The sequence below is a fragment of the Arachis hypogaea genome, chromosome 15, assembly GCF_003086295.3.
Source record: "Arachis hypogaea cultivar Tifrunner chromosome 15, arahy.Tifrunner.gnm2.J5K5, whole genome shotgun sequence".
Taxonomy (NCBI): domain Eukaryota; kingdom Viridiplantae; phylum Streptophyta; class Magnoliopsida; order Fabales; family Fabaceae; genus Arachis; species Arachis hypogaea.
Genome location: NC_092050.1, coordinates 145,215,287 through 145,287,375, shown reverse-complemented (window position 1 = coordinate 145,287,375; position 72,089 = coordinate 145,215,287). Strand labels below are relative to the sequence as shown.

The 72,089-nt window shown below is 33.9% G+C and overlaps 3 protein-coding genes and 1 pseudogene across 9 annotated transcripts; 1 reads left to right on the top strand and 3 right to left on the bottom strand.

Moving 5' to 3' along the window:
- Positions 1-14,960: 14,960 nt before the first annotated feature.
- LOC112749165 (uncharacterized) lies at positions 14,961-16,906 on the top strand. The gene is made up of 4 exons (XM_025797428.1): positions 14,961-15,343; positions 15,426-15,703; positions 15,782-15,941; positions 16,828-16,906. The coding sequence occupies exons 1-4, from the start codon at positions 14,961-14,963 to the stop codon at positions 16,904-16,906; spliced, it is 900 nt and encodes a 299-aa protein (XP_025653213.1).
- Positions 16,907-21,159: 4,253 nt separating this feature from the next.
- Positions 21,160-22,668, bottom strand: LOC112749164 (uncharacterized). Its single transcript, XM_025797427.1, has one exon. The coding sequence runs from the start codon at positions 22,666-22,668 to the stop codon at positions 21,160-21,162; it is 1,509 nt and encodes a 502-aa protein (XP_025653212.1).
- Positions 22,669-30,404: 7,736 nt separating this feature from the next.
- On the bottom strand, positions 30,405-31,687 carry LOC112749162 (probable receptor-like protein kinase At1g11050; annotated as a pseudogene).
- A 7,172-nt stretch (positions 31,688-38,859) lies between these two features.
- LOC112751105 (uncharacterized) lies at positions 38,860-46,116 on the bottom strand. 7 transcript variants are annotated; one of them, XM_025800147.3, is made up of 10 exons: positions 45,634-46,116; positions 44,625-44,830; positions 44,207-44,441; positions 43,574-43,746; positions 42,263-42,405; positions 41,992-42,169; positions 41,318-41,897; positions 40,590-40,702; positions 40,102-40,342; positions 38,860-39,289 (listed from the first exon to the last, which is right to left on the bottom strand). In XM_025800147.3, the coding sequence occupies exons 2-10, from the start codon at positions 44,813-44,815 to the stop codon at positions 39,062-39,064; spliced, it is 2,082 nt and encodes a 693-aa protein (XP_025655932.1). In that variant the 5' UTR covers positions 44,816-44,830; positions 45,634-46,116; the 3' UTR covers positions 38,860-39,061. The 7 variants fall into 7 exon arrangements, with proteins under 7 accessions (XP_025655932.1, XP_025655933.1, XP_025655930.1 ...); XM_025800148.3 differs by having other exon boundaries at positions 44,625-44,833; positions 45,634-46,021; XM_025800145.3 differs by having other exon boundaries at positions 44,625-44,908; positions 45,634-46,020.
- Positions 46,117-72,089: the final 25,973 nt, after the last annotated feature.

Genomic DNA, 72,089 nt, shown 5'->3' with positions numbered 1-72,089 from the left:
ACTTTTACCTTTTATTGGTTTTGAAAATTTTATTTTTATAATAAACGTCCATATCAATATAAATAGAAAAAAAAAAATCAGAAAAGAGTGATAATAAAAATGAAAAATAAATAACGATAATAATATAATAAAAGAGTACGGAACAATATATATGAGATAGTACTAACAAACTGCTCTTATGATAGTAGAAATAATGATAACTACATATGGGTTATTTTGGACTGCTCTTATGATAGTAGAAATAATGATAATTGTATCGATTGTTTTAGGTTACAGTGATAGGAGTAAAATGAAAAAAATAATTGGATATCAAACTCTTATATCTCTTTTAATTTATCGGGTAACCAATGAAATAAAATATTACTATTACAGTATAAATTAAATTAAAAAATATTTAACCTGTAACTTTATAGTAGAAAAAAAATAGTTATTATAAAAAAAATTAAAATTGTCAATGGTACAATAGCACTATTTCAATTCAACTTTGTGGAAAAAAAATTGAATCTAAATTTATTAGGTATTAAATAACCACAACTACTATTGTAAGGAGAGTGATTGCACATAGTTTGTACTTTGCAGAGTATAACTCACTTCAAAATTTTAGTGTCCAAATTTATGTTTTAATATTATCTTTCATGATAGAACTTCTCCGTTACGTTACATAAAGAAACCACTTCCAACACAATAACTCATCTTCTCTATCTCATTTTCATCTCTATTTCAATATCAGCTATAAAAAAATCATATGTAACTTATTCTTCAATTCTTTTACTCTATTAATTTACCTTTTAATTTGTTTTACCTTTTTTTTTTCAATTTTTCTTACTTCTATTTTCAATTCAGGATGCACTTCTCTATATGAAACAATTATTATTAGAATAAAAAATAGTTATTATGACAAAAATAAAAAAATAATAAATAAAAAATAGTAAAAAAAATAGTTATTATGATAGAAATTAAAGTTGTCAATTATACAATAGGACTATTTCAATTGGAAAAGAATAAAAGAAAATTCGAATCTAAATTTATTAGATATTAAACAAAATAAAATTATATAAAACGTTATTATTTACCGTATAAATTAAATAAAAAATTATCAATATTTTTAAATAAATATTTTATACAATAACTGTTGAGCAGAACTCGTTGAATAGAAAAAAAGAATTGAACATCAAACTCCTATATTTTCTTTGTATATTGTTATTTTGTTATAGTATAAATAATAATTTTGGAATTATCTAAATATTTTAATATAAATTATTTAATATTGTTAGAGGTAAAAAATTAAGAGATAAAATTAATATTTCTTCTAAGAATGATTCTTTTTAAAATTATAAATACACAATAAGAAATTAGAGTACATTAAAATACTACCATAATAAAAAATAATTCAAAAGATAAAATTAACAAACTAATGGTATATATATACACAATTAACTAATGTTATCATCATTCAGTATATTATTTGGACAAATTCTAATACTTAAATATTTAAAAATAAATTTTTAACATATAAATAATATTTTTTGAATTACGTAAATCTTTTAATATAAATGATTTAATATAAAAATATTCTCTTAGAAAACCCTAGTACGAGAGAGATGGAGAGTGGGGAGAGCGGGGGAGAGTCTTCGAGGGTGGCACATAGCGAGGCAGCCGGCCATGTCGGCGGAAGCAATAAGGGGGAGAGCGGAGGGGGCATGCATCAGGTGAAAAGGAGGGATTAAAGGAGATGGTAACAAGACTCAAAGTCAGCGGATATCGTTCAGAGATAAAGTTGTTGGTGCCTCAGCAAGGAGAGCTTTGGAGGTTGCTGATTCTCTTGATGGGGATAAGATGACTACCGTAGTTGGTAAGCAAGGTGATTCGGAGATACCAACTGTGACGTTCACTGAGGAAGCAAAAGAGATATTGACAGAGCCCTACAAAGATACCATCGTTATCAAAGTTCTTGGAAAAAATTTTAGCTATACAGCGATCACGCACAGGCTTAAAGGCGTCTGGAGAACCAAAGGAGGATATGAGGTACTAGATGTCGGTTTTGGCTATTTCTTAGTCAAATTTGATCTCTTGGAGGATAGAGAGAAAATTCTCCTTGGAGGACCGTGGATGATTACTGGAAGCTATGTTGCGGTTAAACCTTGGAGTTCTTCATTCAGACCTTGTGAAAACACTTTTGGGTCTACCATGGTTTGGATAAGAATCACAGGTTTAAACATTAACTATTATCAAGAGAGAGCCATGAAAATGATTGCGTCAGCTGTTGGCAAACCGATCCGCATCGACTTAGCCACCAAGTCTGCAGAGAGGGGAAAGTATGCAAGAGCATGTGTGCAAATTAACTTGGGACTTCCAGTTATAAAAAAAAATTCAAGTTGATGGTCATATGTATGACATAGAATATGAGCACTTGAATTTAATTTGTGAAAAATGTAGCTGCTTTGGGCATGTCACAAGAGAATGTGTGAAAGAGAACAACAATGGCATTGGGAAGAAAAGCACGGTGAAGGAGAAAAATTTGCCGTCACTTTTTCCTGTAGATAACAACGAGAAAACGGTGGAAGGTAGTCAAATCCCAGTAAAAAATCAAAATTTATCTTTTGAATTTGGAATTAATGCCGAATCAATTCCAATTATGGAGAAGCATGGTGCAGCAGATCTTGTGCATGATAATTTGCAAGACTCACGTATGGAAAGGGATACTCGTGCAAAAGAGGGTGAATGGGTTACAGTTAGTAGAAAAGGCAAGGAAAAAGTGGGTAAAGGCCACAATGTGGTGCCAAAAAAAGCCAATGTAGCAATATGCTCCAATTTGGTGAGTAAGAAATTTTCTTTTGAGTCTAATAACATGCATGCTGGATCCTCATCAAATGCAAAGGTGAAGCCCTTATCAAATGCAAAGGTGGGGCCTAAGGAAAAGAAAGATCCTCCATCCATGCTTGGCTCTTTGGGAACAACTCAGGTGGCTTTCAAGGATCAGAGTACTCTCTTTTTTAAAGCAAGGCACAAAAGACAGCGTCCTATTTCGCTTCAAAACTCACCTACTGAAGCATTGTCAATGGATTCTCGAGTACAAAAAGAACTTGATAAAGTTAGTGCAACAACAAACTTGGAGACCCAACCTCAACAGAAGAATGATGGTTCTGCGGTGCAAGTCCACAAAGAGACACTTGGAGACAGAGGTCCATCAACATGAGGTAGAATGATTAAACATTCCAATTATTTAATTTATTTTTTATGGATTGTGACCATTTAAATATTATTAGTTGGAATGTTAGGGGGCGTCAAATAAGATGTCTCGGGTGCACTGTAAGGAGTTGGTACGAAAATTTCACCCAACTTTTTTTATTTTGGTGGAAACTCATATTGGGTTTGAAACTATGAAAGAATTTTGGGGGAGATTAGGCTATTATTCTGTAGGAATTGTAGATGCTGTTGGGCACAAGGGAGGAATTTGGTTCCTCTCTATTAATTTAAAATTTTCTTGTAAAATTCTTTGGGCTATGAATCAATGTGTAACTTTGGAAATTGATGGTGGTGGGCGAAGATGGATCTGCAGTGCGGTTTATGGCAACCCTCAAGCCACTAATAGAGTAGAATTATGGAGTCATCTGCTTGATATTGGTTTGTGCATTCAGGACCCGTGGGTGGTGGTTGGGGATTTTAATGATATTTTGAGTGTTCATGAGGTGAAGGGGGGTAATTTTTATTCAAATCGCAGTAGTATCTTTGCAAGTACTCTAGATTCTTGTGGTCTTTTTGATCTAACAACCTCTGGAAGACGGTTTACTTGGTTCCGTAAAATTCAAGGAAACAAAGAAATTGCAAAGAGATTGGATAGAGCTTGCTGTACTACAGAATGGCGCCTTCTTTTTCCAGAAGCTTTTGTTGAAGTTCTCAGTCGTTCCCACTCTGATTATTGTCCCCTACTTATCCGATGTCAAGGAGTTCCTATCAAGAAAGAAAATTGGCCTTTTAGATTCCAAGAGGCATGGGCAACACATCCTGATTACAAGGCCATTGTTCAGAAATCTTGGAATAGTACAGACTTTGGCATCCATAGGAAGTTGCTGGGGGTCCAAGAAGCTTCGTTGGAATTCAACTCTACGGTCTTCGGCAATATTTTTATTAAAAAGAGGGAATTGGAGGGTTATTTGAATCGTATTCAACGGAAAATGGAAGCTGACGATGAGCTAATTCTGAAGCACAAAGAGGAAGAATTGAGAGCTGAGTATAATATAGTTTTGGCCCAGGAAGAATTGCTTTGGTACCATAAGTCAAGGGATCAATGGGTTCAGTATGGTGATAGAAATACTAGCTTTTTCCATATGCAAACCATCCTTAGAAGAAAATCTAACAAGGTTCATGGGTTGCTAGTCAGTGATGGGTCTTGGTCTGATGATCTGGAAGTTTTGCAAAGGGAGGTTGTTCATTTCTTCAAAAATATTTTTTGTTCTACTGAGCCTGTTGAGGTTAATTGTATGGGAGAAATTCCTATGCCATCTCTTAGCCAGGATGCTTGTGATAATTTGTCTAAACCAGTAACAATGTTGGAGGTTAAAGAAGCTCTGGATAATATGAGCTCGTTCAAAGCTCCTGGGCCGGATGGTTTTCAAGTTTTTTTCTTCAAGGAATATTGGGATGTGGTGGGTCATGAGGTATGGCGTACTGTTCAGAAATCATTCTTAGGGGAGACGTTAAGCCATTCTTTGTTAGAAACTTTGATTGTTCTTATCCCTAAGTGCGACCCTCCAACTAGATTGAAGGATTTTCGGCCAATAAGCCTTTGTAATGTAATTTATAAGCTAGTGACTAAAGTGCTGGTTAATAGATTACAACCATTTTTGGATGAGATTGTTAGCCCAACTCAGGGAGGGTTTATTCATGGTAGAGGAGCACCTGATAATATTATTGTCGCCCAAGAAGTTCTTCACTTTCTTAAGCGGACAAAGTCTAGAAAAGGAGCTATGGCTTTTAAGATTGATTTAGAAAAGGCTTATGATAGAGTTGATTGGAATTTTCTTGAGCACACTCTTGAATCTTTTGGCTTTCCTTCTCTAATTATTCGGCTTGTAATGAATTATGTTCAGGCCTCAAATCTTTCCATCCTTTGGAATGGGAATAGATTGGACAGCTTCCAACCTCGCAGAGGGCTCAGGCAAGGAGATCCAATTTCTCCGTATTTATTTGTTTTGTGCATGGAGAGATTGGCGTGCTTCATTTCCAAACAAGTTGACGAGGGTATTTGGGATGGTGTGGCTGTTTCTAGAGGGGGACCTAGAGTTTCTCACTTGATGTTTGCAGATGACCTCCTCCTTTTTTGTAAAGCAAAGAAAAGTCAAGTTCAGAATGTTGTGCACACCTTGGAGTTGTTTTGTAAAGCTTCAGGTATGAAGGTTAACATTGAAAAATCTAAAGCTATTTGTTCTAGAAATATCTCTAATAGAAGGAAGGAAATGTTGTCTGGTGTTTCTCATATTCCTTTTACTAGTGACCTAGAAAAATACTTGGGGGTGAACCTTAATCATCCTCGAGCTGCTAGATCTATTTTTTCGGACTCTTTAGAGAAGATCAAGAATAGGCTGGCTAGTTGGAAAGGTCGGCTCCTTAACAGAGCAGGCAGGCTTTGCTTAATTAAATCTGTTGCTTCTTCTCTTCCTATTTATCAGATGCAAGTGACTCTTTTTCCTACTTCGGTTTGTCAAAAGATTGATTCTGTGCTTAGACAATTCTTGTGGAAGGAAAAGGTGGGGGAGCGTTGCTTAAATTTGGTCAAGTGGAGCAAAGTTGTCACTCCAAGAAAATATGGAGGCTTGGGAATTAGAGATACTCAATGCGTAAATTTTGCTTTACTCGGAAAGCTTGTTTGGCAATTATTGCATAATAAAGATAAGCTTTGGGTAAGAATTATGTTGGCAAAATATTTATCTGGGAGTTCTTGCTTTTCACCCAAATTTTCTAATAATGTTTCAAGCACTTGGCGAGCGATTTATAAGACAATAGAAAAGCTTCGTGATGGTTTTGATTGGTGTACAGGCAGGATGTCTCAATCCTTTTGGTATCATGCTTGGCGACCATGTGGAACGCTAGCTCCTTTGGTTCCTTTTGTGCACATTTCTGATTCTCACTTGAAGTTAGAAGATGTTTGGCACCTTGGGCATTGGCGGTGGGATATTCTTTGCACAATGATTCCGGAAGAAGTTAAACTTGATTTGATGCTCTTTGATCCTATCAAGCAGGCAGGAGATAAAACAGGTTGGTTTTGGATAAACTCAAATACTCTCACCTACTCGACTAAAAGCGGGTATGAATGGCTATTGAAGAAGAAATTTGGCTGGAATGATAATGAAAATTGGCTTTGGCTTTGGCGCTTGAGAATACCGGAGAAGATAAAGTGTCTGCTCTGGCTTTGCCTCAACAACGGAGTTTCCACATCTAGTTACTGGTTTCAAAGAGGTATTTCTACTTCTGATTCTTGTTAGAGATGTTATCTTGCTCTAGAGGATATTAACCACTGCTTTAGGACTTGCCAAAAAGCTCATCAGATTTGGATTAGCTTAAATTTGGGAATGACCGTTGAGGACTCTAATTTGGATTTTGTGTCTTGGATTCGTTCTAACCTCAACAAAAATGAGTTTCTCTTTGCAGTGGCCTTTTGGTGGATTTGGAGGGATAGGAACAATGACATCTTCCACCAAGATGATCCATGGAGTAAGGAGAAAATTGTTCACTTAGTTAAACATGCTGCTCGAGATTTCTCTAATGTTGTTATCTACCAAAAACATATTATTCCTTCTTCTTTGAAATATAACTGGGAACCATCTCCAATAAATGTCTGTAAAGTGAACTGCGATGCAAGCGTTTTTTAAAATGAGCAATTAGCTGGCTTTGGATGTATTATTAGAGATAGCATGGGAATTTGGATAAAAGGTTGTTCTGCCAGTATACCTCTTTCTAGTGTTCTCTGTTGTGAGCTTCATGCTATTTGGAGAGGGCTTGTTATGGCTTGGGATTGCGAGTGCAAAGAGGTCATATGTGAAACTGATAATCTTGATGCGTTTCTTCTTGTTTCGCGAGGCACAACCAGCATGATTAGGAATGACTCTGATCTGCTTGACAAAATCAAAGAGATGCTCCAGCGCAATTGGACAGCTACTTTAGTGCTCATCCAGCGAACAGCAAACAGAGCGGCTGATTTAATGGCTAAGACTGCTGTTTTAAACAAGCAGGTGTATTTAGAGTGGTTACTGCCTCCTAATAATTTAGACATTATTATTAGAGAGGAGTACTACTCTTTTTCTTAGGTCTTTTTTCTTTGTGTTATGTTCAGTCACCAAAAAAATGATTTAATATTGGCTGGACAAAAAAAATTAAAAAATAAGATTAATATTTCTTTTAATAAAAATTTAGAGTACATTAAAATAGTACCATAATAAAAAAAATTTAAATATTAAATTAATAGTGTAACAATTAACAATCATAATAGTGAAAGATTAATAAATAATAATCATAATACACTGTATTATAGATATATGTAACATAGTATATTAGAAATAATTAAAAGTTTACTAAGTATGAATTAAAGCTTTTAAAAAATGATAATTTATACCACTAATATAATCACCGTTCTATCTATTACTTGGATTTAGACTAATGTTATTATTATTATTATTATTATGAGCATCTGAATGTTTAAAAGCAAATCTAATATTGGCATGAGATTAATGTATTTTTAAAATCTATTACGGTATTCAATAATATTAATAAGAGATGAAATCAGAAGAGAAAGAATGGGTAAGAGGTGAAAGATAACAGGTGAAAGTTAGTGGCCAAGTGGAGTAATGAGAGTTTTTTCAGAGATGAATAACTGACATTAAGTGGAGAAGTTAATTAGAAAGGGTAATACTGGAAAGAAATCTTGGACACCAAACTTATGTATTGCCATTATATATTGTTATAGATAAGAGATGAAATCAGAAGAGAAAAAATGGGTAAGAGGTGAAAGATAACAGGTGAAAGTTAGTGGCCAAGTGGAGTAATGAGAGTTTTTTCAGAGATGAATAACTGACATTAAGTGGAGAAGTTAATTAGAAAAGGTAATACTAGAAAGAAATCTTGGACACCAAACCTATGTATTGCCATTATATATTGTTATAGATTAATCGGTTCTAAAGTCACACTAAAAAAAGCAAGCGCTCTATCGACTTGTACTGACAGATTTAGCGTCGGATTTTTTGATAAAAATGAGGAGAAATTTGTCGTCATAAAAAAATTACCGTCAGAACAGCTTTTTCATCGCTAAATCCATCGATAATTATTGGTGCAAAAACGTAACTCATCCGTGCCAATTTTACTGTTGGATTCTTCGTCGGTATATTTTGCCGGTATCACAATTTAGTGAAACATGTCGTTTTGATAAAATTGGGGTTAAATTCACAGTAAATCTGACGGTAATTAAATTCAAACACAAAACCCTTTTCTCTCACTTTTGCGAACACTGTCTCTCTTCTCTCTTTTCATCTTATCTCTCTCGTCGTCGAAGCTGTCATCGTCGCAACTACCGGGAGCATGTCGTCGTCGTCGCCATCGCCTGGAGCACCTGTTTTTGCCTCTGCACATCGTCGTCAATTTTGTTGCTGCTGTCCCCGCCGTGAAGAATGTTACGATTGCTGTTCACGTCGTTATCACTGCCGCCTCTGTCACTACCACGTTAAAGAGACTCTGCAGTCACTAATATCAGATTTATTGGTTGTATGGTTGTTGTATTTTTTTAGATTATTTTGTAAGTTTAGTATTTTGTTAGAATTTTTTAAATCAGTGGTTAAATTTGTTTAATGAAGTAGATGATTAGGAGTTGTTGTGTTAATTTAATGTAAGTAAAAATTAAATAATATTAGGGTAGGTTTAAGTACGTTGAGATTAAGAATACTTGAGTTGTTGAAATATTTTAGTTGAGTTTAGTAAATGAGTTTTTTTTCAATTGTATTAAACTTATACCTCTTATTTTTGTAATGTCTGTTGTAAGTTTGGTGAAATTAGAATTGGGTTTTAATTAATTGAAATAATTAATTTTACTTATTCTGATTGAATTAATTTCAACTTGTGAATTTAATAAGTTGTCTTTTTTATTAGGATGGTGCTATTTTCTCTGAGATTAGTTGGAGTTTGCTTATTTTGTTGTCTGTGGAGTAATATTTCATATTGGTTATCTATCTCTGAATATAATGAATTGTTTAAATTTTATGTTGGACTTACTTTTCCTATGATAGAGTTTTAGGATGAAAGTGGGAGAAGGTCGTATAGGGACGCCTTCTCGAAACCCTTCTTTGCCAGAAAATTGTGGAGTTATAAGGGGTTGCGCACTAGAACGGTTAAGATTTGATGTTTTATTGAATGCGTGTATGTTATAATTTCTGTCTGGAGCTAGTTTTTCTGTGAAAAGTGTTATATTTATTTGATAGATATCTCTGAATTAAAGAAAAGTTTTGCCGAATTATCGTTTAAATTATTTAAAACATATTTAGTTTGTTAAAAAATAATAATTATATTTGGTAGGAGATTCTAATTATAGGGTACACTCTGTCGAATTTTCTAAAAATTTTAATAAGTTGTATTATTGGTTGAATTTTAAGGTGTATGTTGCAATATGATTTTAAATTATCGTCTATGAATGTATGATAGGAATAACGGTGGACAGAAGAGGAGTTTAAAACCTGAATTCTTTAAGGAGGTTGACGTGTTTATTACGCATGTCTTTAACATGAAACTGTTTAGGTCTAAACAGGTATCTAGGCGTTCGTGTATGTCATAAGTGTCGGCTGATTAAGTGGTTAAGATCTTCAGATATAACACTTCACCTCTATTTGTAAGATAATGCTATAAAATCTGTACAATTTATTATTTTTTCTCATACTTATATACTAAATATTCTTAATATTTTTTATAAAAATAAGATAATATTATAAAATCTGTATAATTTATTATTTTTAATTAACAGTTAATTAATAATATTTAAAAATATTAATTAAAGTATAATAATAGAATATTAAATTAAAAATATACAGATCAATATAAATTAAAATTGTTAATTCTTAACTTTTTTTCATAAAAATATTTATTATAAATTAATAATGTATTTAAATTATTTTTAATTAATAAAATAAAAAATAGATTATTCTTTTAAAATAATGTTAAAATATATAATATCCACTAGTTTAACAGGTACATGCATAACCATATTATTTTTTTTTCTTGTTTAAGAATATAAAGTAAAATATCATATTTAATAATAAAAAATAACATTTTATATCATTTAATTACCGTATATATTTTTTGAGAAAATAACAAATAGGTTTTTGACTTTTTGATTCGCAGACATTTAAATCTTCGAGAATTTGAAATCTTTTCCAAACGTGACTTTCGTTGTATTGATCTGGTTAATACGGATGCACATGTCAGAAAATTTTTAAAATGGAAGAAATTAAATCCAAAAATCGATGTGTCCAGATTTTTTGAAGATGTCAAAAATTAAAATATATTTTTAAATCTTCAAGAACTTAAATGTCTAAAAAAAATCAAAGATCAATTTGTCTTTTTTCATATTTTTTAATATATTTTTGATAATAGGAAGATAAGTTTTTTATTTTCTTATTTTTAAATTATTTTTAGTACAAAAATTAAAAATAGATATAAAATAATATATATAATACTTCTAAATAAAGGCTCACTTACAATTAATTTTATATACAATTGACTTATAAAATTGATAATTAAAAATGGTTAAACGATGATTTAGTTAAATTTATCGTAAAATCTAACTCGTTTCCACCATATTTCAATCACTTACAAAAAATTGAAAGATTCATTTCCTCCCTTTTTGTTTCATAACAACCTTTCTACATTCCTGTTTTTTGGCCTCTTATCCATTTAAAGCAAACCCATATAACTCCTTAACCTATCTTCCTTCGTTTCTCTTCATTGCGGTAATTTGTTTCCCCATTTTGTTTTCATCATAACCGAAAAAGCCATGAGCCCCTCACAACTCTATGCAAAGAATGAAATCAACAATGCATTGTTGCCACCACCTTTGAAAATCAACCAGGAATCTCATTTCATTCAAAAATCATCCTCTTCGTCGTCACCGCCGTCGTCGTTATCTTCTTCTTCAACATCGTGGTCCACGTCGTCCTCCTCCTCCCACGCCATGGCATGCACATCCAACAAGTCTTCGCCGCCGCAGCGCCACCCGGTGATAATATACACACATTCTCCAAAAATAATCCATACTCATCCTAAAGACTTTATGGCATTGGTGCAAAAGCTCACAGGGCTTTCGCGTTCAGAAGAAGAAAACAGTGAAAACAATAAAAATAATAACGTGACATCGTGTCAACAAGAAGCGAAACAAGAGTTGGCGGCTGCGGCGGCAAATACGGTGGTCGGAAGCGAGGACAACGAGACATCCTCCGTGATCACAGAGGATAACAATTGCTGTAGTAGCATTGGGGAAAATAATCAAGTAAACTCGTGCTTTGTGCCGCCGATTATGGAGCCTCCGCCGCCGGTGAACCCTTACCTGGCGAACTTGCCGATGTTCACGATGGCGCCGAGCACCGCAAAGTTCCATCATCATCAGTCATTTCTGAATTATTCAGATTCTTTGTTCTTTTCTGATGATAATAATAACAATAACATGAGGACCTTAGATTCTTTGGAAGCGGTGAATGAGTTTCGTGAGTATTGATTGTTTTCAAAGTTTTTCTCCGGTTTCAATCCTGAGAGACCAAATAAGAGTTAGTTTTCCAAGGTGTAGAATTTTTTTATAAACAACCTTGTAAGGAATAATGATTTAGGCTTTGGGGTTGATGTTGTAAGAAAAAAATTGTATGAGGCTATCAGCTAGCAAGGAAGCTATAAAGGTAGAGATTTATATAGATTTGTAATTCAAAACAATAAAGAAAGAATATATTTATTATATCTTTATATATGATTATGTTAATTAATCAATCATGTTATACCTATACCAAAATTCAATCAACACTCGTATAAAATAATATTTAAATACAAAATATATGTTGAATGTGAAATTTAAATGTAGTTAATTTTATATAAAGTTAATAGTTGATAACGTTAAATAATTTGATAGATTTAATTAAATTATTACTTAATGGTTTAGCTATCAATCAGCTTCCACCTATATTAAAGGGTGTGAAACAATATATATAAATATTTTTTTGATAATTGTGGTTCTTGTTAGTTTGTGTTTCATTTACTATTTTCGATTCTTAGTGAATTCCAAAATTATTTTAAACTTTTGGGATGAGGGGTTTTATAATATAAGATGTTTATTTTTTCTAGTATTCGGATGATTATTCTGGATATTATGTATGAATAATGTTCATTTTGTAACTCATATAACTCATTATACACATTATACAAATATTTCATTGACTCCCTAGCAGGACTCTTGTTGTTTGTGTTGTGATTGCCGAGTATTACAGCCATCCAACTAGGTATTGGGATCGTTGCAGTGTTAATATTTTTTTTGGTGGGTACTCCCATGAAGATATTATAATTGTCTTTATATGATGATTTTTCTTTTTGACCCTTAGATGATGGAATGTAGGGTTAGATTTTGATATGTTATAAAAGTGTTGTTTTTATTTAAAGTGTGGCCAAATTAATAAATCACACTTTTATACAAAGCATCTTTATAAAAAGATGTTTTTTGCATCTTCATTTGAGTAGCTCCCTTTTTTGTATATTTGCAACTTGAAATTGGAGTCATCATGCTGCTATGATAATCCTCAGATCCTGATACAATTTGTTTTTACCTTTACAAGATTATGGCAAAATCAAATGATGTGATATGTGGTTTAAAATACTAATAATTGTAACAATAATATTGCAGTTACAATTATCAATAATTATAGATGGCAATTTCAAACCATATGTCAAACAATATGCAGAAGTGTTGGAGAGATAGAATGAGGGTGCTTCAAGGGGCAAAATATCTATGATTGCTCCACTTCTCAACAATTAATATATTTTATATTCTCCTTTTTTCGGTTCTTTTTTATATTAAGTATTTCTTTTTTATTTTGAAAAATGGTAGAATTTATTGTTTTTTATTAATAATTAGTCATTAATATTTAAAAATATGGTCTAAAAATATATTATTAAATTATTAGATTAAATAAATTGAATTAATAATTAAAAGTGATAACAAAAAAATAAATTCTGATAGACTTAGAAGTTTTTTTTAATCATATGTTAAAACTCATTTTTTATTAACACTGCTAAAGGAGGTTGAGACATTTCTTTTTAGTGTTAGGATGTCATTTTTACTTTTTATCAGAGGCCAAAGTGAAAATTTTTATTTAAATTATTAAAATATTATATTTATCGAAATATGTAATGCATAAAATATTTATCGTTTTATGTGGCTCATTTTTTTTTATGGGAAAGGTTTTGGTGTAGTGCGTTGAAATGGACTAATGGACAAAATATCTACTGTTATGGTGTCAGCACAAAACATAACCTGTGTTTTACTTTTTTCTTTATTTTTATTTTTTTCAGCATATCGAAACAAATGCAAGGTGCATTTTAATTGTTGAAAGTTTTTTAATTTTTTTATTTCATTAAAGGCCAAACGCAGGTTAGATTTAGTGATGAGCATTTTTATTTTTTTTTTTCGAGATAACAAAATACAGGATGCGTTTTACTTTTTGCGCCAGTTTTATTTTTGGAAGACCCAAAACGCAGGTTGCGTTTTAAAGATATTAGAATTTTTGTTGGAAAACATAAAACGCACGTTGCGTTTTGTTTAAAAAATATATTTTATTTGAGAAGCCTGCCTATAAATACGAAGCAACACTCGTTCAAAATGACTCATTCCACTTCAACCTCCTCCTATTCTTCTTTGTTGCACATATCTGATAATTCTAAATTTTGTTTGGCAGTTAGGTGTGTCCAAAAAGTCGGATTAGGTGAGGTTGAAGTTATGGAAAATACTGCAAATTTGCGAGTGTATTATAACGGTGAAGTTATACCAAACACACATGAAGGAGTGACTTTTGTTTGTGAATGTCTGTTGTCATTTGCTATTCCATGTACCATGAGTTTTGTCGAGTTGCAAAATGGGCTTTGTAGTAACATTCAAAGCCACATTTTGAAAAGGGTGAGCAACCTTTTATACAGAAATCCTGTGCAAGTATTTGGTGGGTTGATACAGTTTCAAATAATGCTCATCACTAACGATGCGAGTATGCAGCAGACATTGTGTATTTATCAACAAACCCGATTTCACGTGCCGATGATAGAGCTGTATGTTGAGTTTGAATAGCAGTTAGGGTTGGGCGCGGTCGGCGAGAAGGTCAATATTGATGAGCTTGGGGATATAGATTGGGAAGAAGATAATAATGACAGTAAAGAGAAGTTTGAAGCCAACTATAAAGTCGATGACGAAAATGATGACGGAGATTTGGCAGGCAATCCGGCGGTGCAAAATGAAGCGGATGCGATTGTAAGCCAGCACCCGTTTGGTGTTCCGTCTTTTATGCGGACTCTAGATCTCGAAGTCATGCATGCCCCGGAATTTTCTGAGTATGCGAATACGGGTATGTTATGATTATTAACTCAAGTTTCCTATAGTGTTTATTTTATTTGCCTTGTCTGACTTATGGTGGTGCGCATGTCGTAGGTGAAGGCAACGCTGCGGCGGAGGATGTCGAGTTTAGTGTCGGAATGGAATTTGGTTCGAGAGAGTCGGTGATATCTACAATCAAAAGCTACACTATCTCTAGACGAGTTGATTACATTGTTTATGAGTCTGAGCCGCAGACATTCTATGCGAAATGCAAAGGGTATGGTGCAGGTGCAATTGGCTTATCCGAGCTAGCTTGATTAGAAAGAAAGTATGTTGGGAGATCAAGAGATACAATGGCAAGCACACGTGCACCATGGGCACGATTTCACAAGACCATTCGAAGTTGGACTTAGACACAGTTGCAGATACCATTAGGCCGTTGGTCGAAGCAGGCCCCTCGATAAAGGTGAAATCTATTATTACAGAAGTTCAATCCAGGTTCAACTACACTGTGAGTTACCGCAAGGCTTGGTTGGCAAAGCAGAAAGCTGTCGCAAAGGTTTTCTATGATTGGAAAGTTTCTTACCAAACTCTGCCAGTATGGTTGAAAGCAATGACTGTAAAAATGCCGAGGTCTCGTGTTAAAATAAAAACGCTCTCCGTTTATCGTGAGAGTGAGGAGGTTCAAGTTGTAAGAGTTCTGCACCGCATTTTTTGGAGTTTCGTTCTATCCGTGTATTGTAGCATTCAGACACTGTAAGCCACTAATGCAGGTTGATGGCACGCACCTGTACGGAAAATATAAAAGTGCAATTCTGGTTGCGGTTGCATAAGATAGGAACCAAAATATTGTACCAATTGCATTTGCGATAGTCGAGGGCGAGACGGCAGACGCATGGGAGTTTTTCCTAACCAATTTGCGGAGATATGTTGTTACCATGGATGGTGTGGGTATTATTTCTGACCACCATACCTCCATCGACGCTGCAATAGCTCGCAGTAACGGTGCATGGTCACCACCAAGAGCGTGGCACATGTACTGCATTAGGCACATTGGGTTCAACTTCTTAAGGAGGTTCAAGGCTTCGTATTTGCATAAACTCATGGTGAAGACAGGTATTTCATTTCACTGTTATGGTTCTATTCATAGTAATTTTGTGACATCTGCTTACGATTAAATGAATTGTTGAGCAGGCTATTCTAGGACGGAACAAGAGTACAACAAAAACTACCAGAGGCTTAAAGAGTGGGGTGAGGCATATAATCAATGGTGTGATGACATCGGTGTTGAGAGATGGGTGTTGGCATTTGATGGGGGTCATCGTTGGGGACATATGATGACAAACTTGGTAGAGTATATAAATTCTGTCCCGACACTACAAGAAACGTTGTTAAAATCGACGGCTAATCGACGGCTAAGCCGTCTATAATATTGAAATTTGACGGCAAAATAGACGGCGGAGTTGGTCGCTATAAAGCTTGTCGATTTTTCAAAATGCTAATAAAATCGACTGCTAGCCTAGCCGTCGATAATAATTTAAAAAAATCGACAGCAAGACCGCGATATTATGAGTTTGATAATTTTATATTCTTACTAAAATTTTACAACAAGGGCGTCGATATTATTATATAAAATTGACGCCTCTACTGTCGATATTTGATACAAATAAAATCGACGATACCTTTGTCTATAATATGTTTACTAAAATCGACAACTTTGCTGTCGATATTGGATCCAATAAAATCGACGCGGTTGCCGTCGATTTTATTATTCATATACCGACAATTCTATGTCTGTATTTGGGTTTGCTTGTCTATTTTAAACTTAAAAAGCGACAACTATTCCGTCAATTTTAATAGATATGTTTTAATTATTTTTTTATTTGAAAAATAATAAACAATTAATGCAAATAAATATAAAAATAAAATTTATACAGAATATAGATAACAAGACAAATAAACTTTTAAATATAAAAATAAAATTTATACTAAATATTAGATAATAAGTTTACAAACTTATCAAAATAATAAATAATCCTCTAACATAAAGACTCTAGACAAGATAAATAACTAAACTTAGACTTATATTCGTTTAAATTGCAATCTACTAATAATACAAAATATTCCAAGTAAAGTAATTAAATAACCTACTCATACTCGTCTAAATAATTATCCGAGTCATCAAAATCATCAGAATCATCCTCCCTTTGAGAACTCTGTGGTTTTCCTGGTCGCTGCAGAATAGATGGAAGTTTTCTACCTGAAGTTGGGGTTGGGACTGGGCTGGAGCTGTGCTTTTCTGAGAACTTGGAAAAGTAAAAGGAGGAGGTGGGGGAACACGTGATCCAAAATTACTAAGACCCATGGCTCTCACATACTCAGTCAAGCTGCTCAATTGATGACTAAACTGATCCATCTGTGAGTTACTGGTGTTGAGATCCTCACGCAAGGATTCAACTGTCTATTGCCACTCTCTTTTCTCCCTTTGGTAGCGGTCTTCAAGCTCTCTATATTTAGCGGCATGTTGTTTAACTTTCCTATTGAGTATTATGATTCGTTCTCTAAGATCCAAAACATCAGCGCTGGTGGTCGTGGTTGGCCCATCAACTCGAGGCCGCACCATGGAAGAGTCCCTTACCTCACCCATACCATATACCCTACCTCTTTGTTTTCCACCCACTGTCTCAATCCATATGCTTTCCTCAGAGACAGGCGGTGGATCCGTTACACCAGCCTCTATAGTAGCCTTCCGTTCTTGCTCAGCCTGAAGCATACGCTCTTGAAATATATCCTACAATGAGGAGAAATGATTGATAAACTACTATAAGTATTAATAAGGCATAACAATTAGATAACAAAATAGTTACAATTAATAAAGGTAAGTTACCTTTGTCTTTCGGGAGTGTTCATCAACCCATTGAGTCCTATCCTCTTTGCGAGTATGAGTATACTAAAAAAACTCATCCATACATGATGGTCTTCCAAGCGAATGATTCTACATAATGAGAGAAACAATATGACACATTGTCACTGATTAAGGAAAAAAATTGCATATAGTACTGTTGAGATATGATTAGTTTTGTTGTGTCTATATTTTAGTAATAAGATTTTAGTAATTAAAAAATTATTAAAAATAATTAAAAAGCAAAATAAAAGCAAAAGCAGAATAGAACAAGCTCATTTTATTTAGAACCTCAATGGGAGACGTGACAATAAGAAGCTAGACATGGTTTAATGGACTTCAAGGTCACAATCAGTGGTCAAAACTCACATTTAGTTGCAACTTAATAATCCATCAAGCTCATTTTGTTTCAATAAATCATAACACAAGCACAAATAACAACATGCAGGGTATGGACAAGGGATTATAATTGATGAACCATGACCTTCAAAACTCAGATATTCCAATAAGAAAAATTATAAATGAAATAAATAAGGTAAACAAACATATTAGAATTGTTGTGAGTTTTTTCTTACTTGTTTGGCCTTAAGAAATTTTTAGAACAGCAAATATCATAGTAAAGATTGTCTTTAAGTAAAAAAGAGGGTTCTATAAGCAACTTACCAAGCGTAATCTCGCTTCTGGAAAGGTGGTGCCTCCTGCAGTGTGAAGGGAAGTACCTCGAGTCGATTTTCTGGCAGCTGTATTTCTCGCCTGTAATTGTCTATTGGCATCAGTGTTCCAACGTCTCATCAATTCACCAAGAACTTCTGGTGGGATCCAAGATGGACGGGCACCTTTTTTGCGAATGGCATGGAGCATACCTCGCAAGTGCTTGGCAGCCCTAAACCTCCAAGCTTGATACATATCATCCTCCTCCGTATCAATAATGTCAAAGCATTTCTATTTTTAAAAAAATCATATTTTACAATATCACTTAAAATAAATGTTAAAATTGTTGAGACAAAAACACTGCTAAACTAACTAGTAAGTATACTACTAGTAGTATATCACATACCATAATTGTCCTGCTCTCTCAAGTAAGTCCCTAACATACTTAGATTGAGTGATGTGAATATCATGATCAGATAAGATATTAAATTCTAAGCCTAAGAAGAAATTAACACTGCCTAGATCTTTTAATGCAAAAAAAAAAAGACTTTATATCAGCAATGAGAGTGTAGATTGTAGAATCATTATCACATGTAATGAGAATATCATCGACATATGCTAAGATATAGATTGTAGAGTATGAATTAAACCTTATGAATAGTATAATTAGGTTTAACATTGTTTAGCATTTCAAAAGGTGACTTCATGTTCAATGTAGGAGTTGGTAATCTATTAATTAAAAATGTGGCAGTGAGGAAGGTATCTTCCCAAAATTGTTTAGGTAAATCAGCAGTTGCAAGTAAAGCAAGGCCAGTTTTAGTTATATGGCGATGTTTTCTTTAAACTACACCCTGCTGTTGGTGTGTATAAGGGCATGAAAGCCTGTGACTAATGCTATGGAGATGCAAAAATTCTTTAATAGCAGTAGAAGTAAATTCTTTAGCATTTATCTATTTGTATACGCTTGAGTTTACAACTAGTTTCAGTTTCCATGAGATTCTTATATTGCATTAAGATTTGCAAGAACTGAGATTTAGAGTAAAGTAAATATAGACAAGTATACATTGTGTCAGCATCAACTATACTAAGATAATATTTAAATCCTGATCTAGAGGGTCCCAAAATGTCAAGAAAGACTAGCTCAAGGAGTGCAGAATATGCAGTATAATTAAACAGTTTTTTAAATCACCAAAATCTACTAAAATATTTGCCAATTGGAAGCTTCTTACTGACTACAGTTTTTATAGAGATTTTTTTGGTAGATATCATAAAGAATATTATGCACAATGATAATGTTTTCCTCTCTTTCTTTCTAATAAAGAAAACGTTAACTAGTTATGTAGGGTAGTTTTTAATTATTAATTTCTGTTTACTTAAACAGCTATAGTAATTAAACAAAATGAGAATCCTGTAGAGTCAAGCTCGTAACAATTTTTCATTGGGAATAACAACACTTTATTTGATTAAAAAAGAAAAAGAGAATAACAAGAAGGCAGAATATATAGAACATAATGAGCAATGAATGCTATTCATAAGGAGCATAAGGAGATAGAATTTACCCTCCACTTAGTCCACCATATTTTTCGAGTATCATCATCTGCCTCATCAAAACTCAGCCAAGGCTTGTTGTAGTTTTTCCTAAAAACCTGAGAAATACGCTTCAATCCAGGCTTAGGTGGGTGCTAACTACATCAAAAACCAAATGACACCATTTATAAAATTTAAAACTGACATGAAAGAAGCAAACATGCTCTATTTTGTGGGCTCAAAATATCTTAATATATGAAATCTATGTCCAAACTACCAAAAGAAAAAGTGTAGCTAAAATCTCAAAGAACTAAAGCATGAGATTTTTATTACAAACCACGAAAAAACAAAATAACATCAGCCTAATCATGCACGGCAAAACTACATCAGATACTAACAAGTCAAAATAATACTGCACGCACTGCTACCAGTTACCTCAAACAGTACAAATAGAGAAGCAAACAGAAAAGGTGAATGTGCAGGAATGACGATTCAAAGAAACAAATAAAAGCACACCATTTAAATATATGGATCTTGGACACAGGAAGCAAATAGTTAAGCTAGCTTTGATAACAACTAAAGGAACTAAGAAGATAGCATATCGAATCAAAGCAAATAGTTAAGCAAATATTTTCATTAACAAATATCCAACTAAACAAATAAAAGCACACCATTTAAAGTGCATGCTTAGTTCATAAAATTTAAAGAAAATAACAAACCATTTGGCACCATCATATCTGAGCTTCGGAGCACTTGTGCTGGAGTGACCAGTGGCAGTGGATGTTCCTTGACCCTGAGCATCTTGGGTACTATTAGATGTGGTTTGTCTTTCTTCACAAGATCCTGCTCGACTGGGAGCTACAATAGCTGTATCACTCTGCACACCATGTGAGGCAGTGTTGGAAGGTTCATTGGCTTGTTGAGTGCATGATCCTGGCACACCGGAGTAGGCATCATATGTATCTGAGGCTCCTGTTCTCAAAGTAATAAGAACAATAACTTGATGTCTCTCTAGCTAGGTATGCTTGACAAATTGAACCCTTTACTCTAGCCCGATTCTTCATTGATCTCTTATACGTGCCTATTTCACGTTCAAATGGATACATCCACCTATACTGAGTTGGTCCACAAACACGTGCCTCATATGCCAAGTGAACTGGTAGATGCTCCATTACGTCGAAAAAGGCAGGTGGAAAAATTCTTTCTAACTTGCACAAAATACAAGAATATTAGCTTCCATTTGTACAAGATCGCTAACCCGAAGAGTAGATGAACAAAGGTCCCTAAAATATTGACTTATTTCGGCCAACGGTTTCCACACGTGGTCTGGAAACTCTTTGAAGGCTAATGGAAGCAAACACTCCATAAATACATGACAATCATGAGTTTTCATCCCAAACAATTTTCCTCCCTTGACATCGACACACCTTTGTAAATTTGAAGCATATCCATCTGGCATTTTCAACTCTTGTACCCATTTACAAATATTTTTTCATTGTTGGAGTGTCAAGACATAGTTGCTCTTAGGCTTTGCCCAATGACCTTCGCGTACCTGCACCAAATTCAAATCTGGTCGCTTACAAAGTACAGCCATGTCTAACCTTGCCTTTTCATTGTCTTTTATTCTTTCAGTATCCATAACGGTATTCATTATGTTATAAAAAATATTCTTCTCAATATGCATTAGATCCAAACAATGACGAACCAAATGATCTTTCCAATATGGGAGATCCCAAAATATACTCCTTTTGGTCCAATTGTGTTCCACCCCATATCCGCTCAATCTCACTTGTCCTACTGTGTCAACTATTTTAGGATAGTGTCTAACTCTTTCCCAGACCTGTTCGCCACTAAGCCTAATAGGAGGTTCTTCATCCTCCTCAACATTCTTCTTAACACCAACTTTATTACGCCTATAAGGATGACCTTCAGGTAAATATCTCCTGTGATAGTCAAACCACGAATTCTTTCCGCCATAATCTAACCAAAAGGCCTTGGTATCCTCCATGCATACTGGACACGCTAATCTTCCCCCCGTACTCCAACCAAACAACATTCCATAAGCAGAAAAATCGTTAATTGTCCACATTAATGCAGCCTTTAACTGAAAATTCCTCTTGCTATGAATGTCGTATGTTAGGATGCCTTCATCCCATAACTCTTTAAGTTCATCTATCAATGGTTGAAGATAAACATCAATTTTTGCTTTGGGATTTTCTTTTCCGGGTATGATGCACGTTAGGAACAAAAAAGGGTCTTTCATACACATATGAGGTGGAAGGTTATAAGGGGTAACTATAACAGGCCAACAAGAGTACGGTGTGCTAAAATGAACATTAGGAGAAAATCCATAAGAACAAAGTCCAAGTCTAACATTACGTGGTTCACTTGCAAAATGAGGATGCTTGGTATCAAAATATTTCCATGCTTCACCATGGGAAGGATGTGTCATCACGTCGTCATTTCTGCGATTTTGGTGATGCCACAACATATGAGGGGCAGTACTAATTGATGCATACAACCTTTGTATTATTGGAATCAATGGCAAATAATGCATTCTTTTATATGGCACCTCTTTATTTTTTTCCTTCCTAGGCTTAAATCGCTGCTCCCCACATAATTTACATTGTCTAAGATTTTTGTCTTCTTTGTAATATATCATACAACCATTGACACAACAATCTATCTTAACCTCCTTAAACCCAAGTTGGGAAACAATTTTCTTAGCTTCATAGTAATTAGCAGGAATTTCATTTGGAGTTGTTTGCATTTCTCTAAACAAAGTTTCCCACTGGTCAAAAGATCCCTGGGATTGGTTTCCCTCTGATTTTATACTCAGCATCCTACTAGCAAGTGACAATCGTGAATGAATACAATTTTCCCACAAGGATTTACTAACTGAATCTAAGAGGTTATAAAATCTCTTAGCATCTCGATTTGGTTCCTCCACTGTTGGTTGCATGTACATGTGAAACTCAGGTTGCAAAGCATCAACAACCATCTGATGATAACGATCAAAATTTTATTCCCATGTAACACCACCTAATTCAGAGCTACTTTCAATATCTTCTTCTATCCTAATATGATTCTCTGTGGGTATCTCTTCTCCATGCTCTGTCCAAACCCAATAATTAGGTTTAAACCCATGAGTATATAGATCAATCTTAATGTCGATCAACTGTTTAAACGTCCCACATTGACATCTGGCACATGGACACCTAACTAAACCTCCTCTGAGAAATTCATGAGTTCTAGTACACACATCCACAAATTCATTTACCCCTTTAATAAAACTGGGTTTAAGACCCTGCCTATGATCATACGTTCTATCGTACATCCAACTTCGGTTCTGGTTTTCCATTATTAATGAATTTAATTTCCTACATATCAAAGGGATAATATTCACTTTTTAATTTTTTTATTCAACGAGAAACCACAACAAATAAAAATCTTATCATCAATATAATTTATACTTTCACCATGAATGCTTTACACAAACAAGCATACATAAGTAAGTATAGATAAGCATGCATAATAATTTAATAGAGATAATAAAGATAAAGATAAAATAAAACTCAATAGTTTAACAGAGATAATAAATAAACAAAAAAGTAGAAGGTTAAACCTTGAATAGCTTTTCTGGGAGTCTTAAACTCTACCAATACTTGTGATAGTGTAAATGGATGCCACTGGAACTTTGATAATATTTGTGACTATGTCAACTCTGCCAAAAAAAAATATATACAGGCACATCAACACTAAAAACAATACATAATAGTCTTCTAAAATGGTATGAACTTGAAGCTGCAAAATGGTTCATCATCACAATTCTAACCACAATGTCATGATCATAATGATAACAATAATAGTTTTCATTCATGGCCGGCACCGGTCGAAATGGTGGCCGGAGACAGAGCTGCTAGTGCTTCCAAGAGCCATAGCCAGGCCGAGAAGCGGCGCAATGACCGGATCAATGCACAGCTTACAAGTCTAAGAAAACTAATTCCAAAATCTGATAAGGTACAATAGCTCATTTTAATTTTAATGTGTCTTAAATACTATATAAACTATAAGGTATTGCCATTTGAAATAGGGCATAGTTAGTTTCAATAATACCATGAAAAATATATAAGGTATTGCCATTTTAATGTGTCTTAAAGTATGTTATCTTGATTCAAATAAAATTAAATCTAGAGATGGATATGAAGAGGTGGATAGGGTGAATTTAATGTGGGAAGAGGTAATATAAGTGAAATTGTGTCAAGGTCCCCTGTCAAATAATCTCTCTTACCTTGTGAATGCATGGTGTTGGCCTATATGGGCACACGATAGAAAGCATGTCAGAAATAAAATAAAGGGGAAGCAATTGGAAAAAAAAGGAAGGGTAAAGCAAATGAAGTGCAAAGAATAGAAGCAAAACCAAAAAAGAAGGCCTGAGACTAAGACAAGTACTACTTTTTTTTAAAATATGGCAATGGCAATAGCAATGGGTATACACTGAAATATTTATTTTTATTATTATAACAATATGAATACTATTTTTGTTTAGAAAAAAAGAAAAGAGAGAATCAGAAATCACATAAGTATAACTAAAAAATTTAAAATTTAAAATAGACTAGAAGATATATGCAAAAACTTTTGTTTTTTGTATTTAAAAGAGAGAATCAGAAATCACATAAGTATAACTAGAAGATTCGAAAGCTTTTTCAATTATTATAACTAAAAAATTTAAAATTTAAAATACTATTAATATAAACTCTCTTCACATATTGAAGAAACATCTTGATTTTTCTTTAAAAAAATAAAATAAATATCAACGTAAAAATAAAAATTTATACAACTAATCATTCTTATAAAAGTAGTGCAAATAATAATGTCTTAGGAGTTGTATCTTACATTTGATTATTTTTCATGAGTATATTTGAAAAAGTTATACTCAATAATCGAACAAATCTTTCAAACTCAATGACCTCAATTTTCTTAAGATCAAATAGATAATAAATATACAAAGAAGAAACAGAATAAATGTTCACATATACAAATTCTAAAATCATAATGAAATTATCTCATCAACTCATTACATGTTTAAGCTACAAAGAGAAAATAAACTGTTCCATGTTGTTAAACCGATAACCTTTTTAGTTCTTATCAATACTTTTAAACGATGAAATATATACTTTCTAGGTTTATTGAATGATATTTTTTTTCATGGATCGGATTTTACTTTCTATCTTTTATTTATTTGTTTTGTTCCAACAAAATACACACCTAAAGACATACAAATTAGTTGTCAGAAAAAAAAAGATTTTAGTCACTATAACCCCAAAAGGACCAAGACACAATACAAATACAACAGAATACCAAGGCACAATACAAGTTAATTGTGCATACATTATACCAATCATTTGTTAGAAAAAAGTTCACATAAATTAAATTTTTAGGTCACTCGCCTTTGTTTGTTTGGTATATGTCCTAATAAGTTATCCACGCTTACTTATCAAAGTGTTGAAAACTTTCAAAAGAAACTTTAGCTTACATAAGTCACCAGCAATATTACATTTACTTTAATTAAGCTAAGTGTTCCATAATGTAAAGCCTATGCTGATCAGACATAGAAATTAAATAAAAAATTCTATTCAGGCATTTCTCCGAACATGTGGTGTGCAGAGTTCAAAAGAGTAAATTTCAGTCCAATCTAAGCAGCATTCAACCTAGTAATTTTAGAAAGATACAACCAACAACAATTTCAGTCCAGAAACACAAGTGTTAACAAACCTAAGCCTAACCAAAATTTCTAAAAATAGAATTAAAAAACAATAAAAATAAAGAAAAGAAAGACAGGGAACAGGGGAAGGGAACCTGCATTGATGAAAGGAGGAAGAAGAAAGGAGAGGCGGTGGGGTGGTGGTGATGTCGCGGTGGCACAGAAGGTCGCCGCCGCTGGTGGTTGCTTGTCGGTTCTTGAAGACGCGGACAGAGGTGACTCCACGAACAGGGGTGTCGCACGCAGGAACGAAGAAATGGAGAAATGGGGAAGAAAGAGAAAAAGGAAGAGAGAGAGGGTAGGTGATGGTGGTCGCCGGTGGTGGTGTCGGACGGAGGCGGTGGTGAAAAGGAAGCGAAGTCAACCAAAGGATACCTAGCTTGAAGAATACCTAGCTTGAAGAATACCTAGCTTGAATTTGGGGAAGTTTGCGTTTCTGAACTTTGGAAACGGGAGCTCACGCGAGAACATGTTTTTTTAATGATAAAAATCGACGGCATATTTGTCGATTTTAATTTAAAAAAAACAACACATATAGCGTCTATTTTATAGATTAAATTTATATCGTCCATTCCATTTTAGAAAGCAATCAAGACCGTTCAAATTTATCGACGGCAAAGGTGTCGATATTTTAAATAATAAAATAGACGCCATATTCGTCGATTTTAATATAAAAAAAATAACACATATAGCGTCTATTATATAGATTAAATTTAGACCGTTCATTCTATTTTAGAAAGTAATCTAGACCGTTCAAATTTATCGACGACAAAATTGTTGATATTTAAAATAATAAAATCGACGCCATATTCGTCGATTTTATTTTCGACTTCTGGTTCGCCTATAATATGACAATAATAAGGAAATAAATTAATGCATTATAAAAATATCGACGACCAGACTGTCAATTTTAATATTTTTATTTTTAATTATTTTTTTAGTAATATCGACAGCAGGCCGTCGAAAATTATCGACGGCAGAAATAGCCGTCGATTTTTGGCGTCGAAAAACACGCTTTTTCTTGTAGTGTGAAGGGTACACGTGATGCAACCTTGTTGTGGCTGCCATTGTTAGGTCTACTTTCTATCAGTTGAATGAATTGTTTACTCGGAAGAGCGCCGAGGCTCATGAGCGTGTCTGCAACGGATTCACGTATTTAGAATTTGCAACGAAGAGAGTTGAAGAAAGCTTTCGACGTGCAGAAAATATTGTGGTCAACTGGTTTGACAGGCGGAATGAGATGTTTGAGGTTCACAAAATGCAAGATGGTTCCGTTTACACTGTTAACCTTGCGCAACGGCACTGCGACTGTGGCCATTTCCAGGTCGAGCGACTCCCATGTCGCCACGTTCTTGCATGTTGCGCTAACCAGCGTCTTGATTGGCAAGTATATGTGCACGACGTGTACAAGATGTCTGATATTTGCAAGGTGTACAGAGGCAAGTTTATTCTGATGGGTGACCCATCTACGTGGGATAGATATGAAAGAGCGAAGGTGATCGCCAACTGGACATTGAGGCGCGCAACAAAAGAAAGACCGAAGTCAACCCGCTACTTGAATGAGATGGATTCGCGGGATATGCGTGGTCCTCGCCGGTGTACTGTATGTGGACGCGAGGGACATAGCCGCAGTCGATGTCCTCAGCATGCAGGTCCAAGCACCGCTGGAGGTCATTAGTGGTTAACTTTTTCAATGTAACCTTGGTATCTTACTTCACAATTATATGTAACTCTTTATGTAATCTCGTCATGTTTGTTAACCTAGTTAACAATTTATAATAAATAAAGTTTTTAACAAATAAATATTTCGTTACAAAAGTGCAATATGATCGTCTCAAACAGAGTTATACGAGAACAAAGCTAAATATATAATGATAAGAATACTAAACAAAATAATCTAAATATAAGATACAACACTGAATACACTCTGAATACAACACTGAATATAAGATCAATTGCAACAGACTACTTCCTCGGCGCCTTCTTCGAATACAAGGATGGGGTGTATTTGTCTGGAGGCGCAGTCTGTGTCCGTAAGTTATACGGATGACCCTGAGACACACCGGCATCCAGACCACTGCCAACGTTAGGACCACCGAAATCTGTCATGCTGGCACCACCAGTGTCATACAAACCGGAACCACTCATCCCCGGACCACTCGCTCCACCAAGATCATACCAGTGCTGCAAGTCATGTCCCAAATCTCCCTCTTTCTACTGCGGGTACTCATTCAAATCAAACAACTGGGTACGCGATGGTGCGGAAGGACCGAACGAATCTACATGACCCGTCGATTGATCAAAGTCGAAGTCACTAGCATGACCTGCTATGGCGCGACAACCTCCAGACTGCTGAGATGGAGTAGGCCCTTCCTGTGGTGGCGTCGGAAATAGATAATCTGTATCTCTCAAGACCTGAGAGAAGCTGATGGTGTCAGATCCACCCAACGGATTAAAGTGACCCTCGGCTGGAATTATCAGCTGTGGTATGTAGGGCTCAGGGTCCTGATGTGGTTGTGGTTCTGGTATATATGGTGCCTGTTGCTCATATGCCGGCCACTGCTGTTGCTATTGGCCGTAGGCCGGATCCTAAAGCTGCTGGGCATATGCCGGATACTGAAACTGCTGGGCATATGCTGGTATCTGATACTGGTGCTCATATGCCGGGACCTGATAGTGGTGCTCATATACCAGAACCTAGTTAACAATTAATTACAATTAATAGTAATTAATGATAATAGACAAATCTAAACAATAATAATTAATTATAATTTAAAACGGTAAAAATTAATAATAATAATAATAATAATAATACCTGATAGTGGTGCTCATGAGGCAAGACTTGTTGCTGAGGTCCAGCTGGTTCTTCCTGTTGCTGCTGTGGTTCATTGGCGCTAATATGTTCACCTGCAACTCTATTTGACAGTCGTAGGTGAATCCCATACTACTATATGTACCACTCGTAGTACACTGGGAGAGGATGAAAGTCAATAATCTCCTCGCTTAAGTGCAATGTGTTATAGTGGTCAGATCTCCACCTGTGAACCCATTGACTGTAAATCTCTCTCCATTCATGGTTCTGTGCTCTTGTCAACCGCTTGCAATGATCACGACCAAGGTCGAATGCCGGGCCTGGTGGAAGTTGTTGCATCCCAAACTGTCGTCTAACCCGGTCTGTTGGGTACCATTCTATGCACTCGAATGACAATAGCGGCGATTGGGTGGAGCACATAACCAACTGGGCAGTGAGGTCATTGGGAACCCCCACTCCCATATACGGCCGCCATATAAACTGCACATTAGTTACCAAGAGGCTGATTAGAAAAATTATTCTTTTGAATAAAAACATTGGACATTGATGGTTACAACTTACATCGTCAACTCCCATGTCATCGAGTCCTTGCCTAAAATGCACAGTAGGCCTCCGTATATATCTTGTATGTCGGTGCCAATGACTCCACCTAAACAAAAACAGGATAATAATAACAATAAGAATAACAAATTATTAATAATAATAATAATAATAATAATAATAATAATAATAATAATAATAATAATAATAATAATAATAATAATAATAATAATAATAATAATAATAATAATAATAATAATAAAAACAATACCGTCACGCAAGTGGAATACCAACATCGCCGAGCTGATCGCGGGGTATAGGTGCCAGAAGCGGCATACGCTCCCACGCCCAAACAAAAAGCAGTATCAGTGGGCCATTCATCTCTTTACAGTTCTATTATGATGCACGACACAACGATCTGTATAGGTGTGCCAGACTGGCTGCCCCGCAACTGTATGCTGAAATCCGATGGAAATCCTGAAGTAGCGGTAGAAATTTCGAGTTCAATGAAGTCGTCGACTTATCCGAAAAAACAACTGAACCGAGCACGTAGAAAATGTGTGCCCGGACTTACTGCTCAACAGACTCTTGAGTGTCACACGGCTCAGTATCTCTGCACTGCCGGACCCATGTAAGATTAACATTCCCCAACACGTGATCTTGCGGACCGGACTCTCGACCAAAATACGCAATGCAGTTCACACCAAAATTGGTGACTGCTGTCTGATCTACCCGTAACGGCCTCTCCATTAATCGGGAGACCAAGAATATAGCTCACATTTTCCAGCGTCACCGTCACTTCACTGACCGGAAGATGAAATGTGTGAGTCTTCGACCTCCAGCGTTCCACCAAGGCACTCAGTAGTGCAGAATGACCTCTCATTTTGCCTACACGCGAAACGTGTTGAAACCCAGTCAATGCCAGTGTCGCTGCAGCTACCTCGTTAAAGGTATCTAGCGGATCGAGTTTTCTGGGCAACAAATTCCTGTTAGCCTGCAAAAAGAAAAATGATAATTATTAAACTCTAAACAATATTATTACTATTATTATCTTAAAAAAAATAATAAATATTATACAGTATTCTATAATAGCGAACAATCATAATAATAATAATAATAATAATAATAATAATAATAATAATAATAATAATAATAATAATAATAATAATAAAAACGGTAACTAAACAATATTATTACTATTATTATCTTAAAAAATAATAATAAATTATTAAAATTAATAAATATTTATTTATTATTTATTATTAGAAAATAATAATAAATATTATACAGTATTCTATAATAGCTAACAATCATAATAATAATAATAATAATAATAATAATAATAATAATAATAATAATAAGAGTTAATAGTCAATTTCGTCCCTAAAAGATACCTCGATCTCCATTTCATCCCCGAAAGTCAAAATTAATTAAAATCGTCCTCCAAAAATACCTTACTTGATCACGTTTGTCCTTCCATCATCTCCCTAGCTGAGTTAGCAAACGTCCGCTGACGTGGGCCGTTAACTGCCAAGGTGGCAGACACCAGGCTGTAGCATGTTGTTGATGACAAGATAACTCTTGTTTAAGACGTCAAATTAGTCCTTGGAGTGGATAAACCCTAATCCCAATATGAACGATAAATACATCGCCGTGAACACATGCATCGATAAGCCAGCCCCTTTGCCACATCCAAGATTATGCTCTTCTTTTGAGGCCAAGTCAGCGATTTCTTCAACTTTTGCTGCTCACTCACCAGAAACAGATGGTCTTCAAGGTTTCCATTCGGCATCTAATCATAAACCAAAAACCTCTGGCTTCCCCTGTCATTAAATTTTTTATCATCATCATCCACTACACAATAGCCTCGAAGTGGCACCAAATTCCAGTGCTTCAGGTTGCTAATAATCTCCACCTCATTACAAAACTCCACATCCCCTTGAAAATCAGATTCCAAGATCCTCTTAACTGCCACGACCGAACCATTGGACAAAATCCCCTTGAAAACAAGCCCAAATCCACCCCTGCTAATGAAATTCTTGGTTGAGAAATTATCAGTAGCCTTCTCAAGCTCATCAATCTTGAACCAAATAGATCTCGTATTTAGCCTCAACCTACGCCTAGACCTTTGTTCCTCAGGATCAAAATCAAATTCATCATCATTAAACTTCTTCCTCCTAACCTTCCTATCATACCAAACATAAACCCCTAACAAACAAGACATAACTAACAAAGCAACACCAACACCAGTTAACCCAAAAACCAAACCCTGGTGACTTTTTCCACCAGAACCACCATCCTGTGGGTAAAGTGACATACCAAAGATGCAACTCATGGCACCATTGCTTTCAGGTCCATACTGATTCCCAAACGCAGCAGCATATAGAATAGTAAATTTGAAACAATTTTCAGAGTGAGAAGCATTACCATCAATGGAGACAAGTTTATGCTGCACCTGAAACCCCGCAGTAAGACACACATCACATAGCAAAAGATCAGTGAGGTCTTGTTTGCAACTAGTATCAAGAGGCGTGATTTGACCAAGCTTCTTGTCCCAATCTTTTAGTTAGGGTTTCAATTCCTGCGCAGACGTTTCGGGACATGACGAACTAGTGAGGGTCAAAGCACAAGTCAACGAGGTTGTTTTGGAGAGACAAGAAATTGAGCTGAGACTGGAAATCATGGACGCATGAGGTTGAGATTTCAAGGTTTGGGAGGTTGAAATTTGTAGTTTCTTTAAGATACTGCGCGAACCTTATTCTGATTAGAGATAAGAGCAAGGTGCAACAGTTGCTCAAGTTTGACGATAAAGAGTGGAAATTCTCACATGCTGAAGGGTTCCATGGAACTCTCTTAACATAGTTGAAGTCGATGTGGGCATATTGAAGGAGAAGAAGGAGAAGGTTAAGGTGAAGGTGCTGCCATGGTGAAAGACAGAGCGATGGTTGATATGACACGGGGGTAACGCATTGCAACGTTTGAATCCCTCCTCTGAAGACAAAACGGCGACGTTTCAACCCTAGGAGCGCTTTCTACCGAAACGACGTCGTTTTTGTTCTCTGCCACCTTGGCAGTTAACGGCCCACGTCAACGGACGTTTGCCAACTCAGCTAAGGAGATGACGGAAGGACGAACGTGATCAGGTAAGGTATCTTTGGAGGACGATTTTGATTAATTTTGACTTTCAGGGACGAAAATGGAGATCGAGATATCTTTCAGGGACGAAATTGACTATTAACTAATAATAATAATAATAATAATAATAATAATAACGAAAATAAATTGTTTGTTAAAAGATAAATAAACAAAATTCAAATAAATATATTTATTTATCATAAAATTTTTAAAAAAATTTACTTACCCATTCAAGATGATCCAAGTACTCAATAATGTGATCTTCAGGTCTAGTAAAATCACGAACCATTTTTTATTTAAGAACCAAATGAACCTAAGCTTAATACCCTTTTTCTTCCTCCCACAAGCTTCCTCACACCTTTACAAACCCCTATCTGCACAACCCTCACACAACACTCTTCACTCTTCAGCAACACCCCCCCTCTCGTTGCATCTTGCGTTTTAAACACCCCCCTCAACACTCTTCTCCAACACGTGGCGTGCATGCAACTGGGAAGACTGCCAAACGCAACCTGTGTTTTGGCCTGGCCAGCTGCCAAACACAGCTTCCGTTTTTGGACTTCCAAGATGGTCAACAAAGCAGGTCCGGTCTGCATGCAGGGGACAGGGACACATTTTTGAGCCGTCGATCTGCTTCTCTGCCAATTGGAAGCTGCATTTTGCAGGTTGTTGCAGCTTTCTGATTTTGGATCATGCAAAACATATCCTGCATTTTGCAGGTGACTCAGCTTTTTGGTTTTTGGTTTGGCAAAACGTAACCTGCATTTTGCAGGTTACTGACTTCAACAGATCCACATTATGGAATACACGCTAAATCACAATATACTTGCACATCTCCATTATTACTTCCATTCTTAAATTAATTTCTGGTTTTATGTAGTGCATGCTACACATTTCGGATATTGAGAGTCAAACCAAGAAAAAATAATATATTGAGTATTCAGTAATCGAAACATGAGAATCAAATGTTACAGATTCTTAATGCACTCAGGTTATGTAATAAATGTTGAAATCGGATGGAGTGCACTCGGGATATGCTTCAAAATATTTTTGAATCAGACCTGCTATACATATAAGTCTTTTTGGTTTACAAGTCATACAAGTTGGGCCAAATCCAACAAAAAGGACGCTCACCCATACGAGCGTGTTACTCAATGGTTTCCATAGCGCGCTCACTCACTATTACGAAAGATGCTTCTTCTTCTTTCTCGATCAAAACTACAACCGTCGTTTTTTCTTCATGTTCCTCCTCCTCCTCCTCCTCCTCCTCCTCTTCCTTCTTCTTCTCTTTTTTCTTTGCGTTTCTCCTCCTTTTCTTTGCGTGTTTCATCTTCATCGTTATTTTTTTATTACTGTTGTTGTTGTTGCATTTTTTCCCTCCTTTTCTTTCTATTGATTTTGCAACATTATGTATTTTTTCTTCTTTGTTTGATTTTTCCCCCCAAGACGAATTATAAGAATATGAAATAAGAAGATGAAGAAAAAGAAGCAGCAGAAGATGAGAAGGAAGAAGAGGAAGAGTTTTGAATTATGCAGAACTTATCAGCATACATACACTGAAAATTCTTAAACAATACACCCAAATATTTTCGTGTTACACTCGAATTTGCTGCAAATATAGAAAATTGTTTCCTCTAATGCTGCATTTTTTTTGTTCTTCTTTTTTTTCTTGTTTCTTTCTTTCTTTTAGTTGAACGAATGTAAGTTCATCATACCATTATGTGTTTTTTCTTCTTCTTTGTTTGATTTTTTTGTTTTTATTCTTATTAAAAGAGTAAAACAAGAAGAAACTTGAGAAGATAAAAGAAGAAGAAGAAGAAGAGTTTTGAATTATGCAGAACTTATCAGCACACATAGACCAAAAATTCTTGAACAATACACCCAAATATCTTCGTGTTACACTCAAATTTGCTGCAAATACAGAAAAATATTTTCTCTAATGCTGTATTTTTTTCTTTATTTCTTTCTTTCTTTTAATTGAATGAATGTAAGTTCATCCTCTTCCAAGTAATTTTGTACCGTTATGTATTTCTTCTTCTTCTTTGTTTGATTTTTTTGTTTTTATTCTTGTTAAAAGAGTAAAACAAAAAAAAAACTTGAGAAGATAAAACAAGAAAAAAAGATGAATAGGAAAAGAAAATGGTGATGATGATGATGAAAAAGAAGAAGAAGTAGCAGAAGATCAGGAGGAGGGAGAAGAAGAGTTTTGAATTATGCAGAATTTCAGGACACATACACCGAAAATTCTTAAAGAATACACCCAAATATGTTCGTGTTACACGCAAATACCTTCGTGTTACACCCAAATTTGTTGCAAATACAGAAAAATATTTTCTTTAATGCAGAACTTTTACATTACATTCAATTCAAACCATCAATGATGAAACATTATTCACCTACAGAATCATAAACTACCAACAAAAAAATTAACTAGAATCGAACCACACGTCAGCTACTTGATTTGGATTCAAAACAATAATCAATTTCGTTTTAGTTCAATTGACAATCTGAACTTGAATTATTCGTTATCTTCAGCAACGAGATAACTGATGATGGAGGAGAAAGAGTAAAAGGAAGGAGAAGAAGAAATTCCAATGAAAAAAGGAGAAAGAGGAGGAGGAGGAGGAGGAGGAGGTGGTGGTGGTGGTGTTGGTGACGACGATAATGAGAGAGAAAAATAACGAAGAAGAAGAAGAAGAATAAGAAGAAGAAGAAGAAGAAAAAGAAGAAGAACGTGCAGTAACGGCACCAAAAAAAAATGTACGCGCGTGAATATAAATGACTTCTATAAATTGTATAGAAAAAATGCTTGTATGTAGAGAATAATTCTTTTTAGTTTCAATATTTGGGATATGTACGTTAGGAGCTATATATAGGGTGCATCCAAGATCAACGTTCATTTAGAGAATTTTATAAATTTGGAAAGTTTGGTTACACTTTTCTTAAAGTGCTGTGAAGTAATGAAAGCATATAGCTCGCCGACAATATATGTGCTCAGGAGACATCAACCACTCAATACGAAGTGGCATGTAATCGGAGCATTGGATTTTGAGATTGGTTTGTCTACATCTTATTTTAAGTAATTAATTAGTTGATATATTAAGATATTTTGATTTAATTAGTTTTAGTTGTTCATGTTAGAATATTTTGATTTTAATTAGTTAGAAGATATGTTAGAATAATAAAATATTAGATTAACTTAATTTAATTAATTAATTGACATGTTAAGATGATTCGATTTAAGTAGTTAGAGTACCATCTAGAATATTGATATTTTAGATTATTTTGAGGTAATTGATTAGTTGACATATTAGGGTAATTAAATTTAATTAGTTAAAAGACAACATTAAAAGATAATTAATTAATAATTTAAATTTAGATGAAGTTCTCTTTTTTACCGATTATTTAATTTAATTATATTAGGATATTATTAATTATGTTGTTATATAATTATATTCATAAATTAGAGTATTATTTAATTAAATTATTTAATTACTTGATTATATATATTTAATTACATTAAATACTCGAAATTCATGAATTAGTTATTGTTAGCATTGTAATATGCAATTACAAAAAGACTAGTTAATTGTATTTTTATAGACACTTCGGTTGTTCTTGCAACATCGTGTGATGTCTATCCCATCGTCTAACATCCTGCTACCTTATATTAGGAAAGTCGGATTAGGACACGCAGTTGAGTTGAGGAATTTCATGTTCGAGAATCTTTTACTCTATGCATTTGTTGAGCAGTGGAGGCTCGAGACTTATAATTTTCTTCCACCTTCTGTTGGATGAAGTTATCATTACACTCTAAGATGTGGCTTACCATCTTGCTTTGCACACAATTGGTGAGCTGATTGTGGTTGCCTAGAGATTTTCAGCAGTATCATGGCCATCCCACATGACAGTAGGTTAAGGACTTGATCGGTGATAGGCCTCCACCTCAGCTAGAGGACAAGAAGTAGGATTTTTTAGTCTGAGGATGACATGGCTCAAAAACAGTGTCCCATCCCATGTATTCCACCAGGGGTAGATGCAGTCATGCAAATACTCTCTGGATATATGCTCAGTGTTACTTATTGATGTTGATTGGGGGATATTTATTTACGAACAAGTCAGTCAACCTTGTCCCTCTTAGGTGGTTGCTGCTCTTCGAGGATTTTGACAATTGTCGACGGTTGTCTTGGGGTCTGCATTACTAGCACACACCTACCATTCATTATGCATCTAGGCGTGATGTGACAAACATTGCAGGGTGCATAGTACTTGTGTTGTCGTGGATTTACCACAGGTTCCCTTCATTCTGTCTAGCTGGCTACGATGTACTCAGAGTCTTGCCTGCAGCGAGGTAATTAATGCTTGTTATGAATTGTTATTTGTTACTATTTGCAATATTAATTATTGAAAGTAATTTATCCTCCATGAATAGGTTGGTAGGACTAGAACAGCAGTGTAGAGACCACTATCAGGATAGGATACTACGTTTGCGACATAGGCTGGATGCTCTTAGACTTGATAAAGTATAATCAGTTTAGGTTTCTTATGTGTTATATATATATATATATATATATTGTTCTTCCATGGCAAATTACATGGTTACCTTTTTTTACCAGTTTCGGTGGACACCTTACGACGATCTCTAGCTACATCACATGGCTCCTAACTGGATTAGGAGTGTTGGGTAGATTTGTACATGGAGAGTCATGGTGCCTTTGTTGTGCTTCCACTTTGTTGAATTTCATCACATGGATAGAGTCAAGAGACAATTTGGGGTCAGCAGCATGCTTCAAAGGACTCGGTCAATATGGACAAGTTTTTGTTCAAGACAACTTGAGGCAACGATGTGTGGTGGCTCAAGGTACACCATGACTGGTATGACTTATGGAGGGCCCGTGGCCAATAGCAGCACATGGTAATCATCGACAGTGTCCTTGATCCTTGACCCACGCAGAAGTACTTTACATGATGGCAGAGAGCATGTCGTGTTATGTTTTTATCAATGAAGGACGTGTGAGCTGATCCGAGAGTTGTGGTCCTACCTGTGAACATTCTCCTGGCTGTCTCGATCAGAGGAATGTTTTAGCCCTTCCATGGGATGCTCCACATCGCAGACAATGGGCAAGGAAGCAGGTCAGAGATGATATCTGGATACCAGCTTGAAAAGTCCAGGATTAGCGAGGGAGGCATGCACCTGCGGATGATTAGTTGTTAAATGAGAAAACCGAGTATGCACGCCAGGAGGGTGTCCCTGAGGATCCTCCGGTGATGACATAACAGGACATACCATCACCTAGCTTCTTTGCTGGGCATGATATGGACATTTCAAGGGAGTTCATGCCAGGATCCTCCTCAGGGACACAGCAACACGATTCATCCTCCTTGGCAGCATAATAGCATAAGGAGATCTCGCAGTGGGATCATAATGACTTTGATCTAAACACACCCCAGAAGGTATCATTCGACGAGTTGTATGACCTTATGTGTGCACCTGGGGATGTCATGGATGACTTGGCGAATCGGTATCGTGGTAGGAGAGACCAGTTGATTTATCAGGGAGGTTAGCAATCTACATACATCTTGGGTCTCCACATACACTTTGTCGACGGAACCCTATAGACCCGGGTCATCTATGGCTCCTATCATACAACAACAGACTCCACCACCATGGGACTATGCATAGACTTCATCCAACACATATTTTGATATTATCCTAGGATATACGTCAAATATTACCCTTACATGCTCATCAGCTTTGACCTAAAATGTCATGTTAAAAAATCCTCAATTCGGCACCGCTGATAAGAATTTATAGGCAACTCTCCCAACCTTCTTGGAACTTATTGCCCCCATGTTGCTCAAGATAACAACATTTTTCAGTGTATCTAGAAAATTAAGACGACAAGTGAGCAACACATCACAGGTGAATTGCACTCAAATATCACTCCCTCTTCACCGTTTCTTATGATCCCATAGAAATAAACTACCACAAAAAAAAATTGATTACTAGCCATATTTATGAAAGAGAATAGCAAATATGGCATGGTTATATTGTGATTAGCTTTAGAGCCTTCAAGCTCCTTATATAGAGTATTTTTTTATGTAGTCATTTAAGATGTAGACACCTAGATAATTTGTACACATATCTCAGGTACTCAACATCTTGAATATGTATAACTACGCAGTTGCACCAGTGCAACCAAATTTTTTTTCTAATTGTTACATATTTCCGGTACACAATACTCAAACTCTATGTTTAACGGTTTTTGACACCGTGTACTTAAGAGGTATAAAGTGAGTGTAAAAACATAAATATACTATAAATTATATATTTCAGTAAAATTAAATATTTAAATAATTTAAATAAAAAAATCCGCCAAAGTGTTGGACAATTTCTGTTGAAATTCAATTCAATGAAACCAATTTGTTTCTTATAAACTACATGGATTAGATTTTAAATCTAAGTTATGAAACTCGACTTCAATTTAAATCATATAATATTATGTGAAATTCTGTTTTTATGCTCTAGTACGTGCACATATAATTATGGATTTAAGTTTTGTACTCAATGTTAAAATATTTTACACGACAACAGAAGTATTAATTCTCCAACTCATTATTTGAATAATTATCTAAATATATAAATATGATTAAAAGAAGGACAATACTAAATGTTATACACTTTCCATGCATCAAAACTAAAGCCATCCAATTATAAATGTTCATATTTGTTTGCAGAAAAATCAGTTATCAAGAACCTAGAGTTCTTTACATCTTTCACGTAATTTAAAAGTTTTGTTTAGCTAAAAATGAGAACAATTTTGGACGAACATGTCCATAAAATCAAGTCAAATTTTGGAATGAAAGATTTAATCCTAAACATTAAACAAATCACTTAACAATTTACTCATTTTAAATAATTTTGTCAAACTAATCATATCTTTAGTGGAATTGATTTACATCTTTTATGATTAGAATTTGTCAAAATAACGTCGTTAGCAGTAGCTTATTGATTCATGTGCTTTTCTAATTCCATTGACTCCATTCTTGAATTTTACACCTAAAACCTCTGTATATGAGGAAAAAAAAAAAAGCATTATTCAACATAAATATGTACATAATTTCACAACAGATTCACCAACATCACTTCTTTTTCTTTTCCTCTTTATCTCTCTCAAGTGTAACAGGTGCTGCTGGTATACTAAACCACCATTCCCTTAATCTCCTCATCCATCTCTCTGTGCTAGCTTTCCTTAGAGGTGAATACCTTGTAGATATCTCCAAGAAAACTAGCAGAACTAAGCATTTAGAGGGTAAGAGAGCAAGAATCAATGCTGCTGATAGAAGAGAAAATGCCAACTTCTCTGTGGCCTGTTCATCACATAGAAAGGACCAAGTCTTATAATGTGTGACATAAGTAGTTGGCAATTGATATAAGAACAAACATCTCAAGTAATTCTCTAAGGCTTGCATTTGGACTGCGTATGTTTACTACCATGAGACACTGAAACACGAACATAAAGACACAAAATCATGTTCGGCAGATAAGACATGGATAGAGATATCGTGTCCTGAGATACTGAACTAGTGTATTTTGTGTCCTTGATAGGAAAGACACCGAGATACTAATAAGAGACAACAACTTAGTTTCTCATTTTTCATTTCATTACTACTATCAAATTTTTATAATTACATTTTTGTCATTATATTTTTCTTCATAAATTTTATACATGGAAGAAAATAAGAGTAAATTAGACTTCTCTTAATATGTTATTTCTTATATTTAGTTTATCACCAAACAAAATACAAAAACACTAAATTTTGTGTTTCTATTATTTGTGTCTTGTTCTTAGTGTCCTGTTTTGTTCTATTCTTAAAACTAAATGCAGCCTTGGACACAGACATTGGCCTAGAAAAGACATTTTTACCCATCTCTACTGTCTCAAGGTCTCTCAATAATATATTGTCCTAAGACAATTTACCAAACGGGGCCTAGGGATGTGTTTGGTAGTTGGAGTTTTGGAGGGAAAAAGATGGAAGAGAAGGGTTTGAAGTGTAAAAGAGATTTCAGTTTACGCTTCAAGACCATCCCCTTCTGACCCTTCCATTACACAATCAAAACTCGCAAACACCAAGAGGCATACATTTGTTCGGGCTTCTTTATATATGAATCAGCATCTAACCTGAGGAAAAATTGAAAGCAACAAGCCGCGGAACTTGAGCAGAATTATGTTGACATCTTGTACAAGCTGTTCGACTTGAGTGACGGCATTCTGAACAGCCAAAAGTTGCTCCATGGTATTCATTGGTGGAGGGGCTATTACTTTGACTTCGGCAGGCCTACCATCGCTAAAATATCGGGTGATTAACATGAATGCTGAGAGTAAAAGAAGCACTAATGCCACTGCATACCCAAGCCAACCCCTGCAATGATCAGTTGATCAAAGATTATCAAAATACGACAAATGTGTCATTAGAATACACACAAGAAAAATTTAAAAGAACTCAACATTCTATAGTTGCATATGCTTTTTCCACGCTAAATATTTCTAGTTATGAAGTGTTGTACTTTGTTAGTCTCCCAATAAAAGATATTTCAACTTCGACTTTCTTTTATCTGCCTCAACAAATAACATGTGAATAGAATATTGATCAGCCTATGAAGTTATACCTGAAGATCATGTAACTGAAGAACAAACAAAACCCAGTAGACTTCAATGGATCATCCCAATATGCCAAAGACAGAAGAGACTTCCCAAGTTCATTTAGAGGAAAAAGTAATTCCTGAAAGAAGTGGTACACGATAAGTATCCAAGTCAAAATAGGGAATTTCAAGGAAGTTAGCTTAGAATATTGTGAATGAAAAATATGTAGGAGCTGCAAAGGCCATAGAAGTTAGAACCAAATTATCTCTCCTAGGAGAATTGCATGTTTTAGACAACTTCAATTAATTTATTCTCACATTACTAATGAAGAGAAGATAGCAAGATAGTGCATTGCAAACATGCATATCATATAACAATCAGGTCCTAGCACATGCTCCTGACAAGATTAAGATGGATGATTGTTTTGCAATGTAACACTAAAGTTTGTTTGTTTCACATTCTAAACAAAGTGATTTTATAACCTAAAACTTTTTATAAAAATGACATAGCTAAACTCTTTTTTTTTTTTAGTTACTCTTACCAAATTTCATATATATAAACTGAAAACTTTTTTTCAGATTTTTATTCTTTTGAGAATTTGATGACTTTTAAATAACTTACCAAATTTCATATATATATAAACCCTTTCTCTCTCCTTTTTCTTTTTTCAAAATCTCATTCAAAGGCACTCTAACAATGCAAGACTTTTTATGGACCTTGACTAAAATGGTAGAAGAGGAAGATAAACTAGTACCTTCATGACAGCCAAATTAGTGTCAATACCATCAACTTTAACACCATCGACTGTAGCTTGTGCAGATACAACCTTCTTATAGTTGTTCTTAGACTCTTTAACTGCTATTTCCAATGGAGTCAGTGCTCCAACTGATATTTCACCAACAGATATTGTGTTTTCATTTGAGCTGTTTGGGCTTGATCCAAACACAAACCCCAAGTTAGAAACCATGTCCAAGGCTGAGACGGAATACATTCCACTTACAGCCTTGAAACCATTCTGGCGATCTGACTCCTTTAGGTTTGACGTATTTGCTAGGGTTTCTAATATCAAGTCACCACCTGGAAGCTGATCACAAAAGTTGAACAAGAGAAGAGCATCATGCTGTATAGGGGTCACAGAACCGATATCTTGGATTGCTTGTAGACGCAAAACTCCTAGAACAGCCTTCCAAAGTGCTTCATCTCGTGCAGTCCCTTTGATCCTATAGTTGCTAATGAATTTGTGAACATTAAGAATCTCTCGGATGATAGCAAGCCAATAATCACGACGAGCATGACCTTTAAGCTCTGGAAATTCTAGTACAACTGGTTCCGATCTACAAGAGAAATATTTATGGCAGTTGATAGGAAGTTCTCTTAAGCTTCACCAGATATCCATTATCAATAAAAATAATTTCCGCAAGTACTCACAAGGATGCTGAGCTATAGAAGACTGCTTTGTCGAAAAGCCGAGTACCCCATGGTCCAGTCAACTCAGGTTTAACAACTTGTTTCAGATCATCCGATAAGTCATATACTTTTGGTTTGTCATATGAAACAACACGAAGTGCTTCAAAATAGAGTGCATGATCTGTGAGAATTAATCTTCCTGCATACAAGCCACAAAGAAGAGATCACTAGTGTCCATACATTTTATTTACTTCATCGTTCAAAATATAAATCGGGTTTTTCATGCACTCACCAGGCCAGGCGGATACTCCCAAATGCTCAAGCACTGGCTGTGTGGTGACAGTTCCATCAATCTCGAGAATCTTCTCACCTCTAGAGGATCTTATAGCAGAAAGGAGAGATGACTCTGAATTGCTCTTCATTTTTCTTATTGCTCTGTAAATAACAAAAACCAAATAATACGAAAAAAAGTCCATATAACAAATATGGCATCAGAAACCCCCTTAAATTATACATATGTAAATGGAAAGAAGATCTGTCCATTTAAGTTATCAATTATAAGATACAAAGCACAAGTGCTATAAAATACAAAGGCATAGTGAAACTTTGCATCCTCATGTAGTATTGATACGGTAACAATTTTGTTAACTAGGATGAGATTATAAGAAATAGACAGGGATTTGGCCCACAAGCCTATTTGGCAGAATAACAATCCAATATACACACAACATGATACTTCAGCATTCAATTGGTAAGGGTCCATGCACAAATACAGGGGAAGGCCTACTCTAATGACTAGCTTTACCTTTTATTTTATTTTTACATATTAAGTAAACAAGCTTTACTGTTGAGTTATTGTTTAATTATTTTTAATATAACTTTAAGTTGTAGAATGATACTGTCCCACTTTTGCTGTTGTTAAGGAATATTAGTAAATGCAACTAAGTTTGGAATTCTTTATGTGAGAAAATTATTCTATTTTTTGGATAAAACCTACGACTTCTAAATAACCATCATAAATATCAAGTCCAAGGGTGGGTTCAGTAAATTCCTCTAAAACTACTTTCTAAAATTTGCCACAGGAAATTAAGTATAATTAAGACTTCTAGTGGATGCGATGCTGCCTATGCTTTTGGCACTGTTTTTCCCCCCTCAATATGAAAAATTTCTCATGAAATATGAAATAAAGTAACAACTTACATGGATGTTCTCCTAAAATACAGCTCATTAATAAAGCTTCTTAGTTATTAGTAATATTGTCCTAGATTAAGTAGGTGCTAGTAATGACCAAAGTAGACAGCATATTGCCCATTTCATGGTCACAGACAGATTATAAGTAGAGGTGCAACATCAGTGTGCAGTTCTAACCATCCAAAGCACTCGGTGAATTACATTTGACATCGTTCCTTCTCTATCTCTCTTTCTCTTCCCAAGTAATGGTCAAAATTATAACAAGATCACAAGAATCAAAGCAAACCAGAGTAGTACCTACCATATCCTTGAAAGCCAACTATCTTACAGTTTTATTGTCTTCTCAATTTAGAGGATTGCAATATCAAAGGAAGGGGGAAGCAATAGCATATTCAAAGATTAAGATTGATACCTTTCTAGGCCGCCAAGGTACTTGTCATAAATGGGAAACTGAAGGCGACCACCAGTTGATGAACTCAGCACCTCAAAAAGATTTTCACTAATGATGACGTTGGCAATGATAGGAATTGCAGGAGCTATTCGACAGAAAGCTTCTAAACCAACAGACATTTCCTCCTCGACCTTCTAGAAAATTTGAGGTCCGTCAATATTAAGAAGGACCAGAGTACTAATGAGCACAGACAAACCTATATTATAGGTATAATACAAGGGCGTACAAAATTAGGTCCACTTAATAAGTTACGTATATTTGATATGACCATAACAACAATGGAAGTCACTGAAATCTAAAGTTCAGAACTTCAGAAAATAGCAAAGAGGAAATAGATGTTCAACCATAGAAATGAACAGAAATAAATAGCATGGAAAGAAACATGTTCTTTTAAGGATATTTTGGTTGTCCACCACACTTCATTATATAGCACTATAGCTTGCCAGCCAATCAAAGCAACTTAAAAACATTATGTAAGACAAGTCTCTATATAATATCAAAATTGTTTCCAAGTAACTCTGAACATGTTATCAATCCATTAGAACATGACTCGTGACTCCAAGAAAAATTTCACTCATACTCGAAAAAACATACATTGGTTAACGGTTGGCTGGCTGTAGCCGGGGCCTCCCAAGCTATCATCATGTCAAATGTCAAGCGTCGGAATGTTTTATCAAACAGATGGCCAGTCATTTGTGTTGAAAAGGAAAGTGCCTTGAAACAGCAATATTCCAATAAGTTCCTCGCATATCGTGATGGATGTTTTATAGAATCAGAAGCCTCTTGATTAAAGCTCTCTTGAAGCTCACTTGAAGAAACCTTAAGTATTCTGCATTATTTGGTTTTCATTAGAGTTGAATTTCCAATAAAAAATATTAGCCACTATGTCAAACAAACAAATGTGAAGGTTCTGAGGATAGCAAATCTACAAACTAAACCAAAGTAGGTGAAAAGACAGTATGAAGCAATATATCCTAAACAAACTAGATCAAATTCTGAGAAATGCACTTACTTTGAACATCTACGAACAACTAGGTTTGCAACTGGAGAGAGCTCTGGTATGTAATTCTTCCCAGCAGAAGGTGAATTTTCCAACTCCTCAAGCTCTTCATCAAAGTAGCTCTTCTTCCCTAGAAGCCATTTAAATGATCCCTCTTTTACCAAACCTTCAAGCATATTTCTTGTTTTGCTAGCTACAGCCATCTTTTTTCCTTCCTACTGCTTTATCAGGTTGAAAGAAACAAACAAGATACTTCAATATCCCAGCTTTCCTAAAAGTTCTAGCATCCACTGAAACTAAAAATGTTGCCAATAAAATAACTCACATCAAGATGAATCCTCAAAGCCAAATCATCTAATTCCTGAATCCTAATCATTCAAGACTCTCGACTTGTTTGGGTGAGTTTCTAAAAAAAAATTTTTAAGTGATCTTTTCTTAAAAGATATTTTAGAAAAATAAAAATAATTTCATGTTTAGATATTTCATGTAAAAATATTTTTTTATTTAACAATTATATTTAAGTACAACAATATAAAAATACTTTTTATTCATTTATTATATTAAAAACATCTTTTTCTTAAGTAAAAAAAGACTTTTAAGGAAAAATATAAATTGTAACTTTAAAAAAAAAAATTTCTAGTGTCTTTACTCTTCATACTAACAACTTAACAGCGGCCAACAAACTCTCATGACACGTCCAATCTTATCTTCTTGATATGTTGGTGTTGCAATTGGAACAAACTGAACACATACTTTTTCAGAAAACCCAAGCAATATCTCAATAAACCCCATGAGGAAGGGCATCAAACTTTCTCTTCAACAGTTTTCAGTTACAAAATTTGTGAAACAATTTCAATAGTTCTAACAAGAATTAGGATCAAAGCACAGTGACACCGAGCCATTACCCTCACAAAACCAAAGATGCAAATAAACAATCTTGCCCATCATAACCTCACTATGATCCAACACTCTTGAACAGATATTAGATACAAAACAAAGGCATTGAATCAGGAATACTGACCCGAACAAGTAGCAGTAACCAAAATCCAAAGAGATCCACCTTCAAATGCCCCCCGAAAAATCTCAACTTTGGGAAATGGCGTGGCTTGAAAAGTTGAAATTGTGATGAATTTTTCAAAGAAACCGAGCACCGATCACGGAGAAAGGGGAAAAGGGGGATTGTGAACTAAAAACTAACTCATTTGAAGAAAGAGCGAGAAGAGGGTAGGTGGTTGTGTTAGACACATGTAAACTACGAATGTTGGAATCGGAGTGTGGATTAAGGTTCATGAGAAAGAGGAAAAGGGAGGAGTGGTTTCAGTGTTGTTGGATAAACATTGAAAATGAAAAAGGGGATAATTATAAACAGAAGAGGTTTCGCTTTCTGAAAGATGAAGTATTCTGTATTGGAGCTCTTGTTAGTTGTTAGCTTTATTTTATTGCAGAGTTGGGACAGAATCAAGAGCTTGCAGGTCCACGGAATTTTGTCAAGGCTTGCAACTGCGGCAATTCTTTTTTCTCTCTGTTAATATAAACCAATTTTGTTGGGAAATAAATAACCAAAGGACTATATAATAAAAGTGTAAATAGAAAATTTTAGTATTAATATTCACCACATTAATATTTCACACTAATAAAAATATATTAATATATTACTAATATTAGATATTGTAATATATAAAGAGAGAAGTGAAAGAAAAACTATATATTGCACGTATAGAAAGAGGAAAAATATTTTATATTTTTATTGTGTGTCAAAAGCTGCAGTTTATGTCTCTATTTATACATGTGTAAGGCTTCACTTTTTCAAATGTTAGAAAATATGCACCGTTTATTCTTTAATGTTTGCACTTCCCAATAGTACTTGAATGGAAGAATAGATTACGTTGAGTAGACACTGAATGGGATATCCATATTATAACACTCCCCTTTGGATGTCCATTTAGGATTATGCCTCATTAAAATTTTACTAAAAAAAAATTCAATAGAAAAAAAAAACTTTAATGAAGGAAAAAGAGTACAAAATCCTTTGTGATGGGGACTACCTCATTAAAAACCTTGTCAAGAAAAATCCAATAGAAAAAAAAACCTGACCAAGAAAAAAGAGTACAGTTTCACTCTCTTGTCGACGTCATTTAATGTCTCGAAATCGGCGCATCTCAATCTCATGTATCAATCTTTTAAAGGAAGATTTTGGGAGTGACTTTGTAAATAAATCTGCCAGATTATCACTTGAGCGGATCTGTTGGACATCAATTGTCTCTTGATTTTGAAGATCATGAGTGAAGAAGAATTTGGGAGAAATATGCTTTGTTCTATCACCTTTGATATATCCGCCTTTAAGTTGAGCAATACATGCTGTATTATCTTCAAACAAGACAATTGGAGCTATCTTATGATCAATCAGTCCACATGATGATAGAATATATTGGATCAAACTCTTGAGCCAAAAACACTCGCGACTAGCTTCATGTATCGCTAGTATTTCAGCATGATTAGAGGATGTTGTCGCAATCGTCTGTTTCGTGGACCTCCATGATATAGTTGTACCACCATAACTGAATAGGTATTCTGTTTGAGATCTCCCTTTATGTGGATCAGACAAGTATCTAGCATCTGCATAGCCAACTAATTGTGACTTGGATTCATAGGGATAAAACAATCCCATATCAACCGTTCCATGAAGATATCGAAAGATTTGTTTGATTCCATTCCAATGTCTTCTGGTTGGAGAAGAACTATATCTTGCTAGTAAATTCACAACAAATGATATATCGGATCGTGTATTATTAGCAAGATACATCAGTGCTCCAAAGGCACTAAAATATGGTACTTCAGGACCAAGAATATCTTCATTTTCTTCTTTAGGACGGAATTGATCATTTTCCACATCCAAAGATCTTACAATCATTGGAATACTTAATGGATGTGACTTATCCATATAAAATCTCTTCAAGATCTTTTTTGTGTATGTTGTTTGATGAATAAAGATCCCATTTTTTGTATGTTCGATCTGCAGGTCGAGACAAATTTTAGTCTTTCCAAGATCTTTCATCTCAAACTCTTCTTTTAGAGCTTTTATAATTGTTGGAATCTCTTCAAGAGTCCCAATGATATTTAAATCATCAACGTACACAGCAATTATAATGAATCCAGATGTAGATTTCTTTATGAAAACACATGGGCAGATATCATCATTCTTAAATCCATTTTTGGCCAGATACTTAGTAAGACGATTATACCGCATTCGTCTAGATTGCTTTAGACCATATAAAGATCTTTGAAATTTAACTGAGGATAATCCCTGTGAATATTCATTGGATGATTTAGATATCTTTAGTCCTTCAGTGACTTTCATATAAATATCACGATCTAATAATCCGTATAAATAGGCTGTTACCACATCCATTAAATGCATATGTAGTTTATGATATGCGGATAAACTGCCACATAAATGTTATTGCATCCACTACAGGGGAATATGTTTCTTCATAATCTATACCAGGCTTTTGTGAAAAATCTTGTACCACAAGTCGAACTTTGTAGCGTACAACTTCATTTTTCTCATTTCGTTTTCTCACAAATACCATCGGTATCCAACAGGTTTTACATCTTCTGGTATACGAACTACAGGTCCAAAGACTTCATGTTTTGCAAGTGAGTCTAACTCAGCCTTCATGGCTTCTTCCCATTTTGGCCAATCATTTCTTTGTCGACATTCTTCGACTGATCTTGGCTCAAGATCCTTATTTTCATGTATGATATTCAATGCCACATTATATGCAAATATTTCATTGACAATTGTTTTATTTAGGTCCCATTTCTCTCCTGTAAAGACATAATTTATCGATATCTCGTCATTTTCACAATTTTCAGGTACCTGAACGTCTTTTGGCGTTAAAGTTATATCAAAATTCTGGACAACTGCAGGTGTCTTTACTATGTCTTTTTCAACAGGAATAGTATTTACCTCTTTTTTTCGAGGATTTTTTGTCTTTGGAACCGATAGGCCTACCACGCTTCTGGCGTGAATTTGTTTCAGTGGCTATTTGTCCGACTGGGGCATCAATTCGAATTGGGACATTTTTCGCTGGTATATAAGATTTGGTTATCCTCTTTGTATCAGAAAATGCATCAGGCAATTCATTTATTATTCTTTACAAATGTATAATCTTTTGAACTTCTAGTTCACATTGCCCTGATCGAGGATCCAAATGCATTAAAGATGATGCATACCAATTAAGTTTCTTTTCAGGAAGCTTATTCTCTCCCCCAATGTTAGAAATTTTGATTCATCAAAATGATAATCCGTAAACTGGGCTTTAATACATCTCCAATTTGTATCTCAAGATACCTCACTATAGAGGGAGAATTATATCCAACATATATCCCCAATTTTCTTTGGAGTCCCATTTTGGTACGAGAAGGTGGTGCAATGGGAACATATATCTCACACCTAAATATTCTTAAATGGAAAACATTTGGCTGCTGGCCAAAAGCAAATTGCATAAGAGAGAACTGATGGTAACTTGTTGGCCTTAAACGAATAAGTGCTGCAGCATGTAAAATAGCAAGCCCCTAAACCAAGGTTGGAAGATTTGTTCTCATAAGTAATGGTCTAGCAATTAATTAGAGGCGTTTAATAAGTGATTCTGCTAACCCATTTTGTGTGTGAACATGAGCTACTGGATGTTCAACACTTATTCCATTAGCCATACAATAAGTATCAAAAGCTCGGGAAGTAAATTCACCGGCATTATCAAGACGAATTGCTTTGATTGGATTTTCTGGAAATTGTGCTTTTAATCGAATAATTTGAGCCAGTAATCTCATAAATGCCAAGTTGCGAGAAGACAATAAGCACACATGTGACCATCTCGAAGATGCATCTATTAGAACCATAAAATATCTAAAAGATCTACATTGCGGATGAATAGGTCCACATATATCGCCTTGAATCCTTTCTAGGAATTCAGGGGACTCAAATCCAATCTTTACTGGTGATGGTCTTAAAATTAACTTCCCTGAAAACATGCAGCACAACAAAATTCACTGGATTTAAGAATATTCTGGTTTTTTAGTGAATGCCCATGGGAGTTTTCAATAATTCTTCGCATCATGGTTGTTCCCGGATGACCCAATCGGTTGTACCAAATTATGAATTCATTTGGGTTAGTAAACTTCTGGTTTACAACAGCATGTGATTCAAATGCACTAATCTTGGTATAATATAACCCAGATGAAAGTGATGGCAACTTTTCTAATATAACCTTTTTATTTGAATCATGAGTTGTGATACATAAGTACCCATGACTTCTCTCATTCATAGTATTAACATATTATTCTTTTGGCACAAGATGGGTAAAGTATATATTACTTTTGAGAATGGTGTGCGAACTTGCACTATCCGCAAGGCAAACATCTCCACTATATGTCCTTGCCATTCTCTTCAAAGACAAATAATAATAAAATGAGTAGAAATACATGCACAGTCAAATTGAAATCTTGATTATTTTTCTAAAAACACTGTACATAATGTCATATACTAAAATTTTATTATTATCACTATTATTATTATTATTTTTAAAACTTGACACATTTAATAATTTCAAACTTCTTAAACATAAATATTAATATTTCATTATTTATATACATCATATTTGAAATTTAAATACATAGAAAGTAAAACTTAATAATAAGTTTCTTACATTATTTATTTACATGAATACTTAACAATCTCACAGATTAAACTATTCTATCATTAAACAAATGACCAATATTTCCTTCATAATCCTCAAAAAAAAAAATCAGATACATCATAATGAGTGGTGGAATTTTCAACATCATTTGAAACAACATTTGTTTCCTTTCTTTTGTCATCCTTTTTCAAAGATACTTGATAAAGATCGACTAGGTGCCTTGGGGTACGACAGGTACGCGACCAATGGCCCTTTTCACCACAACGGAAACACTTATCCTCTGTTGATTTATTTTGCCCAGAGTTTCTTTCTTTATCCCACTTCTGGTGAGATCCTTTCTTGTGAACATAATTCTTTTTCTTTCCATAATTTTTTTGTTACTAAAGCCTTGCCATTTACCTCTTCTGGGATAATGATTTGCCGCATTTGCTTCAGAGAATGGGGCGGCACCAGCTAGGTGCGCTTCATGATTTTTTTAAAAGCAACTTATTGTTGCGTTTAGCAACAAGAAGGCAAGAAATTAACTCAAAATATTTTTTAAATCCTTTTTCTTGATATTGCTGCTGTAGGAGCACATTCGAGACATGGAAGGTCGAGAAAATTTTCTTTAACATATCATTATCAGTTATCTTTTTTCCACATAATTTCATTCATGAGGTGATTCAAAACATTGCTGAATTATATTCATTTATGGATTTAAAATCCTGTAGACGCAAGTGCGTCCATTCATATTGGGCTTGAGGAAGTATCACCATCTTTTGATGATTATACCTTTCTTCAAGGTCTTTCCACAGATCTACAGGATCTTTTAATGTGAGATATTCATTTTTCAATCCTTGGTCAAGATGACGACGAAGGAATATCATGGCTTTGGCTTTATCCTTCCGAGATATGTATTATTTTCAGCCTTAATGGTATCTCCAAGATCTATTAAATCAAGATGGATTTCAGCCTCTAGTATCCATGATAAATAGTTATTTTCAGATATATCAAGAGCATTAAATTCAATATGAGAGAGTTTCGACATAATGAAAATTTGTTACCTGAGTCTTCCAAAAATTTGATCAGAGTCTCGTGTTGATAACGTGTTGTAAAATAAATAACCAAAGGAAGATATAATAAATATAAAATAAGAAAGTGTAAATAGAAAATTTTAGTATTAATATTCACCACATCAATATCTCACGCTAATAGAAATGTATTAATATATTACTAATATTAGATATTGTAGTATATGAAGAGAGAAGTGAAAGAAGAACTTTATATATTGTACGTATAGAGAGAGGGAAAATATTTTATATTTTTATTTTGTATCAAAAGCCTCAGCCTATGCCCCTATTTATACATGTGCAAGGTTTCACTTTTTCAAATGTTAGAAAACATGCACCGTTTATTCTTTAATGTTTGCACTTCCCAATAGTACTTGCATGGAAGAATAGATTATGCGGAGTAGACACTGAATGAACATCCATATTGTAACAAATTTTACATTTAATAAAAGAGTTTAATCTTGATGCATTTGATATAGTCGTGCAATCATATCTATTTTTTTATATGACCATTTACGTAATCAATGTAAAAAATAATTTTTTTATTGATATGATATTACATAAATGAATACATGTGAAAAACTATTTTACATTAACAGTGTATCAAAATTAAATTTTTAATAAAAAAAGTTTGGAAATTAAGGTAATGAAGATAGAAGTGATAATATTGGCGGATATGATAAAAATTTTGATAAAACTTATTGGATTTAATATTTGCACTTTTTATATTTGAATCTGCTCTAATTTAATGGGTTGGATATTCGATAATAGATATATGAGTTTTTTATTTAAATAAATTATTTGCTCTTCTATTTTACGTGAATCCCCTAAATGGTTTTCTTGAACGTGAATCCCCTAAACCATATAATATATAAATCGTCCTAGGCTGGTGTGTTTTAGTTAATATATAAAACATTGTACCCTGGGACGATTTATGCATGAATTGCATAGGTGAATAAAGCATAAATCGTCCCACCCTAGTGTGTTTTAGAAGTCGCACATAAATCGTCCTAGCATAGTATGAGTTATGTGTTTTCACCTAAAATACCCTACCCTGGCACGATTTACGTGCATCTTTGTAACCCTGAACCCCCTAGCACGATTTACGTGCAAATCCCTAACCCACAACTCCCTAAGACGATTTATGTGCAAATATTTATCCCTCAATACCCTAGAACGAATTATGTGTTATATGATAAGACACGTTAGTATGGGACGATTTACGTGTAAAAACACAATACCAGATACCATGAAACGATTTATGTGCTTGAAGAGCCTATAAATACAGGAGGAACATCAATGTCGAGCCATATTTCCACTGAGGGTTGCGAGAAGATGGCTGAGAGTGTGTTCTTGTTAGTTCATCATCGGGGAAAGATCGATGAAAACACAAGTGAGGGTGTAACGTTCAGTAGCAAGAAACAGATTGGAGTGTTCATAAATCCATCAACGAGTTTAGATGATTTACGAAATAGCATATTACAAAAGTTAGGTAAGTGCGGTAAAAGGCTTGTCAAGCAGATGTTCTTCAGGATCCCTATCTCATTCAGGCAGGGTTACGTGAAGTTTGGAAAATATGAGATGTTAGGCGATGATGACATTCGCGTTATATTTCACAATCAATCCAGATTTCCAGATCTGGGAGCTATGGAGTTGTTCGCGAAAATGGCTGATGTGGAGGGTAGCTCCGGTGGATCTGCTCCAAATCCGCCCACAATCGGGGTAGATGGTGCTTCAAGTGCCATTCCAATTCGTCACGACGTCACCGCCCACGTTTCATCTCCATCATTTGCAGCTGATCTGGCTGTTCATGCCGAAGATGGGGATTGCTTGGGTGATGTACGAACCTTCGGAGAGCTTGCAGCGGCAATCAGAGAGGGACCGGTATTGGATGGTGCAACTATGTTCATGGATGTCAGAGATGGGGATCCAGTTGCTGAGGCCATTGGTGATGATGTTTCAGATTCGGAACCACCCGTTATCGGTGATGAATCTGATGATGAGGATGACACGAGACCAGTTGCACCATCGCAAGGCCAAACAAGTTCTCAGACACAACAGTACCCTCCACACTTCTCTACATTGGATCTTGAGGCAATGAATCAACTAGCATTTCCAGGTTGACAAATGTCAAGTATTCACAGAGACAAGCACGGTATGCATGGGGCAGAGGAGTTTGAGGTCGGGCAGTGGTTCCAGAGCAAGGAGGAGGTAGTGTTGATGGTGAAGAATTATAATATCCGCCGTGGTGTTCAGTATAAGGTGTTTGAGTCGGACCAGTTGAAGTATCACGGGAAGTGCGTCCAATTTGGGAATGGGTGTAATTGGCTGATACGCGTGACTATACGGCAACGGAAAGGATACTGGGAAGTCCGGAAGTACAATGGGCCTCACACATGTCTTGCAACCGAGCTGTTCACCGACCACAGGCAGCTTGATTATCATGTGATATGTGCGTCAATTCTATCGCTGGTCAATTCTATCGCTGTCCACCAACCACACGCAGGCTTACCACCTTCCATCAACTGCTCAAAGTCACTGAGACAACCACTAACTGGAAATCCATCAACAGGGAGACCGAATTGATATGCCACATTCTGTAAAGTGACAGTGCACTCCCCAAATGGCATATGAAAAGTGTGTGTCTCTGGACGCCATCGCTCAACAAAGGCACTAATCAGTGGCTCATCCAGCTTAAACCAATAATCATTCAGCCTAGCAACATGCAGCAATCCGACGCTATCTAAGTAAGGCATAATACGGTCATGCAATATCATCTTTTGTTGCCTGCGGATAGTCCGTACACACCGAGTTGGCTGATAACAGAATAACAAGCACAGTTACAACTCAACATCGCACAACAACCAAAAATATGTATCAAAAATCAACCTCACTCCTAAACCAAACATGACCCTGTGGCTATCCTAAACATGTTAACCTTAACGTTTCACAAATTTCTAACACAACAAGCACTTTTTTTTCCAAATGAATCACATTCTTATAACTAAACACATCAACGACATTGACTATATCAGTTGTAAACCAAATTAATTACTAACCTCTTCGTCGATAAAACCTGCCACGTGCGCGATGCCGTTCAATCGGTACATGTCGTTCCTCGCCATCTTGCACCGCCCCCCAAAGCCACCAAATCAGCCTCCTACTGCCGCCAACACAACCTTCGGAAGCCGCCCTCAGCCGCCGTCGACGCCGTCCACCGGAGGCCACCTCTTCCGACGCCTTAGCAATCCTCCACCGCCGCTGCCCACTACCCTTCCTTGAATTTTTTCCCGTAGCTCCTCCCCTTCACTACCCTCCTCGCCGCTAATGGAGTCTCTCACGAATGAGACTTTACTCGTGGAAGGTAAGTAGGGTTTGGGTCTTAACACATGAATCGTTCTAGGCTGCTGAGGGGTATTTATGCACATAAATCGTGCTAGGTTGGTGGGGGTTAGGTTTGCACATAAATCGTGCTAGGTTGGTAGGGGTTAGGCATTTGCACGTAAATCGTGCTAGGGGGTTCAGGGTTACAAAGATGCACGTAAATCGTGCCAGGGTAGGGTGTTTTAGGTGAAAACACATAACTCATACTAGGCTAGGACGATTTATGTGTGACTTCTAAAACACACTAGGGTGGGACGATTTATGCTTTATTCACCTATGCAATTCATGCATAAATCGTCCCAGTGTACAATGTTTTATATATTAACTAACACACACCAGCCTAGGACGATTTATATATTATATGATTTAGGGGATTCACGTTCAAGAAAACCATTTAGGGGATTCACGTAAAATAGGACAGCAAATAATTTATTTAAATAAAAAACCCTAGATATATCTGCAATAATAAAAAAATATACTAGAAAATATTATTTCTATAAAAACTTAATAAAATTGTTTTTTTAATTCTAATAAAATTTATTTTTTATTTTTTTATATGTTTACTCTTAAAATATTATTAAATTAAGTTTCTTAAATAATAAAAATAAAACAATATAATATATATAAATAATAATTATTGATTAAAATAAAATATAAATACAATATATTTATTTATTATTCGGTGTGGATCGGATCTACGAATATAAATCAAATTATATTTTCAAATTGTGAATCAGATATGGATAAATATCGCAAATTTACGGATTCACTCTTAAATATATGTCTTATATTTAATATATGTCCTAATTTTCTAGTAAAACAATAAATATATGTATTTTATGTTTTGTTGTAAGTCAGTATATTCTTCTAAAATTTGTATTTAGTTATGGCCAATTCTATGGTGTCTTTTGTTTGGTATCTAACTTTTATCTAAATTATCTTTTATAGTAACTTTAAATATTTAAAATTTTTTTAATTTTTATATTTTTAAATTTAAAAATAATTATTTAACCTATTTTAGCAATTAAACAATATTTTTTAGACACCACAGCAAACACCTCTAGTTAAATATGTTGAAATATGAAAAGAGATATTGTTTAATAGTGGTAGTTTATATGGTACATTAATAAAGAGTAATGGATAAGTGCTTTACATTTATTATTCTCCTATCTATATATATTGATCTTTCTATTATAACACATAACAATTGATGAATATCAGTGACTAAAAAAAGGGGTTAAATCTTGTCCTCTTTTAATTTTGCTTTAAAATTAAGATTATGTTGAGATACTTTGAGTAGAAAATTGGAGATACTTTAGTTTTGTCTCTTGACGCGGTAGGAGTCAAAATTGAGTTACGGGTAATAGTGAAGTATAGCTGAATGGTAGAATCAGGAGATATTTTTATTTTGTCTCCTAAAATGCAGAACCAGAAACAAAGAAGAGAAAAAAAAATGACACACATATGTATCCTAGTTTAGCTACTTAGTGCAATGTAGCCTACATCCAATTTCCATCACAACTGTGACAGAATTTTACTATCTTTTAACTAAATTACATTCACCAATACTCTCTAGGATTCTAACCAATCCTATCTGGGACAAGTCCAGTTTCTATCCCAAACCAGACTTGACTAGGAACTCACCCTAACTTTTCAATAGCAAACTACTAACTCAACTTGCAAGGGAATATCCTTAGGATCATGACAACAAAATAGAAAAACTTACAAAGAATTTCTGAGATAAACATAGGTTTTTCTCCAAGTCTAACTCTCTTTCCTTTTTTTCACTCAATAGCTTTTTCTTATAAACCTCACTGTTGTACCTTTTACCATTAAAAACAAAGAAAGACTGGACTGGGAAAATAAGATATTCAATGAGAACCACGAAGGAAAAGAATGGATAGCTCAGTGAGTTATGGGAACCCAAACTTTGTGCTTTCTCTTCTTTCTCCAATCTTGGCCGTTCACTCCTTTAATAGAGGAGTGAAGCTTTCAGGACTTGAAACTTACTTCAACACTTGTTTGAGTTCTTCTCCCAAAAATCAGAAGCAGCAACGACATCACAAAGGAGAGAAAGGGTAGAAGCAGTGGTTGAATCACACATGCAACCATACCTTCAATCTTCTTTTTCAATATTTTTTATCTTGCTTGTTGAATCTGAACCCTTCATTCTTGCTTTGTCTCTAAGTCAGATTCTTGAGCGTTGATTCACAGCAGAGCTCCATGGTCTTCAATATTTTCAACTTTCTACTTCTGTACTTGCAAAGAGAGGATTTCTTCATCGAGTTTTATTGAAACACAAATCTGGAAACTCCTTTTTGTGATTTGCCCTTTGGATGTGATCTTGCCTTTTTGCTCTAGCCTCTTTGACTTCCTCTTCTTTGCTTGGATTTGAAAACTTTTTTTTTATTCTTCATTCTTGCCCTAGCTTAGAGCTTTTTTTTTTTGCTTCAAAGAGTTCAAGTGGTGATGTGAAAGAAAAGAGAAGAGAGAGGTTGGTTTCGGTGGAGAGTGTTTTGGTTCAAATGAAATGCAAATTGAATCACTTATTTAGCAACTAAGTTAGAAGATTGGATTTAGATATGGACCACCAATTTTGGACTTAGGTTTAATCTTGGGCCAAACTTAGTTTTCATCTTTTGGCTATAGGCTTGTTTTTTGTTTTTGATGAGAAGAATTTGTGACTCACAAAAAGTAACATGAATGGACTTTTCTATGATTCCATGTTCTTTGAGGTAAACTATATATGCTTTACTAGTAGTTGAATAACCAACAAAAATACCTTCATAAGATTTTGGATCAAACTTTTCAAGATTGTCTTTAGTGTTTAAAACAAAGCATTTGCATTCAAAAACATAAAAATACTTAAGGTTGGATGCTATTCCTTTCCAAAGCTCATAAGGGATTTTCTTCAAAACTTTTTGAATGATGGTGTGGTTTAAAATATAACATGTAGTGTTTACTGCTTCGATCCAAAGGAATTTTAGAATTTTATTTGCACAAAGTATTGCCCTAACCATTTCTTAAAAGCTTCTATTTCTCTTTTCAACAACTTCATCTTGTTGAGTTGTTCTATGACATGAAAAATTATGAGTAATACCAAAATTATCACAAAATGATTCAAAATCTTGGTTTTCAAACTTTTTTCCATTATTACTTCTTATGGAAATTATTTTCAAATCTTTTTCATTTTGAATCTTTTTGCATAGAGTAGAAAAAGCAAAGAAAGCCTCATTCTTATGGGCTAAGAAAAGAACCCATCTAAATCTAGTATAGTCATCAACCACCACTAAACCATAATATTTACCACCTAGGCTTTGAGTCTTAGTAGGACCAAAAAGATCAATATGTAGCATTTCCAATGGTTTTTTGGTTGAGATGTCATTCTTCGGCTTAAAAGAACTTTTAGTTTGTTTACCCAATTGACAAGAATCACAAGTAATGTCTTTGTCAAATTTAATCTTTGGAAGACCTCTAACCAAATTTTTTTTCAAAAGTTTAGAAATTTAAAACATGCTAGCATGTCCCAATTTCTTATGCCATAACCATTTTTCATATTCAAAAGAAGTAAAACAAGTTATATTTTGTTCTTTTAGCTACAAACATAGTTTCACCAGAATTTTCACACACAACTAAACATTACAATATTTTAAAAATAATCAAATAACCTAAATCACATAATTGGCTAATGCTTAGAAGATTATGTTTCAATCCATCAACTAAGAATACATCATTGATGAAGGTGGAGAAACTCTTACCAACTTTGCCTACGGCCATAATCTTTCCTTTTATATTGTCACCGAAAGTCACAAAACCTCCATCGAATTTGTCAAGCTTGATAAAGAATGTGGACTTTCCGGTCATGTGCCTAGAGCATCTACTATCCAAGTACCACATGTCATTCTTCTTCTTGGATGCTAGGCAAATCTGCACAATACTTTAAGTGATCTTAGTTATTCAAATTATTTTGGATTCTTTAATGTTAAACCTTCTTGGTTGAGCATTGTATTTGCTAATCACTTTGTAAACTTTATCACCAATTTTTCTTTCAAAAATAAAAACATTGAATCGGTAAATGACCAACTTTATTGCATGTATGACAGAAAATTTTGCTTCCAGATTTATTAATGTGATTAGGGTTTTGAAAGCTCAAGTTTTTGTATGTTAAGACTTCATTTTTAAAGTATGATTTTTCAAAAACAGATTCAAATTTTTTTATACCCCAACCCAGCCTTCACAAACAAAGGTCTTTGACTAGCTAATAATTTGTCTAAATTTTTATAACTTTGGACAAATTTAGCTAAGTCTTGATTTAGTCCCTTAATCTCATTATGCAATCTTTCATTTTCTTCAATGCAATTTAAGTAGGCAACAACATAATGCTTTCCATTAAGAATTTTGATTTCAGATTTAAGCCGTTTGTTTTCTTCAACAAGATCAACAGTGGTTTCGGCTTCCCTTAATTTTTCTTTAAGAAAAATATTTTCAGCATTTAAGATGTCATTTTCAAATTCAAGTTCATTGCATTGATTCAGAAAATTTCTTATTTTCTCAGTAAGATCATCAAGCATAAGATGAAGTTCTTCATTAGAAGGTTCAAGAAAGATTACCTCACTATTGTGACTGTGGGTGGCCATTAAGCATGCTTGAGAATTATTGCCAGACTATTCATCCTCTTCACTGTCATTCTCCAAATCCTCCCAAGAAGACATAAGTCCCTTCTTCTTGTCCTTTCGAGACTTATCTTCTCTCTTCAGCTTGGGACAGTCATATTTGTAATGTCTAGCTTCTCTGCAATTATGGCAAATGACCTTGCTTAAGTCTTTATTCGGTTCTTTTGAGCTACCTCCTCTGCTTCTTCCTTTTGGTCTCATCATCCTTCTAAGCTTCCTAGCAAAAAACACGAACACATCATTTGATAAACAGTCACTGGATTTATCATCCAATGATTCAGTATAAGATTTAAGAGCCACTTTATTCTTTTTTGTATCATCTTTTATGTGAGTGATTTGATAAGCTAGTAACTTTCCTCTCAGCTCATCATAGGTCATTTGACTTAGGTTATTGCTTTCAGAGATAACAGTAACCTTAGTTTTCCACTCTTTTATTAGGCTTCTCAAGACTTTCCTCACCAGCACTTGTTCGGAATGAGTAATTCCCATAGTATCCAAGCTATTAATGATGATAGAGAACCTCTAAAATATGTCATCAATTGATTTTCTTTTCTTCATAGAAAATATTTCATACTCTTGGCTCAGCCTGTCAATCCTTGTTTCTTTTACTTGTGTGGTGCCTTCATGTGTAACTTGGAGCTTATCCCAGATTTTCTTTGCTATTTTTGCATCTTGAAACCTTCTGATATTTCTCGAAGCTGATTGCACAGTTTAGCATATTGACTTCCTTGGCATTGAGTTTCACCTTTTTCTTGTCATATTCATTCCACTCTGCTACGATTTTCGGAGTAACAACACCATCAGTGCCAGTTTCGATAGGGATTTGAGGACCATTCATGATTATTTTCTAGAGGTTGTAATCCACAGACTGAACAAAGATCTTCATTCATTCTTTTCAGTAGTTGTAATTTTTCCTATTGAAGAATGGAGGTCTGTTATTGGATTGCCCCTCTGTCAGTGTGTAAGCCACTGTGTTGGATCCCATGTTGTTTGCCATCTAGATCTTTCCTCCAAGTTGTGAAGCTTGATCTCTTAGAGACCAAGCTCTGATACCAATTGATAGATATCAGTGGCAAAGAGAAAGGGGTTGAATCTTTGCCTCTTTTAATTTTGCTTTCAAATTGGGATTCTGTTGTGATACTTTGAGTAGAAAATCGGAGATACTTTGGTTTTGTCTCTTGATGCGGTAGGAGGTAAAACAGAGTTACGGGTAAAGTGTATTATAGTGAAGTATAGCTAAATGGTAGAATCAGGAGATATTTTTATTTTGTCTCATAAAGTGCAGAATCAGAAATAGAGAAGAGAAAGAGAATGACATACAAATGTATCCTAGTTCAGCTATTCAGTGCAATGTAGCCTACATCCAGTCTCCATCACAACTGTGACAGAATTTTACTATCTTTTAACCAGATTACATTCACCAATACTCCCTAAGATTCTAACCAATCCTATCTGGGACAAGTCCAGTTTTTATCCCAAACCAGACTTGACTAGGAACTCATCCTAGTTTTTCAACAGCAAAGTGCTAACTTAACTTGTAAGAAAATCTCCTTAGAATCATGAAAATAAAACAAAAAAAAACTTATAAAGAATTTCTGAGATAAACATAGGCTTTTCTCCAAGTCTAACTCTCTTGTCTTTTTTCACTCAATGGCTTTTTCTTACAAACCTCACTGTTGTGTTTTTTACCATTGAAAACAAAGAAAGACTAGACTGAGAAAATAAGATATTCAATGAGAACCATGAAGGAGAAGAATGGATAGCTTAGTGAGCTATAGGAACCCAAACTTTATGCTTTCTCTCCTTACTCCAATCCTTGGCCGTTCACCCCGTTAGTAGAGGAGTGAAGCTTCCAGGACTTAAAACTTATTTCAGTACTTGTTTGACTTCTTCTCCCAAAAATCAGAAGCAGCAGCGGCGTTACAGAGGAGAGAGAGTAAAAGCAGTGACCGAATCATATATGCAGCCATACCTTTAATCTTCTCTTTCAACCTTTTTCATCTTACTTGTTGAATCTGAACCCTTCATTCTTGCTTTGTCTTCAAGTCAGATTCTCGAGCGTTGATTCACAGCAGTGCTCCATGATCTTCAATATTTTTAACTTTATACTTCTGTGCTTGCAAAAAGAGGATTTCTTCATCGAGCTTCACTAAAGCACAAATCTGGAAACTCCTTTTTGTGATTTGCCCTTTAGATATGATTTTGTCTTTTTGCTCTAACCTCTTTGACTTTCTCTTCTTTGTTTGGATTTGAAAACTTGCTTTTTGGTCTTTTCATTCTTGCCCTAGCTCAAAGCTTTCTTTTTCTTTCTTTTGCTTCAGAGAGTTCACCTGGGTGATGTGAAAGAAAAGAGAAGAGAAAAAAAGAGAGAGTTTGGTTTCGGCGGGGAGTGTTTTAGTTCAAATGAAATGCAAATCAAATCACTTAGTTAGCAACTAAGTTGGAAGATTGAATTTAGATCTGGACCACTAATTTTGGGCTTAGGTTTAATCTTGGGCCAGACTTGGTTTCCATCTTTTGGCTATAGGCTTGTTTTTTGTTTTTGATGAGAAGAATTTGTGACGGTAGCAAATATATACATATATCCTTGGACCATTGATTTTGTGTGTGTGAGACAGATATTATTTGGGCTTGTTTTATTTCTTCTTGGATTAGCTTCAATTAAATTAGTTTGCTGCACACTAAATACACTAATTACACATACAATTACCTTGGTATTCAATTAATAATGTTTTAATCATCATCTTTAAAATATATTTAGTTCTTCAAACTCAACAACAATCTATACACAAGTAATATATTATTTTTCTCTCTCTTATCTAATTATTTCAATATTTTTGTTTTGTAACAAAAATTTTTACATGATATTAGAGTTATAGTTTTTTTCTTAAGCTCTCTCAAATGCTTTCACTGTGAATGGCTCTCCATTGAAAAAGAAATTTTTCTGTTTTTATTGAAACAAATATTTTTACCATTTTTTTCGTTTTCGAAACCCATAAACACTTGTTTGAGTTGTTTACTTCTGTTGTTGAGCATTCACCTTACCTACAATATGTTATGCTCTTTTATTGATCCACTACCATCCATTAGTTTTGTTATTACTTCAATTTCCTATTTTCTTCAAACCTAGAAACACTTCGAGTTATTTCTGCTACTTCCACTGATGTGCATCACCAAAAACACAATTTTCTCCCTTCTAATTTAAGGGATGCTCTTAGTTTTAAAATTCCAACAACTCATGTGTCTTTTGGGTTACTAAAACACCATATAATGTTTTACTTTATTTCTAGTGTCCCAAAAATGCTTTTATCCAATCTAACCAACGAGCGCACTATCAAACTCATCTTCTCCGACCTTGCTTAGCCCTGCCAACACCATTGCCGTTCGAGGCTTCATATGCTTTCACATGTTGTTTTCTCCCCCAAACATGTAGTCATTGACACTGCTTTCGCAACACATGTTGACACATTGGTGTCATTTTTTACCGTTGTATTCACCTCATTATCTTCTTCTTAGATTTAGTCGTGTTTTTTGTATTCAACCACTTTTCATCTCTTGCATTTTCTGCATTTCCAATTTTATCCTTGAGTGCCCGACTATTTCAATGTCTCTATTGCTAGTGTTTTCTACATGCATCAATGTCTGTCTTTCCATGAAAAACTCGATTTTAGTCCTATAAAATTTTTGTCTGCACTTCTTTTAGTCCTTTTATTTTATGTTGCTTTTGTTTTAGACTTGTCTGAATTTTCTTTGCTTTTCCTCAAGACAAAGAATGGTAATTATTTGGTTGTCTTTTTCTTTCGATCTCTTATTATTTGTCATTTACACAATCTTGTCATTTCTATGCTCTTTATAACCTTTTTGAAAGACTACACAACTGTTGAACCGAATCATATTCCCAAATTCTTTACTAGCCCTGACAATTTTATATAGTCCTAGTTAGGTCTGTCAAGTCCCTAATCGTTCTAACTACCCACGACATATTAAAAGTGCCAACAAGCCCTTACACATCTCTGGTAGTTTTAATTAGTCCTTTTTTAATTTTTATGGAAAAGTATATGGAACCAAGAGATTATCAGCCAAAAACTAAACAAAACTATATTAATTTATATTAATAATTAATTTTAAATTTTTTAAATTCAAAATTTAAAAAATTTAAAATTGATTAAGTAAACCTAATTAAAACCTATAAAAACCTTCCTCTTCTCTCTCACATTAAGTTATCCACCTCCAACAATCATACACAGACCTCTCTCTCTCACAGTCAGACCCTCTCTGCCTCCCAACCACGACCCATTCCTCTTCTATCACCAACATCTGACTCGTCGGATTCGCCACCGTTGACAATAACCGTTTCCCTTTCGTGAACCAGATGTGTTACCGGAGCCGCCGTTGTAGAGGATATGGATCTCTCAGATTCCATTAAAGAGTCATGCAGTTTCGCAGATCCATTTTTATAATCTGATGGCCTTTCACTGAAGTGATTGCTTCATTAGAAACAAATGATGATGCAAATCGAGTCATATACTGCCTCCATCTAGAGACCATGGCAGACGTTCTCCATACTCCTTCCTGACTATGAAGATAGATTAGACGTTTGCTGTAATTTGAAACGTAAGATGCAAACCTCTCAACCTGTTCCATTGTAGGTGCTCTCTAAACGTCAATAGGGATTTTGACCAATTCAACTTTTCCAGACGAAATAGCATCATTAACAGCTTCATGATATAAATTACTGATTTTTTTGTATTGCTGAAAGTGCCCAAGTTGATGGTTATTAGGTGTCGTTTTGATGATTAAAAAAGATTGCAAGCTACACAATTACAGAAATATAAAAAAATATATTCATTTAATATGAAAAAAAAATCATAATACTTAACAAAAGAAATATACAGTTATATTTTAGCAAAAATAATTAAATATCTATAAAATTTAAAAAATATATATAAAATTCTTAAAGAAATAGAGACATTCACATTTGCAATACAAAAAAATTCAAAAAATATATAAAAGAACATCTATTTAGTATGAAAAAGAAACATTCTGATACTTAGCAGAAGAAACATCCATATATATTAACTCGTAGAGATTTTGAATTTACCTAAAGGTATTTGGCTGGTTTTTGGCTAATACCCTTTTGGTTCCCTAGCATTGTTCAATTTTTATTAGGCTTAATCTTTAACATATTTTATTTTTTAAGGGTATTAATTTTTATATTGGTCTTTTAATTGGTTTTCCACGTATTTCTTAGTACTACGGGTAAAGACTAATTCGTCGCGGATCGAAATTTCATTTAAAAGTTTGTTGTTGGTCAATGGGTTGTTGCATGCACAAGACAAGATTCAAACTTTCGATATTTATTTAAGCAGACTAGTGAGTTAACCACTCATCTAATGCGACTTTTTTTTAGGGTATTATTATTGTAAGTTTAATGTTATTCCTAGTTTGAGGGGGAGTTTAAGACACAAGAAGATTATTCTTTGACATTTCATCATATCAAATAATATCTCTTATAAGTGAATTATGTTTCAAACTTGATGCATATTATCTACATGTTCAAGTTTGAGGGAGAGATGTTGAAATATGAGAAGATATATTGTTGTTAGATAGTGGTTCGTAGCTTAGATGATGTCTTAATGAAAAGTAGGTGATAGTAGAGATAAGTGTTTTTTTTTTCTCTCTTTAGTCTTTTCTATTGTAACACATAATAATCTACATACAAATAATTTTTTTTTTGTCTCGCTAGTCTAGTTACTCTAATATTTTTGCAGAGTAACGTTGAATCTTAACAAAACAAACTATAGACAAATGTCATTGTGTCTATATTTTTTATGGACATAAAAAGCAATCAAACACAACTTAAAAGAATAAAACAATAAAACAAAACTCTTAAAATAATTAAAAAATTATAAAAGTAATAATTAATATATATTCTCTAGAGAGTAAAGATCGAAGTTTGGTATAACTTTTTACATGTCGTATAATTCAAAAAAATTATTTTTAAAATTTGATGATCATTTGGCAAACATATTTTTAAAAAAATAATAAAATAGATTTAGAGATTAAATTTACTCCATTTTCATTCATTTTTTAAATAATTATTATCAAATAATTTCAATAAAATTTGGACTGAATGTAAAGTTATTTGTTAAATAACAAAATTATTTGTCACTTATAAAAAAATAATTTTTTTCGTTATTTTTATCACGATTTGAAATCTTTTAGAAAAATTGGTGTTTTAATTTTCTAAAATAATTTTGTCAATATTTAAATCTTGTTGGGCTTTTTGATAATTTACCTTTCTTTTTATATTTTTTAAAAAATGAAAACATCTTTTAGCTAATTATTTATGCTAATAATATCTTTGAAAAGAAAGCTTAAAAAAAAGAAGCAGAAGTGCAGAACACCTGTTTGGCTTATGCTATCTATGTATGTTTTGCTTTGGTTATGAGTTTATCATCAAGTTATGTTGAGATAGATGTGTAATGACATGTAACCTATGGTTTGAATTTGGAAAATAATCTGAAATTTATTTGGTTTCAAAATTCTTATGATTGCATGTATTATCTATGCATTTATTTTTTTTTTCCCAAAATAGAATTTATACATGGTAAACTGGAGTCAATCTAAATTTAGCCCAAATATTTTGAGTTTATTTATTGCACTATAAAATTTAAAACATTAGATTAGATAAAAGATTTAATGATTTATATTATTTAATCTATAAATAACTTATTAAAAATTATACTAAAAAATAGCAAGTCTTTCTATATTTTAAATTTGCTCCATAATAAAATTGGAGGGGTTAGCAATAAAATTCTCGTTTTGCAAAGGTTGCTATCGCTAAAGACTTTTTTCAATGAAATTTGACTTTAGACTCGAATTACCCCCAAATTTTTAATTGACTCAAATTGAACCCCAAATTTCAATAATCTATTCACGTTAATTCTTACGCTTATTTTCGTTAACTGCTTAGCTGGAATATTAAGTAACACGTTGGATAATAGGTAGCCTGATAACACCTATTTGACATGACAAAAATTGACATAGGTTCAATTTAGCTCTTTTTAATGAACTAAAAATCCTAACATGAGAGTCAAATTTTTAAATTGAGATCATTATTAGGTGTTGTAGAAGATGTTGGGGAGTATCAGCCAAGATTTTGGGAGCTAGAGCAGGTCTCGTTCAAATCGAGCTAAAACTGAAAAAGTTTCACACTAATACGGTTGTAGGATACGTCCTATTTTTTGCTGGTTTGGAACATAAGCAAATCCAAAGAGACTCTTTTTTAAATGCCTAAATTATAATGTAAGTTCTTTGATTGCTTCCTTCTTGAATTTACCTCTTTTTTTTTTTTTTTGTAATGCTTGTTTAATTTATTTTTGTAGTTCTCTTTGTGAAAAGTCTTTGAAAAGAGATGATGTGGACTTTTTGTGTGAGCAGATGGTGAAGAAAAGAAAAGCATGATTGGGAGAAATGAAAATAAAAATAATGTTGAGCATTGGAAGATGAATGTGAATTGAAGGATTTGAGCAATGGAAGCTAAAATTAGAATTTTAAAAGTATGGAATAGTATTTTGAGTTTTTCTCTTGTTTTGTTTGTGTTTGTAGTGGTAGGCTATGTCTTGAGTATAGGAAAGTAATGAATGAAATTTAATTAACTATGTTATAAATCTAATTTTTTTGACAAAGACATAAAGACACAAAATCGTGTTTGACAGATAAGATATGGACAAAGACATTGTATCCAAAGACATTGAATTAGTGTATTTTGTGTCGAAAGGTAGGGGTGTTCATGGATCGGATTATATCTGCAAATCCGTGGTAAATATCCGCATTATCCGATCCGCAGTCTTGACGGATCGGATCGCGGATATCAGCTCTACATCCGCGGATCCGCACAATAATAATTAAAAAAAGTATATATATATATATATATATATATATATATATATATATATATATATACTTGTTTGTATGTTTTAGTTAGTAGTTATTATTCATATATTATTTTATTTTATTTTTGTTATATAGAAAAAATTGATTAAAAATATTTTAGAAATAAATAGGTTTAAAAGTATGAAAGAAACATTTTTATTGAATTTCTTTTACATAAAAATATGATTAAAAAGAAAATGTTCAATTATGTAGATATACCCGATATTTAATCCGCACGGATCAGATCTCACACTAAAAAAACGCGGATATCATATCCGATCCGATTCGATCCGCGTACACCCCTACTGACAGGAAAGACACAAAGACACTAACAAGGGACACAACTTATTTTTTATTTTTGTTCATTATTCTTGCTAATTTTTTATAATTATATTTTTATTATTATATTTTTCTTCTCAAATTTTTTGGATAAAAACAAATGAAGATAAATTGGATTTTTATAATTTGTTCTAATTTATCACAAAAAAAAATATAAAAACATAAATTCTATGTCTGTGTCTTTTATTTGTGTCTTATTTTTAGTATCTTATCTTATCGTGTTCTCAAAAATAAACACAGCCTTACTTATAGACTTTAAAGTGTTCTATTTACATTTTACTTTGAACAAAGATAAAACAACATATTTAATATGTTTATTATATAATAAATTAATGATAATAATAATATTATACTTGAAAAATTTATGATTATAAAATATTATATTTAATTTATTTTGTCAAATTAAAATATAAATTCGTACTTCGGACAAGTTTAACATTAGTAAAAGAAAAGATATTTTCGACTGATTAAGTCCGTTTTGTTTTTGACAAAGTCTCTAGCCAGGCCTAGGCGGGCAACAGCCCAAACGACAGAAAATACCAGAAAAGCCGTAAGGGAAGCATAAGAAAGAAAGACTCTTTGAACTTCGGTTAAATTCAATAATTTGTGGTTTATGAACTTCACCAATTGCAAAATTGTCATGGCTTGAGGAATAAATCAATTGATAGACTTGGCTAGATTCGTTCTCTTTCCACCTTTTTCTTTTTTGGTCCAAATTCTTTAGTTTTTCAGGGATCAATACAAATTTCATTCTTTTCTTTCGTTTTTGGTTAGGAGTTAGGACAAACTTCATTCTTCACACTTTGCATTTTACACTCTTATGGAGGAAAATCTATGGGCTAGAATTGTGACATTTGGGCTCCAAAAACAAAATGTAACGTCATGTATTTGTAACTTTTATTTTTGGACTTGACGTATGTTTTTGGTAAAACTTGATGTATTTTTAACTTATCAGAACTGGAAGCCATAATTTGGGCCTCTCTGATCTTTGAGTTATATATGTATCTGATGATTTCTCAATGCCGGTGAAATAAAAAAAATTGATTTTGATTTTTTAATTCTGAGTTTTTAAAGACCAAAAAGAATAAAAAACTAGTCAGACATTTTTATCTGCCGAAAAAAACAAAACTCTTGAGTCTTGACATTTTCAAGGATTCCTTAGGTTATTACACTCAAGAATGCTAGGGGGCAACAATTTTTGTGATTTGTAGCTATCAAGTAGTCATTAATAATGGTTTTAATGGTGTGAGATTGGTGTGAGATTTCATCCAATGACTCACTTTTCTTTACTGATTACATGTTAGCCAAAATTTAACAAAGTTGCTGGCCTCCTAGCCCGCGTCCCACCCTGCCACCCAAAAGAAAAAAAAAACAGAGAATTTTATAATTTCAGAAAATATGTTATTAAGTGGTGTGAGTTTAAAGTTGTTGTCTCAAACAAAATTTATCCTAGTGATTTATAAAAGACTATAAGCAGAAAATATGTTCCTCTAAGTACATAAGTAAAATTGCACCAAATTTTCAACTACTTAATACTTATTTATTATACTCTTATATGTAAATTTTTCGCTCCCTACTACTACGAAAATCGCTTTTGCTTTTTTTTTTCCTTCAACTCTTAAGATGTTTGTTTCAGTAGGTCAAGTTGTCTCTTGCATGTTCAACTCCAGTCATTGCTTTTCTTTTGTTCTATTGTTCTAAAAGTATCTATTTTTATTTCAGTCATTTGAATTTTCAGTATTCTGTATTATTTTAAATTAAACGAATGAAAAAAATGTTACCAATTACTGATGCTCTTGGCTTTCACGTGTCATATAACTTTAAAACAGAGAAAATAATTTGAAGATTATATCTTTCATTTAAAAAAAATGAAAGTCCAAATTAATTATATCTATGAAATAGTTTTTACGATGATATGTAAATCACAAATGTTCCAATCATTTGTAAGTTGATTTTTAGAAAGATATAGCAACATATGAGTGGGATCAATTTATTATCATGACATTATTGTTTTTAAAAAATTTAAATGGATAGAAAGAGATATATAAACAATTATTTCTCTAACACACTTTTCATGCAAGAACTTTTTTATTTTGGATTTGAGTGAATATTTATATAAGTCCTCTTTTTATTTGTTTTATGTTGATTTTTTTTGTAAATAATAATCGAATTCTAGATCTTAAGTCATAGAATAAGTTCCGATATCATGAAACTATTTTCACAAAAAGATTAAACTGATAGAAAGAGACATATGAATAATTATATCTCTAATAGTCCTCTCACACAAAATTTTTTTTTGTGTGTGAATTATCGCATATGTCTTTTTCCTCTTTTTATTTGCCTGATTTTTTTTTTTGAGATCCACAAGGATTGTACTTTAAATTTTTATATCATAGAGACTTTGATATAATATTATGAAATCACATCTCCCAAAAACTTAAGTCTTAAGTTGATAGAAAGAGGTATATAAATAATTATATATATTTTAATATTTACTGTACAAAGGTGTAATTCTTGTTATACTTCTTATATTATGAGTTATGACTAACTTTTTATAGATTATTACTTTTTTTTTATTAATCCAATAATGAATAAATTAAAATATTTTACTGTCTACATTAAATTTTATAAAATTTAGAAGCTAATAAACTATATATTTAATAAGGTAAAGTATGTTTTTTGTCCCTAATATTTATAATTTTTTTTAAAAATACTTCTAACATTTAATTTTATTCAATTTCTTCTTTAATATTTTCGATTCATTCAATTATTTTATCCCTAATACTTTAGATAGAATTAACGTCTAGGAGTAATTTTGAAACAAATAAAAAAATATTACGTATAAATTTAAATAAAATTAAAAGTTAAAAATATTTTTTAAAACAAAACACAAATGTTAGAAACAAAAATGTACTTTAATCTTTGATATTTTATCATATTATCTTATTTTATGAATACCAAATTAAAGAATCAATGATTAATTAATAGTATTACTCTTTTAAAAACGGAAAAAAATATCTAGCTAGCTATGGCCAAAATTGGAGCTGTACAAATGAAGGCTAAGGTCAATTGAATAATTATGGAGAATAATAATGAAATGGCAGTATTTACAAATCCACACAATCCCTCTCAACATGAATTGACACGGTTCTCAATTTTGGCATAAAACCTACCATGCCAAGTCAACACCCCATTTGACCAAAATAGTGATGAATGAACCATCAACCATGATCATGTGTTACTTTTTTTAGAAGAGATAGATAATAAACAAAATGTGGTGACAAAATGTTTCAAATTCTAGGGCCATGAACTTTCTTCCATAGTCTTAAAATCTTAATACCATACAAATAGATACTGATGGGTTATGCTTCCACTTTGGCTAATCTTGGTGGGGTTCTAATGTACCTGACCAGCTAACAACTTCCACTATATACATTGGGGTCCTTGAACTTGCCCATAAGTTTTTGGGTTATAATAATTAATATCTACTCTTTCTCTCCAACTACTATACCCTCCTAACATGTATGTGACCCCCAAATCTTAATCCATATTGTGTGTGGAATATATCATATATATGTGTATCCATCATCAACTCTTCAAAGCTAAAAACTTTAAGACCCTTTTGGTCCATATTCTTCCTCCTTATTCATGCATGCTTCTTCTAAGAGACAAATGAATGACAATAATAATGGCCAAAATTGGGTCAATAAGAAAAAGCTAACAAAAATTGAAAAATACTTATGTATATATCAGATTTAACGTGTATTTTAAATATTTTTTTTCATAAAAATATATAAATTTTAGATATTATAAATAAAATATAATTTATTGTAAATGTTTTTAATTAAAATATGCATTACATGTGTTTTGGAAATATATCATGAAATCACCTGCACTAAAAAATTTATGCTAATAAAAAATGAGGTATATAAATGGTTACATATTACTATATATATTGGTTTGCTTAAATTTTGAATAGTTTTTCTTTTTTTATTTGTTTATACTAAATTCTTTTTTTAACAATAATTAAATTTTAAATTTTTAAGTCATAAAAATTTTGATATCATATTATAAAATTATTCATTTTAAAATTTTAAGTTGGTAATAAAAAATATGAATAATTATATATTTATTAAATGAGTGTAAATAATAATTTTAATAAGGAAAGAAAATTAAAGTTGCTTTAAAAGAGAGTTCACAATAAGCACTTATCATTATCCGGGAGAGAGAACCCACATTGCCCATTCTCTTTGAGCATGCTATGGCCCATTCAATGTCTTCTTCTTCTTCCATTTTTTTTATTTTCATGGATGCATTGTATCTAAACCCCTCCTTTCTCATTCACTACTAAACCATGACAACAATAATAATTATTGTTATAATCTTATGAATATG

Coding starts and splice junctions, on each gene's coding strand:
- LOC112749165 (XM_025797428.1), top strand. CDS start 14,961: ATGGGCACGATTTCACAAGACCATTCGAAGTTGGACTTAGACACAGTT. Junction 15,344..15,425: donor TATTGTAGCATTCAGACACT/GTAAGCCACTAA, acceptor TGCATAAGATAG/GAACCAAAATATTGTACCAA. Junction 15,704..15,781: donor TAAACTCATGGTGAAGACAG/GTATTTCATTTC, acceptor ATTGTTGAGCAG/GCTATTCTAGGACGGAACAA.
- LOC112749164 (XM_025797427.1), bottom strand. CDS start 22,668: ATGGTTGTTGATGCTTTGCAACCTGAGTTTCACATGTACATGCAACCA.
- LOC112751105 (XM_025800147.3), bottom strand. CDS start 44,815: ATGGCTGTAGCTAGCAAAACAAGAAATATGCTTGAAGGTTTGGTAAAA. Junction 42,406..43,573: donor TACCTTGGCGGCCTAGAAAG/GTATCAATCTTA, acceptor TGTTATTTACAG/AGCAATAAGAAAAATGAAGA. Junction 39,290..40,101: donor TGCTTTCAATTTTTCCTCAG/GTTAGATGCTGA, acceptor TGTGATGAACAG/GCCACAGAGAAGTTGGCATT.